The sequence below is a fragment of the Gouania willdenowi genome, chromosome 8 (genome assembly GCF_900634775.1).
Source record: "Gouania willdenowi chromosome 8, fGouWil2.1, whole genome shotgun sequence".
In the NCBI taxonomy this organism is placed as follows: Eukaryota; Metazoa; Chordata; class Actinopteri; order Blenniiformes; family Gobiesocidae; genus Gouania; species Gouania willdenowi.
In genome coordinates this window covers 31,705,996-31,778,084 of record NC_041051.1, presented here as the reverse complement: position 1 = coordinate 31,778,084, position 72,089 = coordinate 31,705,996, and the positions used below count along the sequence as shown (strand labels likewise).

General features: G+C 37.6%; 5 protein-coding genes across 12 annotated transcripts in view; 4 read left to right on the top strand and 1 right to left on the bottom strand.

Moving 5' to 3' along the window:
* Positions 1-2,529, top strand: part of coro1a (coronin, actin binding protein, 1A) — a 13,336-nt gene extending 10,807 nt beyond the window's left edge. Inside the window, exons 9-11 of the mRNA XM_028455954.1 lie at positions 665-722; positions 802-1,020; positions 2,324-2,529. Coding sequence (XP_028311755.1) covers positions 665-722; positions 802-1,020; positions 2,324-2,416 — 370 coding nt within the window. The 3' untranslated portion in view covers positions 2,417-2,529. The remainder of the gene's footprint in view (positions 1-664; positions 723-801; positions 1,021-2,323) is intronic.
* A 2,417-nt stretch (positions 2,530-4,946) lies between these two features.
* Positions 4,947-9,497, bottom strand: cldni (claudin i). Its single transcript, XM_028454401.1, has 3 exons — positions 9,274-9,497; positions 7,061-7,193; positions 4,947-6,287 (listed from the first exon to the last, which is right to left on the bottom strand). The coding sequence occupies exons 2-3, from the start codon at positions 7,190-7,192 to the stop codon at positions 5,787-5,789; spliced, it is 633 nt and encodes a 210-aa protein (XP_028310202.1). The 5' UTR covers position 7,193; positions 9,274-9,497; the 3' UTR covers positions 4,947-5,786.
* A 4,197-nt stretch (positions 9,498-13,694) lies between these two features.
* On the top strand, positions 13,695-35,033 carry ppp1caa (protein phosphatase 1, catalytic subunit, alpha isozyme a). The gene is made up of 8 exons (XM_028454400.1): positions 13,695-13,851; positions 14,324-14,427; positions 27,569-27,700; positions 28,468-28,698; positions 28,777-28,881; positions 30,633-30,856; positions 32,060-32,194; positions 33,857-35,033. The coding sequence occupies exons 2-8, from the start codon at positions 14,373-14,375 to the stop codon at positions 33,971-33,973; spliced, it is 999 nt and encodes a 332-aa protein (XP_028310201.1). The 5' UTR covers positions 13,695-13,851; positions 14,324-14,372; the 3' UTR covers positions 33,974-35,033.
* Positions 35,034-41,341: 6,308 nt separating this feature from the next.
* Positions 41,342-58,301, top strand: kmt5c (lysine methyltransferase 5C). The gene is made up of 9 exons (XM_028455385.1): positions 41,342-41,680; positions 44,315-44,447; positions 48,033-48,198; positions 49,032-49,141; positions 49,219-49,382; positions 49,680-49,699; positions 49,850-49,986; positions 50,083-50,243; positions 51,811-58,301. Exons 2-9 carry the CDS (start codon positions 44,335-44,337, stop codon positions 56,985-56,987), a joined length of 6,048 nt encoding a protein of 2,015 aa, XP_028311186.1. The 5' UTR covers positions 41,342-41,680; positions 44,315-44,334; the 3' UTR covers positions 56,988-58,301.
* Positions 58,302-64,949: 6,648 nt separating this feature from the next.
* Positions 64,950-72,089, top strand: part of shank1 (SH3 and multiple ankyrin repeat domains 1) — a 102,494-nt gene continuing 95,354 nt past the window's right edge. For all 8 annotated transcript variants that reach the window (XM_028454578.1, XM_028454575.1, XM_028454576.1 and 5 more), the window contains exon 1: positions 64,950-65,339. The gene's annotated coding sequence lies outside the window, so the exon portion shown is untranslated. The remainder of the gene's footprint in view (positions 65,340-72,089) is intronic.

Here is a 72,089-nt window from a genome sequence, read left to right as displayed (position 1 = left end):
TAAAACTTTTCTTATATATTCAGAGTTTTCATTCATTCCATATTATCCCATGTCAATAAATAAAGGCAGTAGCTATCCGTACATTTGCCGTATCAATATACCGACATTCTATCCGTACGCAGCGCCACTATTTGGTCAGTTTAGGTCACGTGATTAAGACTAAACCTAACCGTGAACCTAACCCTAAAAATTGTTGTGATATAGGGTTTTAACCTAACCCTAACCCTAAGACACTACGTACTTGTTCATCGGTAACCGTACCAACAGCACCGGAAGTTGTCCGTACGGCCACCGTACAAATAGACACTTTCATAAATATATATTTAATTTCCTAAACGGCTTACCATAATATATATATAAAAATATATGTATACACACACACATTATTACGCATCTATGATACTACTTTCTACATTGAAGCAATAAGCCCTTTAATCCATAAATCATTGACTAACTCTATGATAATAAAAAATAATATATATATACAGTATATATATATGTGTGTGTGTGTGTTTTGGGCTCAGCACTTTTGTTACATTATTGACAAGTTGTAACATTTGGGGTTTTATTACATTCTTTTTTATAACATTTTGGGTCGTTATTACATATCGGGCTCTAAAACACAACAAGGTTCACCCTCTATTATTATTATTTGTTGTTTCAGGTTCTACAAACTCCATGAGAGGAAATGTGAACCCATAGTGATGACGGTGCCTCGGAAGGTAAACTTTCCTCTGTTTTGTCCGTACGTGAGTTAAAAACACTTGTGTTTAACTCATATGTTCGTCTCCGGCTGTGAAGTCGGACCTGTTCCAGGAGGACCTGTACCCCGACACCATCGGACCAGAACCCTCAGTCGAGGCCGACGACTGGTTTCAGGGAAAAGACGGAAAACCGGTGCTGGTGTCTCTGAAGGACGGCTTCACGACAACGACCAAAACCAAAGAGTTCAAAGTGGTGAAGAGTCTGTTGAAAACCACCACGTCCTCTGGAGTGAGTCAGCCTGACGGAGGCAGCTCGGTGAGGCCCCCACAAAGTTCACACACGCACCGTCAGAGTGTTTTCACAAAAAACACAATGTCTGACAGCTAAAGATAGGGGAATGTTTACTTTTAGTCTAAAAATTAAACCTCAGCAACAGAAAGTAGACATTTTTATTCATCAGATTAAAAAAAACAGTTTGCAAAGTCATTACTGCAGAAAGAAATCCCCTTCAAAATAAAAGCACTACATCTTTCTTTCTTTCTTTCTTTCTTCTTACATTAAACAACCATAACTCACTGAAAACAGCCAATTTTGGATTCTGACCCACATATTGACAACCTCGGATCCAAACCAATCATTGTTGACTATTATTATTTTTCAGTAATATATTTTGTCAGTTTTAATTTTCTCTGTCCTTTTATGTAATTTTTAATCTCTATTTTAATTTTTAATATAATTTTCAGTTCATTTTTGCATACATTTTTTATATTAATATTTGAATTTATTTTTAACATTTAAATTATTTATTTTTAAGATTTACATTTTTATTTAATTTATTTAATATAAAATAATTATTAATTATTTTATTTTATTTTTAATTTCTTATTGTTAAAATAAAAAAGTTGCTTTTTTTTTTAATTTAATTTAATTTAATTTTTGATTTATTACTATTGACATTTTTGTGACCAAGAAAATGCTCTTGACCAACTGAAAATATTTCTGACTACATCACAAACGCTTCAAAAAAAGCTGTTGTTTTTTCAAATTAATCTCTATTTTATCTTTTAATATAATTTGCAGTTTATTTTTGTATCAAATTTTTACATTACGTTTTTTATTTCTTTTTATTTCATTTTTTATTTGTTACTATTAACATTTTCGTGCCCAACAAAATGCTCTTGACGCACACTTCAAATATTTATCTTTTATCTCTATTCTAATTTTTAATATTATTTTCAATGCATTTTTGTATTGAATTTTCTTTTTTCTTTTAAATTCTATTAAATTTTTATTTTATAAAACAAAATAAAATATTATATTCATTGTATAATATTGTATTGTAATATTAAAATATTCACATTATTGTGCCCAACAATTGACCAACCACTGAAAATATTTCTCCGACCCATGATCCGTACGTATGGTTTAGAATAGATCACCTCCGTTAACCCTAACCCTGACACAGTGAGACCACCTGAGCCTCACAGGACAGTACGTTCACTTCCTGACTGTAAATCTAAATAATCTGGAGGATTTAAACTCTTTAGTCTGTGTCATCCAATCAACCATGACCATGATCATTACTATAGGATAGGCTGATATAATGTTTGTCATCCAGGACGTCCAGTCGCTGAAGAAGGAGGTGAAGGACCTGAAGGCGGCCATGGAGGAGCTGACCAATCGTGTGCGAGAGTTGGAGAGCAAGAGTTAAAGAGTCAAAGAGTGAAATAGTGAACGGAAAGAATTAACCAGACCAGAGGGATTGTGGAGAGCAAACCAAACAGGCAGAGCTGGAAAACCCCTGTTTTATCATATGCTTTTATTTTGAAATAAATCCTTGTGTTTTCAAAGTAAATGGTTGACAATTTGTTTAAATATTCCCTCACAACTTCACCCCCTTCTTTTGATACATTTTCTTAAACATCTATACTTGAAAGAGGCTTTTATTTTGAAATTCCTTCTCCTAAACAAAACAGAAAAGTTTAGTTGGACGAATTTTTTTAAAGGTCCCATATCATGCTATTTTTCACCTCCATTTGTTCTAAGAACCACAAAAACTTAGTATTTGAGGTTTATTTTCCCAAACTCGCCTGTTTTCCAGAGTTTTAGCCTCTGAAATGTCACTTTCTGAACAACTGTACACAAACAGGCTCATTTGCATCCTACTTATGCATAATCATGAGTGGGCGTGTCTATAGACGGGACACTGACTTCCTCCTCCCCGCATGGTGACGTAGGGCCACAGGACGGCCCGCCCTCCTCCCACCACTCCATAGCTGAGCTCATGCTGCTTTATAAACACAAGACAGAGCGTGGGGGCGGGGCGTTCACCAGTACATACAGTACATAGACTGTAGAAAATACATACATAGCACTGCGCGAAGGACGCTGAAATGCTCACCTTTGTGGGTGTGTCTGTTTACATGTCAATCACGGCAGAGAGCTTCCTGGAGGCGTGGCTTCTCCAGCTCAGTGTCGCGTCAAATTCGTCATCAAAGTGGGAACGCGTCATCAAATTGTAGCGAGGTGTTTGGGCTCACCCTGCAGTAAGAAAGAAGCAAATCACCCTCTAACTAATGATTGAAGCCCTAATAACACTTTATGATGTTTAAAGCACAGAAAAATCCATTTAGCTTAACATGAGCCCTTTAATTCAAATGTATCAACATAATATCATATTTCATATAAACAAAAATTGGATGTGTGAACAAAGGTCAAATGAGCTTTTATTTTTGGTAGTTTTTTTTTTGTTTTTTTAACACAAAAAACACAAGATCAAAGGGGCTTTTATTTAGAAATTCCTTTTTTAAAACGCAAAGAACACACAAAGTTTGTTTGGACAAAATGTTATTGATTCATATTCATCAACATTGTACAAAAATACAAACACTAGTTATATTTTGTATAACTGAAACAGTCTCGTGAACGTTGATCAAAAATCAAAGTCCAAAATGAAAAACAAAAGTGACTAAAAATCCCATTTTTGGTCAAACGTAGCAGTTTAGAGACTTGTTTATTATCATTGCTTTTATGTTAAAGTTTAAACTTCATACTTCATCCAGCACCCAACATTTAAAACATTAATATAGTATTCAAAACTATGAGTTAATATCCTGTTTACTCTTTAAAAACCTTCCCCCGAACATTTATCTTATTATATACTTTTATTTTGAAATAAATCCTTGTGTTTCAAAATAAATGGTTGAAATTTTATTTAAATACCGCCTCACAACTTCACCCGCTTGTTTTAATGCATTTTCTTATACATCCATGTTTGAAATGCTTTTATTTTGAAATTCCTTTTGTTTCTTCTTTAAAACACAGAACGAACACACAGAAAAGTTTAGTTGGACCAAATGTTTATTAACTAATATTCATCAACATCATACAAAATTACAAACACTACAATATGACTAAATATTTTGTTTATTTAAAACAGTCAGATGCGTAAACATTGATCAAAGAGGCTTTTATTTTGATATTCCTTTTTTAAAACACAGAATAGTTTAGTTGGACCAAATTTTTATTTATCTAATATTCATTAATATCATACACAATTACAAACACTACAATATGACTAAATATTTTGTTTATTTAAAACAGTCGGACACGTAAACATTGATCAAAAACCAAAGTCGAAGATGTCCCATTTTCAGTTGAAATATTCTCATATATTGGTCAAATGTAGCAATTTAGAGGCTTGTTTATTACCATGTAAAGTTTAAACTGTGTCCTTTACCCAGCACCCAAGATTTAAAACATTAATATTGTATTTAAAACTAATAGTTAATATCCTATTTACACTTTCAAAACCTTCCCCCAAACTTTTAGCGACAAAAGTCTCGTGCACGTGTAACCTGATGACTGTCGCGTGTTGAGTGTTATCCAAAAATAATGAAAACAAGGAATGATTCAGTGCCTTTATGTACATGGTGACGGCGTAATGCAGTACCTCTACATGTCAGTAGGTGGCAGAAGGCTGAACACAAGCAGATTTAACAGTACAGTAAGAAAACGGGATCTGAAACACATTTTAATAAGAAAGCGTCTATTCGTACGGTTGCCGTATGGACAAATCCCGGTGCTATTTGTACGGTTGTGAAATACACGTACGTAGCATCTTAGGGTTAGCGTTAGGCTATAACCCTATTTAAATTTTTAGGGTTAGGGTTAGGTTTATTCTTAGTCACGTGACCTAAACTAGCCAATGACTGATCTTATCACATGACCTAAACTGGCCAATGAGGGGCAACCGTACGGATAGCCACTGCATTTGAATAACCACGTATATGTAAGACATAGAACTGTAACATTGGTTCCCCAATTTTACGTTTTATATTTTATTAAATTGTAATTGACAGTTTTTGTCAAATTTTCATACAAATTACAGTTACTAAGTCAATTATATGAACATACAGTTCAAATATGATTACAACTGCAAGATATTTTTAAATTACAGTTACAATTATAATTATGTCATAATTGTAAATAATTATCAATTAATTCAAAATAGGCGGCATTTGAGATTCTTGCTGGGGGGGCACAAAAAAAAAATAGAATTAAATATATAGATCCGAGCCAACCATAATGTGTGTAACATGTACAATAATGCAAAAATGATTAGTAACGATAGTAATGATTGGTCATATTGATAACAAAATGTGCGTCATTTAATGTTGTAAATTCATATTAAAATCAGGCCATTGGCCTCTTTCTGCTTCATTTTTGCTGCAGTACCATACATAAACTGCTGGGTGCAGTGTCGCTTCACTATTTACATTGTGAAGAAGAATTGCGCAACAGAAGAAGAACCAACCTAAAGTCTCAAAGGTTTGGCACTATTTCACTAAAAGCTTGTGCTCGTATTTTTAAAAGAGCAACAAATGAATTCATATATATTTTACAGTCACTGTTTTATGGCACTTAGAATATTTGTATATTAAGCACATTGTATTAAGAATCGTATTTTTGCGAATTAATTTGGGAAAACGGTAATGAAACCCCCACCACAAGCTCCGCGTTTAGATTGAGTCCGAATTGTTGGCGGTGCTAAATGTGTTTGATCCCTGAACGTTGGTCCTCTACACGTAGTTCTTGTTGGTTCCTGGGGGGTTGTTGCTGTAGTACTTGGCGGTTCCTCCCCCGCCCGACTTGGGTCTGCTGAAGCAGCAGAGGAGCCCCCCGCCCAGGAGCAGCAGCACACCGGCCCCCCAGCCCACAAAGATGCAGGCCCCCAGCTCCATCTTCCTGGAGGGGTCCACCAGAGGGTTGTTGAAGTCCCTGACGGTGATGTGGGCCGACCAGCTGACGGCGATGATGACCAGGAGGCCGGCCAGCAGCAGCCCCACCCCCGACACCAGGCTGATCTTGGGCTTGGCGTCCTCGTTCTGAACGCACGTGGTGAAGTCGGCGCCGCAGAAGAGCACGAGGAGGCCGAGGCAGGCGAACATGCAGCTGATGATGGTGAGGGCCCGGGCTGCCTGGAGGTCAGAGGGCAGCACCAGCAGGGAGTCGTAGTTCTTACACTGCTGTTGACCAGTGCTCTGCACCACACAGTTAGTCCATAGACCCTCCTGCCTGCTCTGCTCACACACACACACACACACACACACACACACACACGCACACATTAGGAATACGTTCATATTGTTATTTATTTATTTTCTTCCTTTCCATTTGTCATTTTAATGTTTCATTATCATTTAAAATTCACAATACATAATTTCTACTATTTTTATTCAGCATTTCTATATTGTTTATATCGTCATTTTCTATTTACCATTTATTTTGAATATTGTATACATTTTTAATTGATTATTTTCAAGTTTAAAAATAATTTAAATTATTATTATTATTATTATTATTATTATTATTATTGTTGCTGTTGTTATTCTTATTATGTGTCTGTCACGTTTTTTTTTGCTTTAGCATTTTAACATTTAACATTTACATTTACATTTAACATTTACATTTAACATTTAACATTTAACATTTAACATTTACATTTAACATTTAAATTTAACATTTAGATTTACAGTTACATTTAACATATAGATTTACATTTAACATTTAGATTTAACATTTACGATTTGATTCATTTTCATGTTTACACATTTTTAACAATGATAAAGAACACGTTTGATATGAATTTGTCTCAAATGAAAGGAAAATGAGCTAAATGTTGTTTTTGTATTTATTTATTTAATCACTCGTTATTTCTAAATTTGAATCGTGCTATTTAATTTTTCAGTGATTTTATAGTATTAACTGTATCGTTCTTTAACACTATCAGAGGCGTGTGTGTCCTTTGATGTTGGTTTAAACTGATTTCCAGTGTGTGTGTCTGTGTGTTTACCTGTGCAGTGACAATGTTGGAACCAGTGAAGGATGAAACCTTCCAGCGAGGAACAGCACAGCAGACGATGACTCCTACCAGACCCAGAACTCCAAGAGCTACGCACACAATCTGAACTCCCACGTTTCCCATCCTTAAAAAAAATACAAATTCATTGACTTTGTGACTGTTTTTAATCTATTTTCACATACTTTTATTTCAATGCAAGTTTCCTTCACTGTAGGCTGTAAAAGACAGAGATCGTCCTCTGCACGTGTTTATGTGTTTATGGGACTTAATTCTGCTCTGATTATGGGATGGCGAATGTAAAAACTCAGTCACTGTTTCATAGCCGACATATTTTGAACATTTAGCTGACTTTCCTCACATTTAGCTAATTTTTCTTTCATTTGAGACAGAATCGTGTAAAACAGCATGTTCTATATCATTGTTAAAGATGTGTACACACCAAAAATAAACCAAAATGTAAATGTTAACTATAAATATAAATCCATTCTATTTCTGAGCAGCTTGTTCCTGTCTTCAGGGTCGCGGGGCAAAACATAAATAAACAATAATAAATCTAAATGTAAAAGTTAAATATAAATGTAAAATGTAAATATACATTTAAATGTTAAATCGGTCGCCAAGTATAAATCTAAATGTTTAATCTAAATCTAAATCTTCAATTTAAATCAAAATGTTTAATCTAAATCTAAATCTTCAATTTAAATCTAAATGTTAAATTTATATGTAAATGTAAATCTAAATGTTAAATGTAAATCTAAATGTTAAATGTAAATCTAAATGTTAAATGTAAATCTAAATGTTAAATCTAAATGATAAATCTAAATTTTGAATCTAAATGTTAAATCTAAATGACAAATCTAAATGTTATATCTAAATATAAATGCTAAATCAGTCTCCAAGTGTACAGCTAAATGCTAGATATAGATATAAATGTAAAATCTAAATCTAATTGTTTAAACTAAATCTAAATGTTTGCCCCTCGTGATCGCCAGGCGCTGACCAGCCCCACTTTGTATAATTTAGAAACATTTAGCTTTATAATTTGCAACCAATTTAACATTTAAATTTGTATTTAATATTTAGATTTACATTTAACATTAACATTTACATTTAGATTTAACATTTAGATGTACACTTGGTGACCGATTTAACATTTAAATTTAGATTTATATTTAACATTTTTATTTAAATTTAACTTTTACATTTAGATTTATTTTTTTTTGTTTACACGTTTTAACAATGATATAGAACATACTTTTTTACACAAATTTGTCTCAAATAAAAGAAATGTGAGGAGGAAAGTGAGCTAAATGTAAAAATATGTTGACTATGAAACAGTGACCAGGTTTTTACCCCATACTCTGATCCATGGTTTAAAAAGCTCATGTGTTATTACTTCACTGTTACTGTTGATCTGTTGGGGTGTGTTTTACATGGCGACATTAACACACGCACACACACGCACACACACACACACACACATTCGTGCAGAAGATGTGGCTCAGGGCTACATCTTTAGAGCAAAGTCATGTCCTGACAGGCCCGGGCCTCTGAGCTCTTCACCTAGAACCGCTCCCTCAAAATCCCCATGTCTTCAATTGATAAAGAAAAATCTACAAACATGAGCCAGATACACACAAAAACTTGACTCAGAGGAAATAACATTTTTATTTGGATTTATTCCGAATGGGACCAAAATGTTTGTCCTTTTATGTTCAAAGTCAGATCAAAGCATTGATATATAAGATTATCATCCTCCTGCTCCTAAAAACTTCCTATTTTCTTCACAAAGATGTTGCTTTCTACTTTGTGTTCATGGAGTTGATTTTCAAAGTATCAAATGAGCCGAAAAAACCTCCTCAGGATGCAACACGAGGGTGGATTGAGTTAGAAAATGAACTCCAACGGGAACATTGGGAACATTAATTTTAGCTTAACTCATTAATTAGCCTTTGGAAGCAGATGAGGGATTGGAAATGAAAGCGGGTCAATTAATCTAATGATTTTGTAGCCAAGCGTTATAAGCTTCTTCTTCAAAATGACTCATACCTAACCTGAGTTTAAGTGGATGAACCCATTTTCAGATCTCACTGTTGGTGAAGTGGATTTTAATATTGCTGTCCCTTCATTTCTTGAAGTTTTTGCAAAATTAAATCATTTGTTGGTTATAAATGAGTAAGAAAATAAAAAATAAAGCCACTTACCTTGAGTGATAGTTGAAAGCTGGTTCTGGTTCTTTGTCTCTTGTCTTGATGACGGTGTGGCGGGTCTTGCTCAGGATGGGGGTATTTGTAGAGGAATGTCATGTGTAGGTGGGGCTCGCCTCATGTGCAGAAACCAAGAACCTCCAAACCAGACTGGACTTGTCCCAGACGTACGCTTCCCTCCCTTTTTCATTCTCCATCCAACTTGAAATCTGCAGTGAGGCCGAGGAGCGGATGGGGAAAACATCTGGAACACTTGCACACTCTAAACCAAACCAGTGATGGTGATGTTTCAAATCTGCTAGAATCGGTCATGTTCAGTCAAAACGCTGATGACTCATTTGATTGGTTTCTTTCTTTCGTCACAAACAACTCCCAGACATCCTCACCTGCTCATCCCAGGAACCCCCACCACCACCAACCACACACACACACACACACACACACGCGTCTGTCGAAACTGCGATGACAAATGTTTGGATCCATTTTTAGAAGATGAGGCAGAGAGCGTGATTTTACGTAAGATCATGATTTGGGTTTCAGCCAATATAGAAGAGCCGGAAAAAGTAGAGATTGGGAAGGAATTTGGGAAGTCTGACTTACTTACGTAGTGCTGTACTCTAGACCAGTCTTGGTCTTGTTGTCTCAGACTGAAAAGCATCTTACTCGGTCTTGTCTTGAAGTGTCTGAATTTTGGATTTTTTTGTCAAGACCAGTCAAGACCAGCACTGAATTCTGCTATTCTTCAACTTTACTAATGTGATAAGGTGGAGAAGAACTTGGTAAAATGAAAAACATCTTCGATTCATGCATTACCTTTTTTTTTTGACTGTCAAATATATTTTAAAGAAATTAAAACTAAAGAGAGAATGTTCTTTAACTGTTCAACATTGTCATTGTTTTTGAAATGGATTTACATGGTCTCGGTCTTGTCTCGGTCTTGGTCTTGACTAACTCTCGACTCCCAAAAGTCTTGGTCTTGCCTTGGTTTCGGTGCATTCTGCATGGTCTAGGGCAAGTCTTGGTCTCTGGTAATATGGTCTTGAGGACAACACTAGGCTTACGTCACAAATGACGTCAGCAGTTGTAAATATCTTGAGATGAGGGGATAGTACTCCTCCAATGGCAAAAGCTGCTTTATTTAAATACTGAAGTAATTTGTATCTCTGTATTCTTATGAAATGGCATATGATTATGAAGACACACTACCAGAAGAGGCCAGGGGACGATATAAGCATAGGCAGAGTTTGAGGTTTAAATATATATAGACCACCTGGAGATTCGTGCCAACCTCATTGTACATATACAATAATGCAGAAAAGATTAATAACATAATTGATAATGTTAAAAATTTGCGTCAATGAGTTGTTTAATGTTGCAAAATCATGATAAAATCATTCCGGCGGCCGCTTTCCACTTTTGCTGCAGTACCATACATGAGCTGCTTGGTACAGTGTCACTTCAGTCATTTACATTGTGAAGAAGAATTGAGCAACAGAAGAAGAACCAACCTAAAGTTTTAAAAGTTTGGGACCATTTCACTGAAAACGTATACTATACACCTGAGGTAGAACTAACGTCTGTGACATGAAACTAACGGTAATATGTTAGAATTCAAGCAGCAGAAAAGTATTTTATGTTACTCGAGTGCTAAAATAATTACTTGGATTTTTAAAAGAACAATACATGAATTAATATGTATTTTGTACAGTCAGGGTGTTTTATGGCACTTAAAATATTTTTAAGTGCCTCCAGAGAGCTGGAGAGAGGAGGAGGAGCTAAGTGTGTGGGCAGGAGTGGTGATGTGGAGGAAGTCGGATATGTACGGAGAGGCCAGGTTATGAAGTGCTTTAAATGTAATGAGGAGTATTTTGAAGTTGATTCTTTGTTTTATTGGAAGCCAGTGAAGTTGTTGTAGAACGGGGGTGATATGGTGACTGGTAGGGGTCCGTGTGATGATCCGTGCTACAGAGTTTTGGAGGAGCTGCAGTTTCTGCAGGGATTTGTTGGGGAAGCCAAACAAGGATGGCGGTGGTGTGGGTTGCTACTGATGTGAGACTGGAAGGAGAGTGTACTGTCAAGGATGACACCCAGAATCTAAACCTGAGGGGAGGGAAGGTCAAATGAGTTGTTGATGGAAAAAGGAAAACTGTTGGATTTGGAGACAATGGAGGAGGTGCCTACAAGCAGAACTTCTGTTTTGGAGCTGTTGAGTTTGAGGAAGTTGGAAGAGAACCAAGAATGAATTTCTTGTAGACAGAGGGTAAGGGAGGATGGAGGAAGAGATGAAGATGGTTTGGTAGAGAGGTAGAGCTGGGTGTCAGTTGAGCAGCAACAGATATTTCGATTATTTTGGAAATGAAGGGAAGGTTTGAAATGGGACGTAGGCTGTTGAAGTTGGTGGGGTCCAAACCAGGTTTCTTAGGTATGGGTGTGACTGTGGCAGTTTTAAATGAGAGAGGGACAGTACCAGAGATAAGAGATGAGTGAATGATATTGGTGATAAAGGGGGCAAGTGAAGGGGGACAGGATATAACAAGAACTTTAGGGAGAGGGTTGAGCTGACAGGTTGAGGGTTTTGATATGAGGATGAGATCGGAGATGGCTTGGAAGGAGGGGAGGATGAAGCTGGAAAATGTAGTTGCAAGGGATGAGTGGGGGGCTGAGGAGTCCACTCCAGAAACTGCAGCTCCACATGAGGTCAGGTGTTGGTGGATATTGGAGATCTTGGTGATAAAGAAGGACATGAGTGAGTTGCAGAAGTCAGTGGATTGCATGTGGTGGGGGAGAGAGTCAGGCGATTTTGTAATACTGGCGAGGAGAGAGAAGAGAGTTTTAGAATTATGTTGATTGGAGTGATTTAAAATGGAGTAGTAGGTGGATTTGGCAGAGGAGAGATGGTCCTTGTATTGTATCATATGGTTATTGTACATTTGTTTGTGTCTGGTGAGTCCAGTTTTGTTGTATAGCCATTCTAGTTGTCGTCCTTGGGATTTGAGCTGACGGAGGACGGGGTGAACCAGGGTGCAGAGCGGGTGAAGGAGACAGATCTGAATTTGAGTGGAGCATGAATGTCCAAAAGGTTATGGAGATTACTGTTGTAGTGGGAAACCAGATCATAGGGTGAGATATTAGGATTAGTACTGTGAAGATTATTAATGTCTGAGGAAAAGGTGGCAGTGTTTATATTGTTGATTTTGACCAATGCTCCCTCTGCCCCACCCCATTTTTGATCGTCCTTTGAAGGAAAGCCAGCCAAACACACACTAGCTGTGTCCACATGGTGAAACCTCTTCTGTTACAACGGGAGTCAACACGTTGTTATATCCCAAACAAATACGGTGACCAGCATTGCTCGGCAGAAACGTAAATACTTACCCAGATGTCCGACTTCCCAAATTGCTACTTCATTGCACACGTTCATCATTCCTTCACATGTTGTTTGTATTTTAGGTTTTTCCTTTAATTACGCCTCACCAAACATGAGTCACAGCTTTATTTTATTTATTTATCCTACATTTATTTTGAACCATAAAGGGATAAAGACAGATACATTTCATTCCCCTCAGGCTTTGGGGCCCCTAATTGGCTCATCATTGGTGCCGGTGCAATTGCATTGTCTGCCTATAGCCAGAAACGCCCAGATCTCAAAGGCTCCTAATTGGTGTGTCGCAGACCTGTTTTTAGTTTGACATGAGAATTTGCAACAGAAAAAAAATAAGTATAAAAAAATCCGGTTACACTTTACTTTATACAACACATAAGGCTGACATTATCCTGTCATTAGCATTAATATGGTGTCATATAGGCCATCATTAAGTGTCGGTCACTAAATTATTACACCTTTGGAGCTATGTTGGCATTTTTTGGGTTAAGTGGGAAGATCAAGTGGGGTTAGGGTTATGGTTTGGGTAGATGTGTCAAACTCGAGGCCCGGGGTCAGAGCATCCGATATGACCCGCAGGAGAAAGTGAAAATGACAGAGAAAACATGAATCATTATGTAAATTACCAAATAATTCAGTTGTAAATTGTTGTTGAAAGAACTCAATTTTTTTTTTTTTACACAAAAAAAAAAAAAAAAAAAAACTCAACAAACAGGCACATTTATTGAACTATTTGCTGAACTATGTAATGTTTATTGGTTGTGGTTCATTTACAAAAGGGTGATGCATAATCATCTTGGTATAGTAGTAATAATAATAATAATAATAATAATAATAATAATAATAATATGATTAATATTATGTCGTTCTAAATATATCCACTAGCTGTCGCACTATAAATTTAGGGCCATGTTAAAAGGTGCTTGTGGGCACGGCCTGCGTAAAAAGACAGACATACCTCTGAACCAATCAGATGTCCGAGTTTTTAATCTAATTGTTGACGCCGACCAATGAGCTTCAGCGAAAGGCGTGTGTGATAATAAGCAGCGTGACGTCACGGCGGAGGCTCGGCTACAAACGGCTGTGTTTTAAAGTTCCTGTGGGAAGATCCACCGTAGCGTCCCGGTCACAGCTAGACCGAACCGAGCCCACATTTAACACCCGTACAGGACCCATACCCACCTCAGGACAAGGTTGGAACACATTATGTCTGCTTGTGAGCTTCAACGCGGCTGCTCAGATTAGCTGACTGCTGACAGTCCGTGTATGTTAGCTGTCACTTAGCTGCTAGCTCAGTTAGCTGCTAGCTCATTGATTTTTGGATGTTGTGTTGCAGTTGGTGTCCGTTTTAACTGATGAGTGGCTTTTCGCTGCGTTGCTGGTATTAACGATGCAGGTCTCAAACCTGAAAATCAATATATAAATGATTGTGAGCTTGTTAATAATGCTTGTATACATTTTATGTAAAGCTATATCGCCTGAATCGTCGACGTTATTACCAGCAACCGGCGACATTGGTCACCAGTTAAACCGAAGACCAGTTTTACCGCTACATCAGTCTTGGTGTTGGCCGGTTAGCTCAAGCCCGGGAGCTCAAACAACTACTATTTAAACACAGTTATACACCTCGTTTCCCTCTTATAATGTTTGTTCTGTGGATTTAAGGCGCTGCACGGAACACTGAGTTAACCCGAGGAACGACGGAAAACAGAAAATGGCGGAGCCGGACAAATTAAACATCGACTCCATAATTCAGCGTCTTTTGGAAGGTAAGGAAGACCGAACCCCGGTTGTGATGGCGTTTTCCCCCGGTTTTATTTTGGGATTTTCTGCTTGTGAAGGTGTATTAATGGGTAACTTGCTGTGTATGGGGTGTTAAACATACGACGCGCGGGTCCAAATACCAACACCAGAACGTTTATTTCAGACCTTTTGGTGTAGTAGAGCAGTAACTAAACTACAAATCCAACATCCCAAATTTAAAATGTGCTTCTGTAACATTTGATGTACGACGGTGATTTTGGGCAACATTAAAATAAAAAAGAAATCTTTGACTTTAAAGTTTTAATTTTATGAGAATAAAGTCGTATCTCAATAACATTATAATTTTATGAGATTAAAGTTGTAATATTTTGAGATAAAAGTTGTAATATTTTGAGATTAAAGCTGTAATATTTCAAGATTAAAGTCAAAATTAGTGATCTACCATAAATTTTTATCGGAAACCGAAAATAAAAAATCCAAGGCCGAAAACCGAAACACCGAAATAAATTCTGCAAATTATTAGTCCATTTCATTTCTAACTATTAATATGTAATAACCTCACTATAATTAAAGCATTGCACAGAGAATGTAATTGAAAATTGGCATAGGTACCTGAGAACAAGAATGTGTTGAAGTTTGCTGAAAACAATTTAATTTTCAATGAATTTTTGGTACAATACGCCTGTACTGTACTGCATGTATTGGGTGTCTTTTGTGTAATTGTGAGAAAAAGCTGCAGAGAATGTAGTTGAAAATTGGCATAGAAGTACCTGAGGGCCTGTAGAACAAGAATGTGATGGAGTTTGCTGAAAACAATTTGATTTTCGATTAATTTTTGGTACAATACGCCTTACAGTACTGTTGGTGTGATTTATGCTTGAAACTGATGTACTTGAACGCACTATAAAGCATTTTTGGTACAATGCCCTGACTTAGTAAGTCAAAATCCTGACATAATTACCCCCCTTTTTTATCTCATGCATGTCCCTTACTGGACTCTGTACAAATGCTTCTGCTAATGCAAATAAATGAAAAGCTCACCCTTTCAGAGTGAAGTTTACAAGTAGTACGGTAGCTTTTACAGGAAGAAGACAGATGTAGGGAAACTTTGGGCTTATTTAGCTCTTAGTAGCCTGTAAATATTACACAAAACAAAACTTTCAAAACAGCAACAAAAAAGTACAATAGAAGTTTAATAGACCTACATTTTCTAAAGAACTTAAATTAAGAAAAATAGAATAAAAATTCCCAAATTAAAAACAGGTGCCGTACAAATTCCAATGAGATTGAATACATTAACACTGGAATCTATGTAGCGTCTACACATTACAAAAGGCTAAAATAGCTGCTGACTCAAAGAGCTATTCTTCATGGGCTGATATTTTATAGCAAATATTTGTGCATGTGGGTCATTCCATTAGTGTTATTATATATAATTAATTTATTTCCTCATTTATAATCAAATTCTTTTCTTTAAAAAAAAAAAGCACATGTAAGGCAAAAATAAGTTCAATAGCGTTTTTACTATTTAATATAAACCAAGCTGCTGAATCTTGTTTAATGTATATCTCAGGGGTGGCCAATCCTGGTCCTCAAGAGCCACTATCCAGCATGTTTTAGATGTTTCCCTCTTCCCACACCTGATTGAAATGACCAGGATCGTTATCAGGCTTCTGCAGAGCTTGATGAGTTCTTCATTTGAATTAGGTGTGTTGGTAGAGGGAAATGTCTAAAACATGCTGGATAGGGGCTCTTGAGGACCAGGATTGGCCACCCCTGGTATATCTTATAATGTGTTAAATGAAGTTATGGTTGATAAATATTTCTCTGATTTCCTATAATTAAATCAGGTCTAGCTTGATGAATTCATCATTAATTACTGAGAGCAGTATTAATAAAAGGATATTTAGGTGTAATAATCATAATGTTTACATTAGTCTAATGGGAGCAGCTTTGTTTTGTAAAATGTGAATTATAATAATTAAACAATATTTCGTTTCACAAGGCTGGATGGATTCATACAGTTTTATGCAAACATTTAGTTCACACAACGTGTGACAAGTTTTGAAGCCATGTACTTTTTACGCAGTCGCTTGCTTTTATGACGACGTTAGCGCTTATCCCAGTCTTGTGTTTCGGTGGGTTAGCTCGGCATGCTTTAGTCCAGTTTTGTGTGTTCTCGGCTAGATTGAGGGCCAAATGGCTCGTGGCCCTTGCTAATTTCTGACACTGATTGAAAGATGAGTACTACGACCCAAGGGTGCTCTACAAAATGAAGCTTTAGAGATGAAATCGCAGCAGCTCAAACAATCAATGCAAACATGAAAATGCATTTCAGACTAAAAAACGGTGCCAATGTAAGCCTATTATTAAGATGAGATTAACCTTTTTTTTAATTTATTTTTTCATATTTCTTGAACTATTTTTTGCTGAAAATGTTCAAAACGACGAGAAACATAATCAAGCATTTGCAGATTAGACGCAAATGAAACGACTGACTTTGAATGAAATAAGTTTAGATAACTACACTTAAACGTCAAAGGAAATGTATTATGTAAACTTTATGAAAAAACACCAAGTAAAACACGGTAACTCCGATAAAAATGTTTAAAACATGACAGGATAATTTTTTATTTTTTTTGAGTCTGCTTTTTTTTTTTTCAGTTTTTAGTCCAATTTAATTTACTTCAATTACCCCAGATTTTACTGTCACACAGTATTTAAAGGAGTCAGTGGGCTGAATAACCTTGATTTAGATTGATTACTGGTATTATTCTCTTTCCAGCAGGGCACACCCACTAAGTCCTATTTCCAACATTCTACACAGACAAGAAAAAAAAAAAAGATCTTCATGTCCCACTCCTTCACATGTTGACATGAACTTCCTCTAAATACAAAACTAGCAACAGATTGGACAAAAATATGGATCAATGTCGATGGTTTGATTCTTTTTGTCATTGTTTGCATTCAGATTTAGTTTTGGTGACAGTGGTGACATTATTCAGTTTCTAAAAATACCTTAAGGTAGTTTTCTCAGTCATTGTATTCCAAGCTTTACAGGCTAATCACTATATATTAAGTTAAACATATTCAAAGACGTGTGGTGCATTGTTTCAATGCTTTACCTTGAAAAGGAGGGAATGTGAAATTGTGAAATACTGCTGTTAATCGTGGGTGTTCAGTGTGTGAAATTATGTTATCGCGTTCAGAGGAAAATTTTAATTGTGTAATACTCATCGGAGGCAGGTTTGATCTCCTGATCCCGATTTTATTATTATTTTTTAATATTTGACGTCATACACCTTGAATGTTTAAATCTTATTTTAATGTAAAACATTGAACAATACATGTGAAACGATACAAACGTGTTCTTTTAACTGCACATGAGCTAGTTACTGTATTTCAAATATGAAGGAAGAAATTATATCCGTTCCTTTAATCTTTCATTTTTCACATTTTGAAAACAAACACAACTTGTGCAACACGTTACACTGCAGACCTGTTTTCAGCTCTTTGACAAAAAATAAAGTGCACAGCAGTATTTTGGTTTTACAAAAAAAGGAAATTACAAGGTTTGAGGTAGATTTTAAAAATAATCTACAGTAGTGTTTCTGAAATGGGGCTATGTTAAAAATATGGGGTTTTATGTATTTTTAGTAATAAAAAAAACCCAATCGTACAAAATATTACCAGCAACTCACAAAAACACACAAAATAGGAGAAATATACTGAATAATAAAAAGAATAAACAACACACACACCAAGATAAAAAAAAAATACTTTTACCAGCAACACACCAAACAACAACAAAGACACTAAATGAGAAACACACAAGATCACTACAAAATACACAAAAACAACAGAGAAACATACAAAACGACACCAAAAACACACACACTGAGATAGAATGATTTAAATAATACCTGCAAAAACACAGAAAATAGGAGAAAAATATACTGAATAATAAAAACAATAACAAAATACTAATATAAATTATCTTGTTTTGAACATGAACTGAAAATAAAAGGATCAGTCTTGGTCCCACATCAGGAGGGAGATAAACAGAAATGATCAAAACTATGGAAATAAATCTTTTCAGGAGGCAATAAATAATGTTTCTTTCCACCTTTTTTACAAAATGAGATTCTTTAAAATGTGTGTTATCACTCATTCACTCCATCATTATACTCTATAGTTGATTTTTCCACAGAATTCTGAGCAGAATGTAGTAGTTGGACATAAGGGGGGTACCTGCATTTAAAAGTAAGACATTTGAGCCAAAAAAGATTGAGAACCACTGACCTACAAGACAACATAACAAAACCTCTAAAAACACCACTAATGTGTTGTGCGTTTTAGGTTTTTGTTCCTGCTAAAATGGGGATCAGTGCAGCCTTACTGTAACTAGTTGATGTGGTGAAATTCTCCTGTTTTGTTGTGAGACTGTAAAGGTAGATCTGTCCTGGTTGGAGATGTGAGTGGACAAACCAGGTTGTTTTATCTTCACAACGGTGGTGGTTACGTAACCAGAGCCCAGAGGACGACCAACACATAAATCTTCTCTGCCTCGGTGGCTCAGTTCATTTGGAGAGCAGCAGAAATAATGTCGCGACCTCTGAGCTCGTCCTTGCACGGAGCGAAGCAACCGACTGTTTCACACGTGCAGTTGTTTTGTAACAGAATTAGCTTTGAGTGAACTTTTCACATGCATAACAGCATAAATATGGGAGGACAGTCACAATATTAGATGTTTATTTAGTGAAGTCTCCACTGTGCAGAGATGTACAGAGTACTGATGTATGTCATACATAAAATACTCAAGTACAAGTAAAAAGTAGTTCAATTAAATAATACTCAAAGTAAAAGTACTAGTTACAGTTCCCTTGCATTAGGGCTGGACGATTTTGCCTAAAAAAAAACCTCTTGTTTTAAAGGTCCCATATCATGCTATTGTCTTCACTCATCTCCATTTGTTCTAAGAACCCCAAAAACATAGTATTTGAGGTATATTTTCTCAAACTTGCCTGTTTTCCAGAGTTTTAGCCTCTGAAATGTCACTTTCTAAGCAACTCTACACAAACAAACTGATTTGCATCCTAGTTATGCATATTCATGAGTGGGCAAGTCTATAGACGGGACACTGACTTCCTCCTCCCCACATGGTAACTTAGTGCCAGAGGACGGCCCGCGCTCCTCCCACCCACTCCGTAGCTGAGCTCATGCTGCTTTATAAACACAAGACAGAGCGTGGGGGCGGGGCGTTCACCGGTACATACATAGACTGTAGAAAATACATCATAGCACTGCGCGAAGGACACTGAAATGCTCACCTTTGTGGGTGTGTCTGTTTACATGTCAATCACGGCAGAGAGCTTCCTGGAGGCGTGACTTCTCCAGCTCAGTGCTGCGTCAGATTCGTCATCAAAGTGGGAACGTGTCATCAAATTGTAGCGAGGTGTTTGGGCTCACCCTGCAGTAAGAAAGAAGCAAATCACCCTCTAACTAATGATTGAGGGAATCAATGAAAAAACACTTAAGACATGTGTATAAAGCCCTAATAGACCTTTATGATCTTTAAAGTAAAAAGTTGATGTAGTGTAACATGGGCCCTTTAAAGAAAAATTAGAATTTCGATTCAATTTTTTTTTTTTTTCCAGTGCACTTAAAAATGACTGCAGACATCAGATATATTGTCAAAAGTGCAACATTATTGCTGTGTTTGTCCTCAAGAGTTAAAATGCATAGAACAATCCCAAAATAAAAAGTAAATGAGGTTCTGTCATTCAACAATTTCAAGCTTTAACCAGGTTTGAGCAAAATTGCAACAGCAACTTCACAGTGGCTTAAATTTTCTAATTGAGAAATCAGATAACTACATATTTTATAACATTACAATTAAAACAATATTAAACTCTTCCCTTAGCATCTCGGAATAGTGCGAAAAAACGGCCAAAATGATAATCACGATTTTAGTATGTGTACAGTTTACAGAGCAAAATTAAGCTTTAAATTTTGATTATAATGAATTTATTTATTTTTTCAATTAACCCAAATGGTTATCATGTACCAAAGGCTAAAATAATAAATACACTATTACTGAGTGCAGAGTCTGTATTTCAAATGTAACTATATTGCTGACAATTAGGTTAATTTATTCATGGCAACCAAAATCATGATCACGATTAAAATTCAATTAATTGTACAGCTCTACTATAGTATGGCTACATTTCTGAACTCTAAAAATGATAAAATAACCTCCATTCAATGCTGTTTTGGTGCCGTGCATTTCGTTTAGTCTGATGTGATGCATTTGATTGTTGTCTGGTTAATTAATTTTTTGTAGTTTCACAATGTCCATTAGGCATTTTAGAATAATATATTTAAGGGTTGGGTGTAGAAATGCAAGGAATTACTTAACTTTTTTTTAAAATGTACTTGAGTACAAGTAAAATGACTGACTTACAAATATAATTAAACTACCTGGGGCTGGGCGATATGGCTATCTTTTAATATCTCGATATTTTCAAGCTATCTACGATATATCTCGATATTTTGCCCCTGCTTTGAGATGATGTTTTGATGCATAAAATCGAACCAGAATGGCAATACTCAATATATTAATGTTTTCCCCTAACTATTATAGCATAGCGTACCTGTTAGTTTCTTTTTTCAGAGGCAAAACCTTAAAATAACACATTTATTAACAGAGGTGTAGAGAACAATATTAAAATGTATAAAACAAATGATGTGCATTTGTGCACATTTTAATATCAACTTCAACTGACCAAAGTCCTGTACGTTTTTTTTTTTTAATTATTGTAATTAACTATCAATTATTTATGATTTACTGACTATTGTGAATTTATCAGATACGTAATATATAAACAGTTGCCACTACAAGCACGCACAGGCACACGCGCTGTCAAGATCGCCTTCTGAGGACTGTCCCTTTAAGGTAGGCATGGTAACGTGCGGTCAGAGTTGAATCAGACCTGCTTTGAAGTGAGCGCATGGACCGAGTTTAATGTTTCTTTTCTGTTACTGTCTCGTCTGAAATGACATAGAAGCAGTGTTTGAGCTTCCCCTGCTTATAATAAACGTACAGTGTGACTACAGCGGACACCTCTGGATCTCTACAGCACACACACACACTCCCGCACACAGTGTTTTACTGAGCATTATGCCTGTCTTAGACTTTAATATGATGACCATGTCTTGGCAATATGGTAGGCTACTGCTTTGGTAATCTCACCACACAGGCGCAGTCATTGAAGCTTTCAGTATGGTTTGTTTCGGCGGCGAGGAGAATAAAGCATACCTGCGGCTCTACGGAAGAAACTTTTAATGTTACGTGAATTATATGGATAATACGATATAGTCCATTGCTATATCTCCTAGATAAATATATCAATATTTATGAAGAACTTGATATATTGCCCAGCCTTACAAGTACCCATAAAAGCAACTGAAATCCAGTAGCTTGAGTACTTCTGCTGTGTGTTTAGCTGCTTTATGATCAGCAGGGGTTATTGAGCTGGTGGAGCTGATCAGTATTATACAGAAATGTGCTCGTGCACTCGTCGTTTCCTCCGGGGACTTTGACTTTGACTGGAGTGTTTTGTACTGAGGCTTTGATAAGGTCGTCTGCCAAAACACACAGGAAAGACAAACACACTGATAGTGGCTGTATTTTTATCCTCTTATGCAACTACCTTGACCTTTGTTTTTGGAGACATCTGTGAATTTACAACCTAGCTCGTGTTAACATTAGCCACAGTTACATTATTTTTTAAATTCAGAATTAATCTGAATTAAAGTATGCTGCTTTGTTTCTACATGGAAAGGGTAATTAGGAATTGAAGTTTACATGGAAAAATGTTAATTCGCCTTTTTTCAATTCCACTTTAAGTCTGGGGGTTGGGAGAAGTTGCGTTTTTAGTAGCCGTTTAATTGCCTTGTATTGCCTTTGACATGATCTGACGTGTTTGTGACACAATGCGACGCAGCGTTTGGATAAAATAAATGATTATCATCTTAAATGGACTATTCCTGTGGTTAGTAGAAATGAGGAGGAGAAGAAAGTGACTCAGCAGCTTAACACTCCTTGAGTGTTTGAAACAGCTGACTGACTCAGCTGCTGCTTGTGATAAACACACCCTGAAGTAGTGCTGAGACGGACTCACAATCACAATAGGTGCTTAAATAACCATGTGTTTTACTGTAATGTGCAGTTTTTTGGCTGAAAACAATAACAGTGTGTGGATAGCAAAAGAAAATTGCTTTGGTGATCACTTTTCTCCCTCGCAAGAGTGAGGCATGAAACCAGTGTCTATAGACACGCCCACTCATCAATATGCATAAGTAGGCCCCAAAACAGCCTGTTTTTAGAAGTGTTATTAAAGGGACTTTTCAGAAGGACTAGAACCTCACAGGGAGATAGAACCTCAGACTATGTTGTTGGGGTTCTTAGATCAAATGGAGATGGAGAAAAATAGCATAATATTGGACCTTTAAGTTGAACTCAGAATGGCCATTTTCATTCAGAATTAGATGTTTACTACAATGTCATTTAAAAAAAATTTAAAGATGATTTCATATTTATTCTGAAATAAAGGGGAATTAACGGTGTCATAAACGTAGCCATTGAGATATTCTCTGTTTGGGACTGAAATGCTGTTTAGTCTTGGATGTGGAGAACAAGGTAAACTCCTCCTGCTGCTGTTACAAGACCAAACCAATTAAAAGTGTTTAGATGAAGAGCAGTTTCAATAGGATTACTTGTGCATATCAAGAGCTAAGTGAGTGGGAGTTTGTTGCTAAATAGCGCGTCTGGCTTACGTGACATCATGCAGATCTCTTCACAGTGAGTCAGGACAGGAGTGCTGAACCAAAACCAACTGTTGACTCCCATCAGCACTCCAGCTTTCCTGTCCCACTGATCCAAGCCTTTGTGTGTGCACCTCCTGCTCAGTGCAGCGGAAAAAGCCTTTTGTTTGTGCGCCTCACGATAAGCTCAGTGTTGCCCATGGGCTACGTGGCTAATTTAGGCATAAGCTTCATCAGGGTTTAGCCTTCTCTAATCCAGGTTTAAAGTGACATGCAGTGCTGTGGTATTTATACCCACTTTCACTACTTTTAGTCTTTGCTTCACCAGATATTTACCTGCACGAAAGCTTCTAGCACTTTTATACACAATTGTTTTCTGAGAAAGTGTTTGTTTGTTCTTTTGTAGTAAATCAGTGATTTAAAATGATTTTTAATGCTGCACATTTGGTATATGGGTTTTACAAAGTTTACATGTTTTACAATTAGTTAAAAGTTGTTTGTTTTTAGCGAGTAAAATAACATGTAGATTTTCTATTTAATGTAGAAATTGAATCAATTTAATAAATTAGGATAAGTTAAGCGTTGCTTCTTGAAACTTAAACATTTCCAACCTTTTTAAGTGCCTACTAGCAATTATAATTAAGTCTTAAACGTTCAATTACGACTCAATTTTGATTACGATGATCTGCATTTTTCCCAATTACAATTTAAATTACAATTATTTTACCCCTGAAAATCAATTACAATTACATCCTCAATTACTGAAGTTCAAATTCAATTAATCACAATTACTGAGCCTTTAATAAATAACCCTTATAAAGCGTAACCTTTGTCTTGTTAGCTTTCTGTTCACATCTCTTATGATGATGGGTCTGTTTGATCCATGTCTGAAATCAGCTATAAAATACGCTAAAAAATATCATCTATCATCTTTATTATTATTTAAATAAATGGTCAAATGATCCTAAAGAAATACATATTAGTCATCGAACTGTAACATGGGTTTCGCTGGTTTGCGTTTAATTACATTTAAATGACAGTTTTTTATAAAATTTCCTTGATTACATATTATTTTCTGAACTCAATTACAATTCAATTATGATTACAAAAGCAACATATTTTTTTCAATTCCAAATACTTTTATAATTGCGTCATAATTGTAATTTATTATCAATTACAGAATGATAATTATAATTAACCCCAACCCTGCTGTGCATTGCACTTTTACTCCTCTTTTCTTTGGTGAGGTGTGACTTGAAATGATGTGGGGAACATTCCAAACAGGTTTTAGTTAGCTGGTTTATCATGACAATAAAAGGATGTGTTTTCATTGCACAGCCAACAATTATCTTTGGCCAACCCAACTCAGTCATTGAAGACATTAGGCAGTACGATAATGATGCAGCTTAACGTCACTGTTTAGTATCTGGGTGTGAATACGTGAGGAATCACTTGTATGAATTAACAGTTCTTTTAGCTTTGGAAACTAAATAAGAAATATAATATCTAAAGGCAAGTATCAAGTAGGCAAGGCAAATTTATTAGTATAGCGCATGTCATACACAAGGCAAGTCAATGTGCTTTACATGATCAAAAAGTGCAACATAAAACATTCAACAGCTTAAAAATCAAGAACATTAAAATTATTAAAGATTATTAAAATTAACAAATGCATTTCATCAACAACATTACCAGAAATCTTTTTTGGCCAATATGCTGATAATTTACAACTCATTTAACCAAAAACTAATGCAGATACTGATATATATAGAGTTACAGAGTCTCAACAACTCTGTCTCCACCCTTTCCTCTGCACACACCCAACACAGCATAACGTGGATGGCTGTTCATCATAGGAATGGGATCCACACAAGGTTCCTGCTGCTTAACAGAAGGTTTTCCTTGCCGCCATGATGAATTCATGTTGGGTGTGGGATACATATGTATGTGTATATACGTATATATGCATATGTGTGTATCCATAAAATGAAGAGTCTGTCCTTAAGACTGCTCTACTGTAAAGTGTCTTGAGATACCATTGGTTATGATTTGGCGCTATAAAAATAAAAGATTGATTTATTGATATATTTTGTCATTCACATCTAATTGCAGAAGTCATTTAGCTTCTGTAGTAGGGAGCCTCAACCCCACAATGTTTTAAAATCTGTTCCAATCACCAAAATAAGACTTGCAAAATATTTGGTAAATCAATTTATATTTATGGGGTCCACCTCAAAATCTTTACACATGCCCCATTATGAGTGAATATTTACGTTTAATATAACATTTAGGTTATTTTTTGCTGGAATAAATGATATATTTTGCTTTTACACAATTGGCATGATGAATTGATGATCTAGTAGTTATTTGTAATTTCTGTTTTATGTTCTTCAGGGAATCAACATAATTATTTATATATAATAATAATTTTGATTTAATAATATTTAATAATTTAATAATAAAATTATTTTTTTTCTGTTATTATTGGTGTGTTTTATTTTTTTCCACTTGGTGGACCCCATAAACAATGATGGAATTGGCTAATATTTTGTCTGGTTATATGTTTTTGATATTGGAACAAATTTAGATTGGGAACAGAAAGATATTAAAAAACAATTCATGCAGGGTTTGGTGCACCTCTATTCTGACGTATAATTAACCTATCCGATATTGATATCGGTCTGACATTAGCCTGAAAACAGATCGGATTCAAATTTCTGGATTTTTCGATTTTATTTTTTTTATTTTATTCGATTGTAGGATACTGTAGATATTATGTTGGAGGGCGGTCAGCCCAAAATGTCACGTTTTTTGGTGTATATTAAAAACTGAAATTGGGAGCTAACTACGCAGTTGTGCGGACCTTCTTTTCTTCTTAGCATTTTTGGACCTTTTGATCCAGCACACTGCCTCAAGTAAAAGGGAAGTGCGTGTTTTTTTGATTGTGCTAAAAAATATGTAACCAATTGGTTAATAATAAATGGGTCAGTTTTTCTCATACCTACTGTCGCTGACTATTCCACACTACAAAATGAGTTATTATTTTTATTAAAGAAAAGAGAGAAAGAGAGAGAAAAAAAAGTTAATAAAAACAAAGTATGTGTGGTGATATTGGTATCAGCCGATAAGCAAGGCTGCAATATCGGTATCATATTGGAAATGAAAAAGTTGTATCGGGACATTCCTAAGAATTACACAGCATACTCTTTGATAAAAATGATGGAACACTGATATTAGGGATGCACTGAAATTAAAATCCTTGCTCGAAAACAAAGGCTTTTGGCCTTTGTTTTCGAGCAATAAATTATTATGCCAATTATTAGTATAATCAAATTTATGGCTATGTAATTATGTACTAACCTCACTATAATTAAAGCAATGTAATTGTATAAATTGAAACGTGCCAGTGTTTTGGCTGAAAACAAGTTTTTGATTGCAAAATTTTCGCATCACTAGTAATAATTCTTTGTGCAAAACGAGAAAAACACTTCAACTTACGTTTTGTAAAGCATGTCATACTTATTCATGACAAGTGTTTTTAAACAAAACAATGATGATACTTGAGCTACTCCGCATTCTACTTAAAATAGTTACTAATTACTAACATTGTGTTTATAAGTGGCATTATGTGTCAGAGCTATATATGAGGAAAGAAATCAAACTATTTGGAAATGGGTGAAATTGAGTGAATAATTCTACTTTGAAATTGTTTAGTGCCTCTTACCTCCAGCAGCAGCAGCAGCTCCTCCTCTCTGCACACAAACACAGCCAGACTCTTTCCTTAACGCTTTCCGTCACCACGTAAAGATTGGAAGCCGTCCAATTCCACAACAGTCCGTTGTCGCTGCACAGACTGGTGTAGCATTAGCACGGATGCTAACAGCTGATGTCTGTAAACAATGTGTCTGTGGCTCCAAGCTGTGACTCCCAACACGATCGGCAGCAGAAAAAGTAGTGCAGTTTTAGCATCCAGTAGTGCAGTTTGCATTTACATATATGGCAATAAAGTATAATATATATTCTATATTAAACCGCAGTGTTGTTTTAGCTGTTAGATAGTTGGAGAGGGAGGCGCTCACATTCTTGGAGGCTGTGGTTAGCTGCTGTGGTTAGCTGTTCTCGTGCAGCGCCACAAACAGAATTGATGGACATTTGTTGGGTGGGAGGTGTGAGCGCCTCAGTCTGTCTATAAATCTGCGGCTCACGTTTTGTCTTTGTCTTCATTCAGCTTCCTTTCAGCTCTCAGTGTAGGTGAACTTGGCCGTGTGTTGTAATCCCTCATAAAATGTCTCCTTTCTCTCTCTCTTTCTCTCGTTCCAGTCAAGGGCTCTCGGCCAGGGAAGAACGTTCAGCTGACTGAGAACGAGATCCGCGGGCTTTGCCTTAAATCCCGTGAAATTTTCCTGAGCCAGCCCATCCTGCTGGAGCTGGAGGCCCCACTCAAAATCTGTGGTGAGTTTAATAAAGCGCTGCATTCCCTGCAGCAGTGAAAACATGTGATAAACACCAGCCAACAGCTTTACTGTAAACACACACACACACACACACACACTTCTGTCTGTGTGTCTGTGTCTGTGTCTGTGTCTGTGTGTGTGTGTGTGTGTGTGTGTGTGTGTGTGTGTGTGTGTGTGTGTGTGTGTGTGTGTGTGTGTGTGTGTGTGTGTGTGTGTGTGTGTGTGTGTGTGTGTGTGTGTGTGTGTGTGTGTGTGTGTGTGTGTGTGTGTGTGTGTCTCTCTCTTTGGAGAGGGTTACTTGCATTTTAAATCACATGATGGAATCGATGCTCTGCTTTGCTGTATGTCAGGGCATAGTGCAGCCTGGGGGCCACATGTGGGCTAGCCTTGTGTGGCCCCCAAGTTAGACACACGAAATGACTCAAAATGTACACAAAATGACTCCCAAAAAACATACATTTACAGCAAAATGTACAAAAAAAACAACAAATGTATAAAAAAAGACAACACATATATAAGGACAACACAAATGTATAAACAAAAAGCAACACAAATGTATAAAAAAAAATGGACAATAACATAAAATATACACAAAATTAATCCAAAAACACACTAAACTTTTTATATTTTCCTGGTAATGCTCAGATTGGTCATTATTCTAAATGCCGAGATGAATGTTATGTTTTTCAGATCAGATAAAATCACATTTTTGTTACTCTGTGATAAAAGGTCTCTGTCATAGTATGTGTGTGCTGCCCCTTGCAGGTGACGTACACGGTCAGTACTACGACCTCCTACGGCTCTTTGAATACGGTGGTTTTCCTCCTGAGAGCAACTACCTGTTCCTGGGCGACTACGTGGACAGAGGGAAGCAGTCACTGGAGACCATCTGCCTCCTACTCGCCTACAAGATCAAATACCCTGAGAACTTCTTCCTGCTGCGCGGAAACCACGAATGCGCCTCAATTAACCGAATCTACGGCTTCTACGATGAGTGTGAGTTCACTCACAGGAAACCAATGCTCGTATGTTCGGTTGTTTCATACGCACTAATGATTGGTTTTGTGTTTGTAGGTAAAAGAAGGTATAACATTAAGCTGTGGAAGACCTTTACAGACTGCTTTAACTGTTTACCTGTGGCTGCCATCGTAGACGAGAAAATCTTCTGCTGTCACGGAGGTAAGTTAATGTTCCAACCAAATGTATCACAATGTAAGGGTTTCATATCAGTTTTTTTAACCTCTTCAAAATAAGGAAAAAAAGAAAAAACTTCTGATTTAATCTTTAGCTTTAACTTATTCACTGTCAGCCATTTTCAGAGCAGCTAACCCCATATTTCCAGGCGTTTTAGATGATTTTCACTGATCTTTTGAGACCCACAGAATATTTTGTACTATGACAACCTGAAATCTGAAATTAGATTCTGAAAGATTAATTTCATCAGAAAAAAAGTGTTTCTAGCTTGTTTGGTTTTTCTGTAATCAGTAGTTGAATAGAGGCAAGTTTCACACAAATCGCCAGTTTGTGACAAAAAGCTGAGAAAAAAAGCTTTTTTCTGAAAAAACCTCTCAGTGACTTTAAAGCATTTTTTTTTTACTTTAAGAACACCTCAACATTGGTTACCTTCTATAAAACACGCTGAGACCAGGCTTTTGATGACAAAATTATTATTTTGCTATCTGGGTGAGAATTGAATGGTTTGCTTACTGTATTTTGGCGTTCCTCCAAGTCTCCCCCGTCATTCTCCCCACACGCAACTTCCTCCTCCTCCCAGACATGTTGAGGCTCACCACTTGCTTTGTTTTTTGATCGTTTTCTCTCACCATCGTGACACTCTCAATAGTCCACTTAGTTCCACACATGTTCTGGTTGTGTGTGAGCTTCAGCATCAACTCTTGTAGCGCCGTTTTCTGTCTTGTAAACTCTTTTCCTCTTCTTCTGCCCATCACGGGTGATCTCTCATCCAAAGGTGTGCTGCTGCCATCATCACTGTCTCCTAGCAACCCCCAGCCGAAAAACACAATTTACGTCTTTAGACAGTCAATGAGTTAAGAAAAAGTCACCACAACTTTTGCATACATCCCCCAGAATGCCTTAGTCGATACAATTTCAGCACAAAACATACGTATTTTTATGAATTATTTTGTGGTGTGGAATGTTAGAAAAGGCTTGATGTTCCTCAGAACAATAGTCAGTATGAGAACCAGTGACTCATTGTTAACCAATGGGCTACAGACAGTTTTTAAAACAGTTCCCTGTGGTCTAATTGACATATTTGTCATTGAGTGGAAGAGTAGGCGATTATTACAGGTGCATAGCGGAGATGGGACGCACACACACACACACACACACACACCTGTGTCTACCAACCCACTGAAACGGACAGAAATGTCTGGTATTAAAGAGAAAGTATGAGTGCCTCCCTCCACTCTTCCCTCTTTAATCAGACTCTTCTTCACCCCGCGGCTGCACTGGCTAAAACTAGCTCTGGCGACGCTAACGGCAGACGCTAACTACGCTTTCGTTTTACTGGTAGTCATCACTCCTTTGCTAGCGATAAATACAATGGCGGATTTTTGCAAAAGTTTTCATGAGGTTGGGTGGAGTTACCAGTGGAGTGGAGGGTATTTTCTTTCCTGATTTGGTTTGTGATGTCACAAACTTAAAGAATTTGAAACTGAGCAATTTTCTCTGTGTTGTAAGACTTGCACAGACCACAAACAACTGGATGGATTTATTTCACATTTCGTGTGCTGGTAAACACTCAAGTTACCTCGTGTTCAAAAAGACTGCAAAAGTGGATTTTTCATAATTTGTCCCTTTAAACTGATTTCCAATATTTGTTCAGCTCATATTGATCATTGTGTGAAGAGACAAGTTATCAAGACACAGTACAGTTGAATAGTGACTCTGTGTGACCTATGTTCCAGGGCTATCCCCCGACCTCCAGTCCATGGAGCAGATCCGCAGAGTGATGCGACCCACAGACGTTCCCGACCAGGGTCTGCTGTGTGACCTGCTGTGGGCCGACCCCGACAAAGACGTGCTGGGCTGGGGCGAGAACGACCGCGGCGTCTCCTTCACGTTCGGCGCCGACGTCGTGGCAAAGTTTCTGCACAAACACGACATGGACTTAATATGCAGGGCGCATCAGGTGAGAAGCTTTAGGAGAGTTTACCATCGAGTGTCTTGTTTGCTTTGACTGAGAACCTGCTTTAACTGTTCCACCTAAACCTTTAAACAGTAAGGTTAGACAATGTCTTTTGGTTCAGAAATGAATCCCTAAAAAGGTTTCCACCAGGAATTTGTACCAGGAGGTGTAGGGGGATTGTGTGACAGTGTCAAAGGGGAGTCAGGGGGCTACCTCCTCAAAACATTTTTGAAATTTATAACTTTCTGGACACATTTTGTGAAGTAAAGTTTTTTTAAATTTTTATCTTGCAGCCTTACGTTATAGCCAAAATGAATTGGTGAACGGTCATGATGAGTTAAAGCACATGTGTCAAACTCAAGGCCCGGGGGCCAAATCTGGCCCTTTAGAGCAGTGGTTCTTAATTTCCCCCTTTCTCTAATTTTTGAATTCAAGTCCCCACTTTGTCTGTGAAAAAACCACTATAGAGCATAATAATGGAATTAATGAGTGATAACACACATTTTAAAGAATCTCATTTTGTAAATAAATAGAATGAAACAGTATTTAGTGCCTAATATATTTATTTATATTAGTTTTTATCATTTCCTTACATTTCCCTCCTTGTATTTTCACTTCATGTTCTAATCCAGATCATTTCTATAATCATTTTGTGTATTTTGTTGTTAGTTTCATTAGTTACTATATTTGTATCTAATTTTGTGTGCTGTTGGTATTATTTAATTATTTTTTGAGAAACACTGCTGTAGAACATTCAATTCGGCCCCCAGGAGAAAGTCAAAATGACAGCGAAAGAATAAATTGTGTAAATTAACAAATAATCCAGTTGTATATATAATGAAACTCCACAATACTTTTAGGGTCATGCAATTTTTTTCTTTTTTTTATATCACATGAATGCAGTCATTTTTTATTCCAAATTGTGGAAAGAACTCTCAATTTTTCCACAAACCTTGCAATTTCTCACAAACTATCCAACAAAATTCCTCTAAACAAGAAAATCATGAATTTTTTAAGTGAATTTAACAATATTGAATGTATATTGACTGATTCAAAGACACGCTTTTCAAATTTAAATTAGGAATCATGTGGGACACGCAGTAATATTGGGACTGTTTTTATTTTCATGCTGAATAACTAATTATGGAGACTAAATGGTCAGCTTCTCACCACTTTGTAATATTTCATAATTCGTTCCATCCTCAGGTGGTTGAAGACGGCTACGAGTTTTTTGCAAAGCGCCAACTCGTCACTCTGTTCTCGGCTCCAAACTACTGTGGAGAGTTTGACAACGCCGGTGCCATGATGAGCGTGGACGAGACGCTCATGTGCTCCTTCCAGGTGGGTTCAACGCTAATTAACCAAACATGTACAGACTACCACTGCTTTCCTAAGGGAGGCGACGATGTGCCCCCTACAGTAGAGGCTCTGTATTTGTACCAGGGTCTGTGGGATGTAACCATATCTAAATCTCACGGTTCGGTATAATCACGGTAGTAACCTCACGGTACGATAATTATTGTTATTGTAGGAAAGCTCACGGTTTTACAGGAAGGCTCACAGTTAGCAGCAATGCTAACAATAACAAGAATTATGACTATAAAAAAAGTTTGTTCACCATTTTGACAGTATTTGTCATACTTTTACATTCATGACATTAGAAACTGAATACTGCCTACTACTAACAGATACAGATTATTTCGATAAAGTGCAAACATTCAAATCGAGAAAAAATATATCTGAATAAATCAAAGTAGTGCAAACTTCTTTATTCTGTGTTTAGCTTAATTTGAGGTTTTTCTAGAGAAAAATGAACAAGTCAACATTTGAGGTTAGGACTAGAACTAATCTTGTCAACATTCATTCATTTATTTATTTATGTATTTATTTATTTAACATGGACAATGCAATTCAACATAGATACAAAATAAGTGTGCAACTCCTGTCCCTGGTTGGGCTTTTTTTACATTACAGTGGAGTAACGGTAAAACTAACCCACCCACTATACAAAGAGTGGAAAACATGCATTACTTTGCACACAAAACAACACTTGTACTGTGGTTATTTTATTGACTTTAAATACATTAAAATAAACGTGTGGAATTACCATTTGTAATTATCTAGTACAGTAAATATGTAATCAGAGCTGCGGTAATAACAGTATGTGAAATCTTGAATAAAATGAAACATATTATAAAACACTAAGTACGGCTTATGAACAGGTTAATATATATTAAATATCTAGAACTAGATTAAAACTATAACTAAAAAAGAAACAATCTAAAATAAATAATATTTTGTCCTTGTGGAGTTGTTGTTGTTTGGTCACAGCACCCGGACTGATTTAGTAATTACACCACCATCCACCATGTTTCCTTTCCCCTCTGACCTCGCACTGGCCATTGGCTCAACCTCCTGTAACCTATGATGACGACACCGCAATGCATTATGGTACTTGTGGTTTACTCTGAAATGTCCACTAAAACCAACCAAAAAACGTATTTTTAAGTGCAACAGCTCATTATTTTATACCGTGACATAACCATGATGATATCGAGGCACTTTTAATACCGCGATATCGTCAGTACGTGACATTTCTAGAAATGAATTTGAAAAATGATCATAAGTCTATACAGTTTGGAAACATTACAATTTACCTTAAAAGACAAGACCGTCACACATGGTCAGAGTATGTTAAAGGTGTGTTTTTAATGTTTGTCTTGCAGATGGATACCTTTGTTTAAAGCTGCTTTTATCAGATTAAGACATTGTAGGCCCCATAATCAATAAATCAACAATAATTTGCTCGAAAAAAAATAAAAAAAAAGGTGTAAGTTTAGGTTTGTAAAGACTGTTTATTTATATTGTTGGAAAGGTTTGGCACATTGTATTGTGGGTAATGGAGTCCTGTAGATGGATGCATAGAAGTGTTTTTACTTGATTCTTACTCTTATTGTATTGTGTATCAGTCTCTTTAACTTTTTTTTTTTTCTTCTCTCACAGATTCTAAAGCCAGCAGATAAGAAATTGTATCCTTATGGCGGCGGGGCGGGAATGGGATCGGGGAGGCCTGTCACCCCGCCACGAAATTCAGCCAAGGCGTCAAAGGCTAAAAAATAACAGCCGCTGATTCCCCCCCCCCCCCCCTCCACTGCAGCGCTCCGTTCCATTCCCTCTTCTTCCCAAAGTGTCCCAGGGTTCGATTTTTTTGTCTATTTGTTTGGCTCGCTGCCTAAACGTTCTCTCTGCGAGTGTGTGTGTGTCTGTGTGTGTGTGTGAGATCACGGGGTGCAGCTGTGTTTGAATGAGGAGCCTCAGCTGTTTATGTTGAGCTCGCCACTGTTTAACGCTAAACAAGCTTTTTGTACGACTTGTTTCTGAAATCTGTGTGTTTGTGTGTGTGTGTGTGTGTGTAACGGGGCTGAGCACATGCATACACCACCACCACAACAACAAAAACAAACACTGGGTTCACGTGCTGCTCAATCCTCAGCTGAAAAAAAAAAAAAAGAAAATCATTCATGGATGTATTATGGATCTCCTGTCATTTTTTTTTCTTTTCTTGTAGATTTGTTAATTAAACCCGGGTATTTTTATTTTGTTTTGTTTTGTTTTTTTTAAATTCCATGTCCATCAGTCGTGACATTTTGACAAACGCAATAAAAATGAGACTTCTTTGTTTTTTTTTCTTTTCTTAAACTCTTGAATCTTTATTTTCCATCATCAAAACTTCTTGTACATATTTTAATGAAGTTCAACTCAAAAGTTGGGACGGATGCTAAGTGCTAATGCTAATGTGGTATGGGTCGGTTTTCAGTGAGAAAAAAAGGTTGGTCGTGTCACGTTTGCAGGCAAACAGAAAAAAACCAAAAGTTTCTCACTGCAGATTAGATGAGACGTTGTTTTGGTTCCCACATGGTGTTCACGTGCAAGCATGAAATGTTGAGTTTTCTGTTACCTCAGACCCAAACCATCACATCATAGTTTAATTTATTTATATTTTTATCAATTGAAAACATTAAAAGCTCCTTTATTTCTCGGCTAAATAAAGATCCAACGCGACTGTTTTACTGTCCTTTACAAAATGTTTAGACTTTTTCAGAAATGGGATTTGAATTGTTTTCTCTTTGTTTTTTAGTTTAATCAAAGCTGAAAGTGAATAAACTATTTGTTTTATGTACATCATCATGCTGCTCACTTTGTTTGCCATCGTCACGTCTGTCTCGTCACTCGGCTGCTTTTAGGGTCACGTAGAAGATGAAATCCATCGTGGGATTTCTCTCAATAGTCATTGATCATAGTTTTGGTTTTCACAGCTCAAATATGGCTTTTTAGCTGTTTAGATCATCATATATAGATATTATCTTTAAGTTTAATTTCTTTTTTCTCTCCTTTCCCCCCATGTCTTTCCTTTCCTTTTTTCTCTTTCTCCTCTATTTTAAATAGATCATTCTTTATTCATGCTTAAATAACTTCCTGTTAATATAATCTGCCAATATCTGATGATTAATTAATTCCTCGTTTATTTTTTTGTATGAATGCATAATAAACACTTCACATTCAAACATTAAATCACAAACTCGTTCAGCATTCCACTTCACCAACATCATCACCTTCATTTATTTATTAATCACTTCATTCCTCTTTGCGTTTAACTTTGATTAATAATGTCTGAATATAATTTATGGACCACACGTTTGTTTATATGGATCAGATTAAAGATATTATCGATACATATGTGCGACGGTGTGTTCAGGCCACTTTTAAACAAAAAGAAATCTGAGCACTTTGAGATTAGTCGTATTTCAGAACAAAGTCGTGATTTTATTAGTTGTAATTTCATGAGAATAAAGTCGAATCTTAAATAACTTATAAAACGAATTATCCTTGGGGTCAATTTGACACTGTTCAAAGTTTATCATTCAAAAAATGAGAAACAAGTTTGTTTTTTGTTCCGTATTTCATGACTTTAAAGAAATATTGTGAAATTTTATGCTTATTGTGCTGAACACAATATTACGACTATAATCTTGAAATATTGTATTAAAATACAACTTTATTCTCATAAAATAAAAATTTCAATCTTAAAATATTACGACTTTATTCTCGGAATATTATTACTTTAATCTTGAAATATGACTAATCTCATAAAATTGCGATGTTAAAATACGGCTTTATTCTCATAAAATAAATGTCTATTTCAAAATATACGACTTTAATCTTGAAATATTTTGACTTTAATCTTATAAAATTACGACGTTAAGATACGACTTCTCGTAAAATTACAATTCTCAAAATATGACAATGTTAAGACAACTTTGTTTTTCTATTTTATTGTGGAACTGATTTGCTGTTGTACATGTGGGATATATCACAAAAAAAATAGACAATAAAATAATTAGAGTTCTATACCGTGAACTAAAAATAGTCTGCGTATGTCGGTATCTAATATAACCCAAATTTTTAAAAGGAAGTGTTTGGACCCTAATCATCTTTTTTGGATCCAAATGACTCCATCGCACTCAACTTCCATAACTGATGAAGATTAAATCATTATTTTAATATGTTAAGGTCTCATTTATTCAGACAGCTTTTTTCAGGAAATTTATTTTGATCTCTGGACATGTTTAGACTGCCAAATGTCAGTCTCCCTCAGAGGCATCTACTAATCGCTTTGATGTGTCCTGAGTTCTTTCTGAGGAGATCAAAGTAAACTTGTCTAAATAAATGAAACCATAAGCTTTTTTTTCCAAAGAAGACAAAATCAACTTGCAATGATTATTTTGTACGTAATTTGATCTGTATTTTCAGTTCTGATCACGTGCTGATAAATGGTGAATTTGTAAACAATCAAACTTTACTGCACTGTTAAAATTTAAATGCTGATGGTTAGCATAGCATTAGCATTAACATGAAGTAATCACCGCTGTCTGGATCTTCCAGTGTTGATCGGGAATCATTTGTTTTCCTGTGTCTTTGTACTCGTGTCCAATCAGGTCGCTCCATGTTTAAAACCTTCCATCTGTGTCACAGCGTGGACGCACGTACATTTCTTGTGAATGTAAATAAATATAACAGACTCAAACTGTCTAAACATGAGGGGTTTCAGGGTAGTTTAAATCATCCTATATCAACTATAATTAAGGCTTTTAAATCTATTTATGTCGGAGATTAATAAATGACTTTATTACACGCGTTTTGTTTTGTTTGACCAGGGCTGGGAGCATCTAAAACATGCAGGACAGCAGCTCTCTAGGACCAGACGTGAGCAGCACCCCCGTCTTGTAGAAATGGTCAAATAAAAACACTGCAGTTGAGTTCATTAGATTTCTTACGTTTTGCTAATTTTCACTTCTACGGAGAAAGATTAGGGCCAATTTGGACGGAGGAAATAATTTTGGGCAAATCGAGAATAAAGTCAAAATGTTCAGATTTAAGTGGAAATTTTAAGAATAAAGTTGAAATATTATGTTGTATTAAAGTCGAAATGTCTGCTTTCGTAGATTTGACTTAATTTTCGACTTTAATCCCAACATACACTTTATTTTTACATTTCAACTTTAATCTTGACATTTTGACTTAAATCTCGATATTTTGACTTTATTCGAGAAATTTTTACTTTAATCTCGACATTTCAACTTTATTCACAAAATTTAAAATTTGATTTTGACATTTCGACTTTAATCGATATTTTGATTTATCCTCAAAATTTTGACTATTGTTGACATTTTGACTTGATTCTCGAAATTTCAAGTTTAATCTCAATATTTTGACTTTAATCTCGACATATTTCAACTATATTCACAAAATTTCAACTTTTATTTTGACATTTCAACTTTATTCACAATATTTTTTTTATTTTGATATTCTCGGCATTTTGACTTTATTTTCTAAATTTTAGCTTTAATCTTGACATTTCCACTTTATTCTCAAAATCTCAATTTAAATCTCGACATTTTCACTTTATTCTCGATTTGCCCAGAATAAATTCCTCCATCAGAATTGGCCCTAATCCTCTTCCGTACTTGTCGGCTGGAATTGGACACCCCTGTTTTGGATCAAATTTGGCACAACTTCTAAATAAATGTGGGTTCTTTTTTGCTTTTTTTTTTTTTTTTTAATGCTTTGAATTCTTAACATTTACATAAATTAATCTTTAGGTAAAATAAATAAAACTGACCGTTTTCTTTGATGCACTTACTTTATAGATCGCGATATACGGCCTTTAACCTAAGCTGATTGGCTGTTAGGAATCACATATTACTAAGTAACCATGGTAACTTGCTCCTCATCCTTTCATGTAACAGTCACATTATTTGATAGGTGGTCGAGCAGCGTGCGAGGAACTTTTAAATCTTTCACGTAGATTTTTCAGTCATTTCTGAAAAAGTAATGTGCGCTAAATTCACATCAAGTAAGATAAACTCAGGAAGTCGTATAAAAATAAAAGTGCAATGACTAATAAAGAGGCAGGCGTGTGTGTACATTACTGCATAGTGTGTGTGTGTGTGTGTGTTTAAGGTGTCAGTTATAGATGTACAGACGGACGTTTCCTTTGATTTGTTTTGATGGTGAAAGTTTGAAGTGGACACACACACACGTTGAGTTGATAAAAGAAGTTTCTCTTCACTTTCATCATCTGCTTTGATCACGCTTCGCTACACTGACGGCTAGCGGTAAGAGTCTGTCCTCTGATCTGTCTTTCTCAGATTGTTTACAGACCAAGCTAACATTAGCTTAGCTATGCCTGCAGGCTTTCCTAGTGTAGGATTTTATTTTATTTTCTTAACCAATCAGGGACGTTTTGCACCGTGCACTGTCGCTGGATGTAAAACAGGTCGGAATATTATTATTACTATAATTAGCAACTGAGTTTAAATGTATTTTCATTTGTATTTCATTTTGTTTTCAAAGTTGATCATGAATTGTCTCTGTTACACATGTAGAAATAAAATCTAGTATTTGTACTTCTTGTGTGCGTGACATCTGTTTTCTACACAAATACACAAACGCCAACATCTGGGAAAATGTCCATTAACAATTGTACATTTATTTTTTTAGCCCTGGGAAAGTTAGAATTCTGAGGAAAAAAAGAATTGAAAGTTGGAATTCTAAGAAAAAACCTCAGAATTTAAAGTTGGAATTCTGAGAAAAAAGTCAGAATTCTGAGTTTAAAGTCAGAAATGTAAGAAAAGAGTCAGATTTTAAAGTTGGAATTCTGAAAAAAAAATTCAGAATTTGAAGTTGGAATTCTTAGATAAAAAGTCATAATTTGAAGTTGGAATTCTGAGAAGAAAAAAAAATCTAAATTTGAAATTCTGCAGAAGGGGATCTCAATCTTAGGGTCAGAAAACACAGGGAGGGAGTCGCCAGATGCCTTTCAGAAACTTAAGATTTTTTTTTTTTTTTAAATGTAAAATTTGAGCCCATTTTTGCTAATTTTTACCTTTTTCTGCAACTTCACCAAACTTTTTATATTTGAATCTATTTTCATCACTTTTTCTTGCCATATTTTTTTGTTTTTTTCCACTTCTCCATCAAATTTCAATGTATTTTCTGCACATTTTTCTACTTTCCAGACATGTTCAGCACTTATAAACCCTTTTTACCACTTTTCCACCTAATGTCACATATGTTGACTCATTATTGTCACTTTTAACATCTTTTCACCATATTTCATGCATTATATTGCCAATTCAACCCCATTCTCATTTTGTCATGCCCATTATTTTTCAGTTTGAACTAATTGTTTCACTTTTTTAATTACATTACCCAATTCTCCCTCCCACATTTCTGTCACTTTTAAGCCAATATTGACACTTTGAACACTTTTTCTGTCTCTTTTTGGTCACTTTTAATCCATTTTATTTCTGAATAAAACAAGGATTTACATCTTTTAGATACTATGGGCCAACTAATAATAGTAAACGGATAACAGTGGATATTATTCAGATGAATAAATAAATGTGGTTATCACAGATTCATAGAACAATGGACCATCATTTTACTGACTTTATGGATGGACCCCAAAAATCTCTCCCCTTTATCCCCCTTATAGATGGTCCTGTCTCCACATGACTGTTCTTCAATGTTCATGTCTGTGTTCAACCACCTTCAGCTACAGTGGGGGTCCCCGCTCTCAGGAACCTTAATTTACCAATGAAAAGGTTGAGAACCACTGATCTACAGAATGAATCTGATGAAAAGCTTTCAGGAACAACTAAAAACATAATCACAAGAAATGTTCAAGTGTCCCAATACTTTTGTCCATGCAGGAGGAGAATTAATCAAGGCTAGATTTGATAATCAACCTTTAATTAAAAAAAAAAAAAACACATTCAATATAAAACAATGTAATACAGTGTCCTTAGAGTTTTCTGAAACAACAAAAAGAACTGTGTTAAACTTTAAATGAACACCATTACTGCCCTCTACAGGTAGAAATGTGAACACGCTGCTGTTATTTATGGAGGAGGAGTGGCAATTTATACTATTAGCTTTAGTTTGAAATCCTGGAACAGCCAATCATGTCTCTTGGATTTGCATATATATATATATATATATATGCAATCACGATTAGACAATTTCTAAATGCAACCTGTTAACAAACTGTATAATAATAATAATAATAATAATAATAAACGATGTAATAAAATCCTGATTTATCACATTTAATCCTTGTTTAATGTGTAATCATTATTGTGTTAATATAATAATTGTTTTGGTCTCTGTTTACTTTTTATTTGATTTTATTTTTTGTTTACTTTTTAATCATGTACGTGTCTTTTCTTTAGGTTTCTTTTCACCTCTTTATAATTTCTACTTGAAACCACTGTAACAAAAGTCATTTCCCCCTGGAATAAATGAAGAAAATAATATAATAACATTTAATACAATACAATAAAATAGAATATAACATAATGCAATATAATATAACATAATAAAGACAAGGAAAGGCAAATTTATTTTTATAGCGCATTTCACACACATGGCAATTCAATGTGCTTTACATAAAGAAAAAGTGCAACAGAAAACATTCAACAACTTAAAAATCAAAAAGAACATTACAAACAGCAGTAAAAACATTTAAATATAATATACATATTATAACGTAATGTAACATAATAAATTAGAATATAATATATTTTTAATATAATATAATGGAATATAACTTAACATAATATATATAACATAATGTAATGTAATATAATATATGACATAACGTAATATAATATAATGTTTAAAATCCATCTAATCTTTATTTACCAAACCACACTGTGAAACGTAACCGAACATGCTACCATTCCTCGGTTTGGGTTTCTAACCTTTGCACACTCTTCAACCTAACTATGCAGACAGGGGGAGGGACTCTCGAGGGGATGCTTCAAACGATTACGACCAATCACGGCGCTCCAAATGCGCCTCTGCGTTTCATTTGTAAAATTAACCTTGACCTCGACGAATAGCGCACCACGTGGGCGTGGCCGCGGCGCCGTTGGGTCCCACTGGAACCGTCGCTCATCAACTTTTACTACAAGACGAGGCTTTTTATGAAGCTAGTTAGCTGCTATTCCAAACACCCAGACTGCTCAATACTGTGGCCGGAGGAGGGCCGTGTTCCCGCAGTTTGAAACCAAGTGTGGGATTTACCGTGTGCAACGGAAACCACAGACGGGAGGAGACTCCATTTTTGTATGCGGCTGCTTGGATATACGTTGTGAAACTAGGTGGCTACGATGCTAAGCTAACTTTCCCTCCTGGCAGGTGAGCAGCTTGCGACGAACTGTTCTTCTGACGATCATTCCGTGGGCTACAACACACTCCCAGGTGGGTTTTTAAAGCGCTGCGGCTTCGTGTGCATCCTGGTTGGACAGATATATGCGTTTGCGGCGGTGCACACAGATGTTAAAAAATGGATGCGGTGCAGGGTAGCATTAGGCCGCTAGCTCTGCGTTAGCCTCCATCAGCCCTCAGCAGCTGATAACAGAGCACTTTCACAGCAGGGCTAATGGAGGCTGTTGCAGATGCATTCCTCAGTGTCAGACACACGCACACGCTCAGTAATCACAAGCCTAACATATGCACTTTATTTTTTATACCCTCTTACAGCTGGGGTGTGATTATTGTGCATAACATCGGCTTTTGCATTGGACATCAACACGGGGCCCGCGGGCTCCAGGTAGCCCGCAGTAGGATGCATTAAACCGAGGGCTGCACGATTATGGCCAAAATGATAATCATGATTATTTTTTTATCCATATTGTAATTATGATTGTAATGACAATGATTTATCATATTCGGGAAAAATCTGTGTTTTTAATGCACTACTTCTAAACAAACAACATGCTTACAGTGTAACATTCAATTTTAAATTTGAGTTATAATTTAAAAAATAACCCAATAATTTAAAATGTACCAAAGGCTAACTGAATAAATACACTAATACAGTATTTAAATGTAAATATTGCAGAAGATCAGTTTAATTTAATCGTGGCAACTGAAATCATCACGATTAAAATTTGATTAATTGTGCAGCTCTAATCAAAGTTCACATTAAAAAAATACAAACTAAATAATACAAAAACATTTAACCAGGAAAACATATTAGCCAATAATAACAGAAAATATGCATTACAGTATGTTGTTGTTTTCCTGAAGAACATAAGAAAACAAAAATCACAAATTACTGCTAGATGATAGGGCTGCACAATTATGTCCAAAATTATATTCACGATTATTTTTGATCAATATTGTATTTGCGAGTATAATCACAATTATTTATCATTTTAAGGAAATGTGTTTTTATTACACTACTTTTAAACAAGCGTGTACAGTTTACAGTGTAAAATGAAGCTTTAAATTATTCTTAAAAAAAATTTACATTTTTGAAATTGTGTATTTATTAAAGGCTAGCATAATATTATTTCACTTGCTGGCAAAGTTTTTTTTTTTTTTTTTTTGTTTTTTTTTAAATTATATCATGTGTATAAAATATTTGAAGGGTTTTTTTTAAAATAAATATTTGAGTATTACTCATTGACATGTACCGATAAGTGATGTGGATGTTATATAAATAAATAAGGAAAGATGTGCAATGCTTAGAACAGGGTTATTCAACCTTTGGGTTGTGACCCCATGTGGGGTCTCCTGGAATGTTTAATTCCGGTAATTGATGTTGCTGATTAATTTTTTATTTACTATTCTTTTCAAAAATTAAAACACAATCTTAAACAACTGTATTCTATATTTTCACTTTCTGAAATATAAATATATAATATAATATGTGTGTGTGTTCCAAAAATGTTTGGGGAGCACTGGCTTAGAGTCGCATTATAAATGATAATGCTGCTATAAAATCAAAATGGGTTTGTAGAAAATAAATATGATCACAGGATAGTTTGGTTTTAGTCAGTGGTGACTGTAATTTTGTAAACATTTATGTTTTTATTTCTAGAATTTCAAACGGCTCACGCAAATAAGACTTTAAAAATAGCCTATTTCTACAGTTTTCATTCTCGAGCTTCAGAATGTATTGTTTTCCAGTGAAATGATAGTAAAAAGATGCTTTGGTCTTTATTTTCTGCAACTACAGAATCCTGGAGCTTTACTTTCACTTTAGAAAGGAGATCCTGACCTAGTTACCATCCAACATGACGGGCTGCGTGACAATGCAGCGTTTGTGCTTGTGTGCAGATGTCAGCTCATGTGTAATTCTGATATACAGATAAAAACACACAAATCGACAACATGAATACACGCATTGACTCCAAAAATACACAGAAACACAATTCAACTACAAAACGTGACTCCAAAAGCACAAGAAAACGACAACAAAAATTCACTAAATGAGTCCAAAAATGCACAAAACAAGACTCGAAATACAAAAATGACTCAAGCGACAACAAAAATGCACTGACTCCAAAAATGCAGAAAATTATTCAAAAACTACAAAAAATCTCCCAAAATGAGTCAAAATAACAATCGAAATACAAAAAATGACTCACAAAATGCACAAAAAGACTCCAAAAGGACACAAACTACAACAAAAATACGCAACACAAGTCCAAAAACACACAAAACAACAATAAGAATATGAAAAATGACTCCCAAAACACAAAACAACAATGCACAATGACTACCAAAACACGCAAAACTGCAAACAAAATTACTCCAAAAACACAAAACAACCAAAATGCACAATGATTTAAAAAAAAAAAAAACACTTGCAAAATTACAACAAAAATGAAGATGCACTAAAGCTTTTGTTCATCTTGTATTAATGCTCAGTTATGTTGATATTGTGTTTCTCTGATGACATACAATCACATTTTTGTGCCCGTCTGGATTAGAGAAATCACTTGTTTGTCTCCCATTATGGAGACACAGCCTTTGTTGTTGTTTGTTCTTGTGGTCGGTGCTTAACTTTGACCCGTGTGTGTGTGTGTGCGCGCGCGCTGACAGCATGCTGATGGTGGGAGGCAATGGACAGCTGCAGTAGAATGAGTGTGAAGGAGCTGTGTGAAATAGATGACCTGGCCACTGGTTTGGTGCTGGATCCTCTCCTGGGCTTCAGCACCCACAAGATGAACATCAGGTAAGCAGTCGCTCCTCATGTTTGATCAGTCACATGCTGTGTGTGCTGAAACATCATAAATATATGTTACACAACTCACACTTTAGTTGGTAGAAGCTCTGCTTTTACTTTTCAGAGTTTTACACATTTCCACGTCAGTTTCATCTGCTTTTAACTCATCATATTTTATTATTACAGGCTGTTAAAATGTACCAAACATGATTAATACAAGTAATTTAAAAGATATGGCCAGACAGTTGTACCACGTGATATTTTGACACTTAACAGAATAAATGACAAATAAGTAACGTTAAAAAATGAAAAAAAAAATAAAATCAAAGTGAGCGCATATATACTAAGTTACTACACATTTGGTATCATTTTATACATTTAAACCTTTTCTAACTAAAATAAATGCAGTTAGATGGAATATTTTGGCAGCACGTCATTGACACTGTTTTATTTTCATATTTCGCTGTATTTGTGCTGAACACATTAAGGATTTGCGCAAGGTTTGACGTCTGTTTGTTTGTTTAAGTTGCTACACATTAGACCAGCTGTTTTACGGAGGAAAATACCTGTAAATAATAGATGATCTTGTCCCAAAACATGTCGGTAATGGTTTAGTCTGTGTCGTACAGCTGTTTCTATTTCAGGAGGCGAACTCATATTTTACATTCCCGTCTCTCTGACCAGCAGTTTATGGTGAATAACTTCATGTAAATGTGTGATATTGTCCCAAAACATGTCTGTCAGGCTATATTCTGACACCGTGCAATTTCCACTTAATTTTGTTAAAAAAATTAATTAAATAAAATAATAACAATAGTCATTTTTGTTAAAGGAAGTATTCCAATCACAAATAAGAGTCTCTAAATAGAGAAGTCGCTCAAATATTTATGGGCAAACAGCCAAAAAAACTGAATGTTTTTATGCATTTTGCTGTTATTAATATGTCTTACTTTGACAAAATCTTAGTGAAAGTTTTAGCTGTGATGGACTGGCTCCCTGTCCATGGTGTACCCCCGCATCCAGGGCCCTTTGAGCACTGGAGATGAGGACCAGCAGACCCTGAACTGGAACAAATGGGTCAGAAAAGGAATTATATGACAGAAAATATACTTCATCGACATATTTTGGGAGAATACAACTCATTTAAAAAAATATTTTTCTTTATTTAAAAGGACAGCAAGTGTTTGAAAGAAATAAACACGCTTATAGCTCACATACTGTTTAAAATCTTAATCTCATGAAACAACAACAAAAATACGCAATAACGCTAAAAATACAAAAGAACAAGTAAAATGCAAAAAAAGACTAAAAACAGAAAACGACGACAAAAATGCACCAAATGAGTCCAAAAACGCACCAAACACCAATTTTAATACAAAAAATTACTCCAAGAACATGTAAAACAGCAAACAAAACAACCAAAAGTGTAGAAAATAACTTAAAAAAATGAAAATACACAAATGCAAACACCAAGCACAAAAATGACTCCTAAAGCACACAAAATGACAACAAAAACGCACAAAATGACAACTAAAAAGGACAAAATGACAACAAAAATTCACATAATGAGTCCAAAAAGGCTTCAAACAACAACCAAAATGTCATTAAGACTCAAAAAACAACCGACAACAAAAATGCACTAAATGTGTCCAAACAACAACAAAAACACACTGACTCCAAAAACACACAACAAAAAATCCCTCCAAAAGCTCACAAAATGACAACCAAAACACACAAAGAAAAAAAAAAAGTGTTTCTCTGATGACGTTACAAACACACGTCTCGTCTCTTGATTAGAGAAATCACTTGTTTTGTCTCACATTATGGAGGCTACACTACAGACACATCAGATCAGGTGTGTTTTGACTACATTTGTGTATGATTTTATTGCAGCAGTGTGTGTGTGTGTGTGTTTACAGTGTGAGGTGGAATCTCTGCCACTGCTGTCACACTGTGTTTACCTGTGAACACACACTGCTGTGTTGTTGACCACTTCTTCTTGGACCAAAGTGTATGTTTACAGACGAGTGTGATCACGCCAGCACACACACACACACACCTGCCTTTGAGGTGTATCTCAGACTAACACACACACATTAACACATGGTCAGCACTTTGTTTCAGAATTCTTTTTCTATGACTTCACTCTTTATAACGCTTCATTTTACAGTGTAATATTTTCACTAGTGTTTATGTTATTTTATTTATACATTTGTGTGTGAGCAGGATAATTTTTAACCAGAGAGAGACATTGGGTCATTTTAGTTTGGGGGCCAAACATGGACCACATATTTTTAGGTGGAAAAAACAAAATAAACATTAATGTGCCCTTGGTTTTCTACGTATAAATGATATATAAAATAATCAAGAATGCCAGTATATCAGGCCCTACAGGACTTTGACTGACATTTCCCTGATCTTTGGGAATTTGGTGCAATTTCGTGAATAACTTAAAGATTATTTGGCAGATTTTGGGGAAAATAATTGATAATTTAATAATCCAGATAACTGACAATATCTGGAAAAGAGTAGATTTTGAGTTAGCACTGTCTGTAAAGAGGTATATATCTATATTCTTAATAAAAAAAATTATATATAGGGCCACTATTATTGTTTTGTCATATTTTATCTGCTTCATTGCACTATTTTTCTGGTGTCTTTTAGGTATTCTGTGTTGCCTTTTTTTTTTTTTTTGGCACTTTATCTGAGCTGTCATGACAATAACTTTCCCCGCTGCGGGATAAATAAAGTTACTCTACTATGTGGAGACAGGACCATCTATAACGGGAATAAAGGGGAGAGATTTTTGGGGTCCATCCATAAAGTCAGCAAAATGATGGTCCATTGTTCTATGAATCTGTGATAACCACATTTATTTATTATTTGCTCCATCCTATATAGTCATCTTAAATATGTACATCCTTGTTTTGATCAGAAATAAAATGGGTTAAAATTGCAAATGAGTGGGGGAAAAACTTTTAGTTTAAACTGGCAAATAATGGACATGACAAATCTTGAATGTGCTTAAATTAACAAAAAATAAGGATGAAAGTGACAATAATGGGTCAACATATGTGATATGAGGTGGAAAAAGTGGTGGAAAAGGGTTTATATGTGCTGACCTTGTCTTGAAAGATGAAAAAATATGCAGAAAAGGCATTGAAATATAATGGAGAATTAGCAGAAATAAGGGTCATGTAACAAAATGCATTAAAAGGAGCAAAACTATGGCTAGAAAAAGTGATGAAAATGATTTAATATATTGTACAAGTTTGGTGTCGTTGCAGAAAAAGGTAAAAATAAGCAAAAAAAATGGCTTTAATTGTTGAAAACACAAATATTCCTAGTTTCTTGAAGGCATCTTGGCGACCCCCTCCCAGTGTCTCGTGACCTTAAATGTGGTCCTGACCCTAAGGTTGAGAACAGCTGACCTAAATAAAGTCCTTTCTTCTGGACATTGAAACACTTAATGATGTATTTGTTCCTCCTGGACGTGGTTTGACGTCCCTGGTCTAAGGAAAGCTCACAGACTATAAATGTTAACTACTGTGGTGTTTCTGCATGTTTTCATCCTTGTGATCTTCTGCTCCTCAGTCCTCCACCAGAGATCCGGCGCTGGGGGAACCTGAAGGAGACGCTGCTGCGGTTTCAGCGCACGCACGACTTCAGCGCTACGTTTGAGGCGCTGACGGAGGGAGAACTGGCCGGAGATTATTTCCAAGCTTTAGGAAACCATCGACTAGAGCTGCTGAGACAACATGTACGCATCAGTTTTAATATTTACACAATCTGACCTCGGGCTGGGCCATGTGTTGAGATACAAGATATGAGTTTTCTATTTTGGCGATATAGAAAATTTCAATATCACCTATATTGATATATATATATTTTTATTGCATATTTTGTATCACTATACCTGTTTTAGGAGTAGCTGCTTTCACTTCTTCTCAAAACAGCATGAAAAGCACAGTTAGATGGATTTCAGTACTCACTCACACGTGCTGTCCCTTTACAGGAGAAAAAGCCAGAAGTGGCACATAATGTTTGTTACTAAATGTGTCTGTGGCATTTTTTAACAGCAAATTTAACTTTTAATTGTTTCTCTAAGACTTAATTTGAATTAAAATGATTGGGTTTTATATTGTATATCACCATTTTGAGAAAAAAATGGAGATATGAGTTTTGGTCCATATAGCCTGGCCCTAATCTGACTTTTTGTATCATTAATTGAAACTTTTGTTTATATCTTCACTTCAGCGTTTCCTAAACATCTGTTCTCTATATTAAGTATGGACAGAAATACCACATTTGGTATCTTCTGCACCAAACCAAACTTTGTATGAAGGGGATTTATTTTGAACATAACACCATGTTATCAAACAAAGTGTCTCTGTGCATACTTAGGTTTATACCGCCATCTTTACTACATTTTTTATGTTTCCCTCGGTTTCATGTAAACGCAGATCATTTTAAAAATGTTGCTGTGTGAATGTCGAACTTTTTGGAAACGGAAATGGTAGCAAAACGTTGTTGCGTAAACAGCCTTAATAAATGTTTACACCAAGTTGAATCTATGATGTATAATTTCTATAGGTTTATCGCTACCTCAATGCCTTCCTGTTGGACAGCGGCATCAAGATCGAGTCCTGTGACAGATACTCGTCTGAGACGAACGGGGCAAAGATAACCTCCACGAGGCACTGGTAAAAGAAAAAAAACCACTGTCTTTCATTCCTGTGCTGGCGCGCGTTGTGGTGACGCTGATGTGGTTGTGCTGCAGGTTTCCAGGCGAGCGCGTGGAGGTCCTGCTGGGCTGCTTCGCTGAGCTGAGCCTAGCCGACAGCGCCGTGCTGAGGGCCGGAGTCAACGACTTCAGCGTCATGTACTCAACACGCAAGCGCTGCGCTCAGCTGTGGCTCGGCCCCGCGGCTTTCATCAACCACGGTGAGTTCCCGCTCGGTGCGCGTAGCTGTGACGGAGGCCATCGTCACGGTCAGGGTCAATTATCAGGGTTCCCTCAGATCCTTGAAAAGTCTTAAATGTCTAAAATGATCCTCTAGAGAACTGACAGATGAACTAAATGATTGTTAACAGTGGATTGTGAGGAATAAATGAATCAAGTCCTGAAACTGTTTTTAACTGTTCATCTGCAAAGTGAGAAGCAATGTTTAATTCTGTGCACAAATAAAACTCTGATTTTATTTTCTTTTTTTTCTTTTTGTCGGTCGTGCTCATTGGAAGACTGCAAGCCAAACTGCAAGGTAAGCTGAAAGCGGCGTGTGTGTACGTGCGTGTGGATGAAAGATCAATCAAAGAGTTTGTCTCCACGTTGGCACCGTGTCAGCTTGGCGTGCTCTCTTTCTCTCCCCCGAGGCCAACTCACCTTCTGTCTTTGTCTCTCGCCCTCACAGTTCATCCCCGGTGAGAAGAACATCGCATGCGTTGAAGTGATACGGCCCATTTCCCCTGGGCAGGAGATCACCTGTTACTATGGCGCCAGCTTTTTTGGAGAAGGAAATGAAATGTGTGAATGCTGCACCTGCGAGAGGTGTGTCCCCCCCCCCCTTTTCTCCTGTCGTTCCCCCGCGTGAGGTCTGTTGCTTCATATGTTTTGCTGACTTTTTGTGTGGTTTATTTATATTAGGAAAGGAGAAGGTCACTTTAAACACCGAGGGAAGCAGCCCGACAGCGACGAAACAAAGGAAGCCGTCGGCCAAAAATACCGCCTGAGGGAGCGATTCCTCCGTCAGCACAGAGAGAAAAGTCACCTGTCGGCACGGCCGGTAACGCCAGGATTACACTCTGGTAAGAGCATCCTCTTCATTCCTCTCATTTATAATGAAAGCATCAGAACAATGACGTGGTGATATAGTTGTTGTGATAATGTTGATTACAGCTCAGCACTTCCTTCACTGGCTGTTAAATACACCATAGAATTAAAAGCCTTAAGGAAAGCCTACACTGCATGTTCATTAAAGTCCACTTAGCTGCAAACGAGTCCAAATAATGACTGCAAATTACAGTTGTTACAATACACTCACAAAACTAATAGTCAGGGGATTTGATTCGGTTTGAATTACAGTTCATTGATTAAATGTATTACTTTAGGGCTAAATTTGATGACTGTGTGTATATGTGTGTGTCTGTGACCAGATCATTATAATATTAAATAGATTTAAACAAGACACGGGCGGACCTTAATGTAATTTTATTATAGTGCAAAATAAGGGACAAAAATTTAGAAAATGACACAAAAACCACTATACAAATTTACTGAAAACATGAAAAAACAACAAAAATATAGGCCTACTCCAAAAATACAAATAGAGAATAAAAATACACAAATGACTACAAAACACACAATTATTACAAATATACATGAAAATAACAAAGATTTACAAACTGACACCAATAATGACTCAGAAAACACACACAATTACTAAAAATATACACATTTAAAAATATACAAAACAACAAAATGATAGGCCTACTCCAAAAAGACAAAATGAGAACATACAAATTCACAAATAACTTCAAAACACACAAAATTACTGAAAATATACACAAAAATAATTAAAAAAAAAACTGTTATAACCCTTATTCTTACAAGTAAGTCCAACTGAGACAACAAGGTCTCATTTACATTATTACATACATATTCCCTAAACAACAACAAAACAAAAACTTTTTGTCTAAACGAGTCCCACTCTCCAGCTTCCAAACCTTTAAAAACCAAACCTGGCAGACCAATCAGCTTATGTCTAATTTAGATATTAAACCCTCCTTAGCTGATGACTATAATAAAATCAAACTTTTATTACTGTAATTTACTATAAATTGCACCAGTATATCAGTCACTTTTCAAGAAATTCATGAGTTTCTGGGGAAAATTCACACATTAGTTGCTGTGGGCTTTAAGTCGCACGCACAGATGCCAAAAGCATAACTTTATTTTTTTATACAGTGTGCTATTGACTGAAGAAGATGCCAATCATCAATTCACTTTTGTATGTATGTTTGTTATGTGCAATAAAAAAGAGCTAAAGCATTTTCGTGTCCCTCAAATCTGTTAGTTATGGAAAAAGATAAAAAAAAATTAAAATAATTGTTTATTGTAGCCCCACAATAATTTTTATTCAAGAAAATGTATTTGCAATACAATCATGTTTGCTGCAAGAAAAAAAAAAAAAAGTTTCATTTGTCTTTCTGACAACTGCAAACTAAACTTGTCTGGAAAATTATAAGAGAAATATTTTTTGGCTTTTGTAAGGAAAGAAATGGTATAATCTGCTATTATTATAGAACTACAAACTTGTGTTTTTGAAGAAATGATCCAAAGTTGAATTGCTTCTTTGATGTCATGTGTTTGCAGCCATCCCCTCGAGGAACTCTTTCACGCAGCAGATGAGAAGAAACGCCTTGAAAAACAGAAAATTGACTCGAAGGAAGCAGTGGAGACGCGAGAAGCAGAGACGATCGGACAGGCAGCAGCTGAAGTCCCCCACAGGGAGGAAACGCTGGACGCTTCCTCTTTTGTCTGAAGTTACTCTGCGAGACCTGAGAGTCAGGGTGCGGCGCCACTCAGTGGACTTTCTACTGAACTGCAAGGACCCTCGAAGCAAAGAAAGGGCCATCCTTTTCCAGCTGGAGGACGTGAAGATGAAAAAGTCCGAAGATGGTATAAAAGAACTAAACTCCACTACAGACAAAAAAGACAGCAGGGAGTGTTTAACCCTGAATTCCTCCACCTCAGCTTGTCAGAAAAGCAGAGCTGCACCCAGGGGCGCAGCTCTGAACAAGAAGACTGTTCAACTTCAAACCTCTTCAAGAAAGAATGACTCGGTCAAAAGAATGCTCACACGACTTGCGGACTCCAGTGACAAGGCCAAAATTACAACCGCCTCTCACTCTGTCGAGGTCGAGCAAACGATATGTGCAATAAAACAGGAAAACATTGAAAAGGCAATTACAGAACGGCAAATCCACAAAAAAGCCAGAGTGGAGTCTATATCTCATCACCAATCTGCTGAGTGCAGGACTATCAAAGACTTGTCTCAGTTAGACGTCGGTCAGAAATCTACGGACAAGCCACTAACGTGTCTCAAGCAATACCTTACCATAGATCTCACAAGATTACCAATGCCCCAAAGCGTAGACGTAGAGAGAGCGTTGGAGAACAGGAAGGAACAATTGGCAGGAAGGGGAAGAGGAAGACCAAGAGGAAGATGGATGCAGAGCGGGTGTACCAGGGACTCCAGATTTCAAAACAGGCAGATAGGCAGTTTAGAAACAGCTGAAGGTGACGACAAGGTGAGGGAGACGGTATTAAAGGCTGTAGATGAAGTAAATTCAAAGACCAGAAACAAAGGTGAGTCCAAGGTGGCTTTATCCCAGAATAAGTCGATTGAAATAGTGTCAGAGGAAAAAAGCAGCTGTGTATTAAACCAGCGGCAGCTTGTTTCCAAAGATAAATCTGCAGCAGTGAGGGAAACAAGAAGTTCCTCTTCATCAAAATCTGTAGATGGTACAAGTAAGAAAGTCCAGAAAGACTCGGAATGTAAGATAGTGACCTGTGAAACTAAGATTATGGGTGTTGAACATGCAAACCAGAATGTCCTCGCAGTATCAGAAGCAGCAAGGAAAAGTGTGAACAAACCTCCGGTTAGAAGGTTTGATGAAGACGTTGTTATAAAACAGGCAAAAGTTCTGCTATCGGATGTGTTTAGTAAAGATAAGTCATCAGTAGATCAGACGTTGAAGGCAGGCACTAAAAATAGTCAGTTTATCTTCCCAGCATCCAAAGAAATACAAAGTGCAGAGGAGGATGATATCAGTGATGGTAGGTATCGTTCAGCAAAGAGCAGGATTATAAAGAGGCGAAAGATGAGGCCGCGCGCAGCAAAAACTAGAGCAGATGGTAAGCAAAGCAAAGAGGTTGTAGCCACGATTAAGACCGAGTTGGATGAAGAAAGTTTGCAGATTCAGTCGCCACAGACCCGGTACAAAGACCCGCCAGCATCCTGCATCAACTCACTACCTCAGAAGTCAGGGATTACAGCAAACGCTGCGGCTAACCTGCGTTCAAACACAAAACCACAAGCACACATCCAGTCCAATATACCTCTGAAGAAGCGAACCTTTCACAGTTCTGTGGAAGTAGACTCGCAGCAAAGTCTCAATCCTGCCTCAAATCAAGTTTATAAGAAAGCAGCGGAGGTGATTTCACCCTCCGTCCTGACGCAAAACATTACCGAGTGCTCCGGAGTGAGTAGCAGAGTGAAAAGGAGCAGAAGAGTCGGATTAAGACCTCGAGAAGTCAAAAAAACTTCCCAAAAAATTATTCCAAGACGAAGGCGTTTTAACAGAACGCTTCGCTCCAAAACCAACGAAGGTCAGCGAAGTCATTTATGGAGAAAAGTGCGACAGTGTAAAACAGAAAGGCAAGAAGATGAGGATGATGACAAGGCACAAGCTGTGGATGAAAGTGAGGATCCTGATAAACATCAACCTATTAAATCTGAAAAAACAGAACAAGTGGATGCATCAAGCCTTGACGAAACAGACTTGGAAGAGACAAAGCCAGATCCAAATTTTAGGATTCGACTCAAGCGAAGACGAGGAAGAGTTTGGGAGATGCAAAACTCAAAGTTGGAAAACTTGGCCCTAAAAGCAGAAAAGGGAGATGAGTTTGGGATGTACGATCCATTTAAAGCCATCATGGACTCTGTAGCCATTCTGAACATGGAGATGGAGGCAGCTCAAGCGCATGTGCAGGCTAGCAAGAAGTCAAAGATGAAGTTGAAAAAAAGAGAGAAAACGATTGAAAAACCACCAATAGATCCCCCCGTTGATGTCAAACTGGACAAAAACTTTAAAACTGCTTGCAGTCTTAATGAGACTGTCAAGGATGAAGTCAAAAGTAAAGAGAAAAATGAAATGGGGATTCTGCCCAAAATTCCAACAGCAGCATCCCAGCAGCAGTCGGAAAAAAGCACGAGTCAGTCAAGCAACTGTCAGAGTGTACCTGTGTCAGTGCAGGAAACTAAAGTTGAAGACCGTTTTTCAAACAATTGCTGCATTTATACAAGCAGGTCACAGCAAAAACAGAACGCAGACACGGACTCGAGTGGGCATTCGCTGCCAGTACTCAAACTCCGCAGAAAAGCACAGGATATTTGGGAAGTAGATGAAGAAGACGAGATTAACAAACTACAATTAAAATCACCAATAAAGATAGAGGGTGGAGTGAACTGTCAGATGTTAGGGAAGCAGAAAGTGGATCGTAAGGAGGGCCCGCCGACTCAAAGACGAAATGCCTACGCTGCTCTTTTAAAAACAGAGCCGCCTCCTTTCTCTTTGTCTCTGTCACCACTGTCGCTGTCCTCTCCTTTGACTGAAGGTAAGGCTGAGGGTTTTGCTTCAGCTCTGGCCGAACGAGCTGAGGACAAGAGCGGAGGAAGGAAAGCGAGGCACAAAATGGAAAGACCACCCAAGTGTGGGCCTGTGGAGACGCCCACCACGTGCCTGAGTCACACGCTCCAACAGATCGACAACAGTCTGTCCAGGCTCTCCGAGGGCTTGTGCTCATCCCAGACTCTGGAAAAGCCCACCTTTGGGACCAATGTGCCCACGTCAGTCATCCAACCTCCGTCCCAGTCTCCTCCATTCACGCCTGCAGATAACATGCTTTCTGGTGAGCCCACCTTTACAAACTGCTGTGATGATCTTCTGGACTTCCCATGTCTGAACTTTGAGGGGTATTACCAACCACAGAACATACTCCCATCGTCCCCATCGGATCTGTGTTCGTTGGATCCGCCCGCAGACCCCTTCAGCAGCCCCCTCTCTCACAGCCCCTCTGATACCTGGAACACTGAAACACCATACCTCGGCCCTCCAAGCCCAGCAGGTAACTTAACCAGTGACGACTTGCAGTTCTTTCCGGGCCTAATTCCATCCAAAAACGACACGGTTCCTCAGGAATTTGAAGCGACCAAAGATGCTTCCAAAGACAGGAATCCATCCATTCCCAATTTCAGTTTTTCTGCCCTGAGCAACTCTGATTTGATGGCTAAAGATAGAATTATGGATAAAAACCTTGGAATGAGGTTTTACAAAGAAGATCTCAAAGCTCAGGCCTCGTCAATTGCTACAAAACCCCGTTTGCTTGTTTCGTCGAATTCTCCAGTTGTATCTCAAAACTCTGTAAATCCGTTAACCCAATCCTCTGCTCACATCAAACCAAGCACCAGTCAGTCAAGAATGCAGTCTCATCTTAAAACCCAGGGGCCCTTCCATCGTATGAGCATTCCAGGGAAATCCCAATCATTTCCAAACACTCAACTTAACACTGGTAAAGGAATCTCACAGAGCAGCTTAACCAAGTCCATCCCATCATCTCAAGTGTCCAGCAGATACCTTTCCCCTCATCGCTTCAGTGGACGAAACCAGAACCCCCCCGAGAGTCAGTTTAACCTTCATGAAAAACCCTCCACAGTGATTCACCGCGTACTGAAGTATCAGGGAGGGAATCAAAGCCAGAACTTGTACAGTGCACCCTGCAAAGACACCTCAGCTGCTGGCAGCCCGACCATCACATCCAGGACTTTAGGTGGAAAACCCAGTGCAGCTGAGAAGATCCCTCCCACTCAGAGATGTAGCGTTTCCACCGAGAGCTTTCATAAGTCCAATGTTTCATCCTATGGGTTTTCAAAGGACATTGGACCCTTTGGCTCCTCCTTGACTCCCAGCAAGTCCCACCTCCTCTTTAACAAGGCCAACACCTCCATCCCTCAGTCCTTTAGCAAAACTAAGATGTCATCGGACAAATTGGAAAGCGCTGAGTCGAACATGTTTTACAAAAACTTTTCAGCTCTACCGAGGCCTTTCTTCTTTCCAAGCAAACTATCTGATGGTTATGTAGTGTCGCAAGACAAGACTCAAAAACCAGACAAACACACGACTTCGGTCACCTCGGACAACCACCAGCCATGTTACACTCACCAAGATCCGTTTGATTTCAGTTTTGGGTCTTCGCTTTCACCCATGAACCAACATACCAACCCACAAGTGGTCCACAACACTCCTCCTAGTACACCAGCAGATAAGAACCAGTCTTCAGCCTCTTCAGCTTCTATCCCCTACGGTTATCAAGGTCCTCCTTATGTGCTGAACTTCAACGGAGACCATTCCTTGACTCTGGGCTTCAGGGATGGCTCAGAAGGTCCTGGATTAGGTCCAGCAAATTACACCTACCACTGCCTGATGGAGCCGTCGGGCACACAGGGGCGGTTGGTTCTCGAGCCTTGCGGCCCTCAGCTTTCCAACCCATCGTCGTTTTCTTTCGGCGGCTTTTCCGGGCTCAAAGGCCAGGAAGATCACTGCAGGAAGGACATGCCGCAGCAGTGTCAGCCCGGGGAACACCAGGGCTCCTCCTCCCACTACACCCCCGTCAACTCGTCCCACTCCATGGGGGCCACCAAACCCAAGAGAGTGAGATTAGTGGTGACGGACGGCACTGTGGACTTGGATCTCCAGTACTCTGATTGATCAGTGCAGGCATAAGTCTGTGGATGCCGATTTTGTTCAAATGGGATCATTATTATCTGCCACAAAGTATGTTTTTGTTTTAGTACACATTTTTGTAGTTGTGCTTCGACTGACACATGACAGACTGTTAATGTACAGGGATTTATGTCAAGCAGCAATGATTGATGTTTTGATTACTGTATGATTTTTGAAAATTTAATATTCGCTTCAGTTTAAAACAAACCAGGAAGAAAAAAAACACAAGTATATATTTGAGCGGCGTTCACTCCTCCTTGTACATGGAACTTACTGTACTGTAACATAAATGTAGGAGTTCTTCTATTCCGTGTTTCGGACGTAGAGACAGACAGTGCTTGGTATACGTGTATCGATGGGTATTTAAAGGCAGCTTCATGCCTGACTCTTGATATGTTCCTGTAACCTTTTGTCTACCCTCCATTTTTATAACCACAGAAAGCTCTTTTCTCACTCCTGTGTGTGCGTGCGTGTGTGTGTGCGAGTCTGGAGGGATCAAAGTCAGGCTTTTTTTCCAAACCTGTTCATGTGATTTTGGCTCCATCTTTAGGTAAAGATTATTACTTGTAGGCCTGTGAAGGAGACATGTACAGTGAAAACCTGGTACTGTTTTGCTTTAGGGCGACGACGTCCTCGCTGCAGCGTACTTTGTGCATGAGTGAGTAGAAAAAGTAGCGAGACCCTGCTTTTTTTCAGGCCAGTTGAGTGCAACGGTTTGTTAGACTCTGTGACATAAGATAGTTGTGTTAGTTCTTCCAGCTTCCATTTTAAAAGATACATGACAATCCTCCTCCAGAGCTCCTCCCTTCGTGTCTTTATATGGCATCTTCTGCAGTCGTTTCTGTTGCTGATGGAGCTACACCCGTGGGTGCTGTTGATGGCCGTGGCATCAGCACAGCACAGTCCAACTGGTGCTGTGATGGTTCATTGATAAACAGCATCAATTGGAGTGGCTGCGCAGCCTTTTCATCCCCACCACCATAAGTGTGTACTGTTTAAACATGGACAGGCCAATTATTTATTTTTCATTCTTGAAAAAAAGGTGCTTTAAAAGTAATTTATATTTCACGTTGTTCAAAATTATGAAATGTCTTTTCTTTCTTTTTATTTAATAAGACAAATTACTGAATTGAATATTTACATGGAGTATTTAATTAAAAAAAAACATCTAATTTAGTTTGAAGTTATGACTGTTAATAGGTTTTTGTTTTGTTTTTTCTAATTGGCAGGTTGTCTTAATAAAGTCTGCTGTAGAAATGTACAAAAGTAGCTTATATCATTAAAGACATGGACATCTTTTTATCACCTCTTCCCTTTGATTGGTCTTTTTTTTTTTTCTCTCTCTCACTGAAACTTACTGAATTTAACCAAGAGGACTTTATTCCAAGTATTGGAAAAAAGTTCCACTCTGTCAAACAATCAAAATTTAAAGAAATAAAATAATTTAAATGTCATAAAAGCTACAAAATAAATGTATTTTAACCCTTTTTTCACAGACAGAGACAACGTGCAGAAAGCTGACTGTCCTACGGTTGGGTTCTTCTGGGAATGTGGAAGTGACCGGGAGCCATAGATGGGAACGTGTTTGGGAAGTCACTTTGGCAGTGTTTTTGATTCAAACATGAGAAATCAGGATAAGCAGGAAGTAAAATGACTTTTATGCATTCAACGGGACTCCATATCCAACAAGACAATGCACGAAACCTTTCTAACGAAGTCAAGAGAACGTTAAAATCGGAACAAACTTTCAAGCTACATTTCCAACCGTTTACATCTTTTTTGGGGGGCAAATTACCTTTAATTTATCAATCTATAAGGCCTACAGTATGTCTATCTAATTAACAGAAAATGTGCGGCTGTCAGCTTTTAGCAACTTTTAAAGCATGTAAGTCCTATTTATATTTACAATTAACACATGAATCATGTTTTGCGCATTTCCAATAAACAAACACCTTAAAAATGCTTGAACTAACAGTAACTTGTAACTAACGCTACAGTATTTCCAACGCTCTGTGTGACAAGGAGCGGAGACAGAAAGGATGTTCTAGTGATTCTGAGGATGAGGTCCGGCAGAGACGTGCTCGACGGTAAATCCAAAAGTACGGCTTCACTACCGGCCTGAAGGAGGTAAGATGCTGTGTACTCCATGAGTTGGAGTTGCATATTCATGAATATTATATAAAATGTATACAAGTGATTTTTTGTTTATTTGGATCTCCATTATTTTTACTCTTCCTGAAGTCCACACCAATACAATTGTCTTATAAGTGCAGTATAAATTACTGTACATATAACACATTACACAACAAAGCAAACAAAACAAAAACATTCATACAGTCAGACCTAGTTCCAATTAACAATCAGATGATTGGTTATTTAGCAATATACATTTAGTTATTTATCTATCTATATATACACACACATTTATAGATCACATCAAACTTACCCTAATTGTCTTCAGTAGCTTTCATCAGTAGGCACCTATAGCTGTTGATTAATGTTCTTTCAGTAGTTTTTTAAAATTTGAATTTCTTATTTTCTTGACTAATTTGTCTTGAAAGAGTCTCCATGTCACTGTACATCACAGTACTTTTGATTTTATTTGTCTTTGCTTTAGGTAGAGTGACTCTGAGTTAGCAATGATGCTAATTTTCCTTGGTTTATAACCTCAATAGATCTCCAGCAGGGTTGGGGTCAATTACGTTTTCAATTTCCCATGTTCAATTACAATTCAATTAGGATTGCAGTGACCGGCTTTTTTTCCAATTACAATTAAATTACAAAAAGATTTTATCCTCCGAAAGTCCATTGCATTGAATCACAATTACTGAGCCTGAAATAACTAATCTAATAAAAGTTAACCTGTTAACTTATGTTTGCATCTCTAATGATAACGGGTTCTAAATCAGCTGTAAAATACACTAAAAACAAATATATATCATCTAATATATTTCCTATTTATTGGTTATCATGTTAGGCTTCCTAATCAATGAACAATATTAATATTTTTGGTGTGGGCGTCTGAGCCTTTTTTGTCACTAAACGCCTTGATTAATTTTTTTTTTTTTAAATGTAAAATGTGGGAAAACTTGATACAAAACATTTTGATTATTATTAACTACTTATGTGTAGAACTGTAACATGATTCCCCAGTATTGTGTTGGATTGCAATTGACTATTTTTATAGAATTTTTATGGCAAATACTATTAGAAAGTGAATTATCTCAACTCAATTACAATTTAATTACGACAACAGATTTTTTTAAATTATGCCATAATTGTAAATAATTATCATTAACCCTGACATCCAGCATCATAAATCTAGTAATCGGGTAGTTTAACGTAAAAGTGCTGCTTTGATGTCTGATGGAGATAAACTGTATCTTTCTGTGACTGTATTCTTGATAAATGTTTGGAGTGAACACAGTGATGTGAACTCCATGTAGGCCTACGGAGTGTTTCCATCTGGTCCTATTTAGCTCAAGTGTGAAGTTCCTGCCTTAAAACTCGATTCTCCGCCTGCAGTGGAGAGACTTGTTTTATTAAATCTACAAAAGAATCCTATTATGCGCTTCACGATCGGACTCGTGATCTTTAAACATTTATTAAGACATCACTTTGGCCTCTTGGTGTTCTGTTCCAGCAGATTAGAGCTACATTAAAGCCTGAGTGCACAATGTGCATGTCGTCCCATGCACGTGTTTTTGTCCGTCCCAGTGTTGTCGCTCTCCGTGCGTTATTTCCCAGGTGACGGCAGAGCAGGCTTCTCTGGGCTGAGGTGTCGGCGTATTAGTGTAAGTTATGACCACAACTAAACCCTGTGTGTCCTGACTGAGGGAGCCCAACACATTCATCAGCTGCACTAGACGCCATATTGCTCTTATCATTATTGCAGCGATCGTTCTTTATTAAGTCTGTCCAGACAATGCAATCCATGGAGTGGTTGTTGGGAGGAAGCTCTGCGATCAGCTCCTCCTAATGAATGCTATCAGTTCAGCTGGAGTCAGACACAAGAGGGTTTCATTTGTACACATTATAACGCTGTTGCCTTGTGTTACCTTGAATGACAAATAGATTTGCAGAAACGGTGTAACATTGTCGAGCATTAGTGGCAACAGACCAAATACAGTAAATGCTTGGGCTTGAATTATAATATAAACTCTAATGTGAAATATTTCTATTAAGGGTCATTCCATGTCATTTCAACACATTTTCAGGACATTTCACACACTTTAGTATCAAAAGGATCTGAAATTAAAAACCAGTCGTCAAATAACCCAAAAGTTTGGGTCCAAAATAAAAATGGAGTCACATGAAGAAAAACTGTTTTATATTTCAAGAAAGCGTAACATTGATACTATAAATTAAAACAGAGATCAGATTGTTTCTTACATTCCCACATGCTGTTTAATGCATCAATGAAAATCGGGAAAAAAAGCCTTTTTTTTTAGAGCGTGTCACCCAAGAACCAATGCAAAATCAATACATACCCCCGTCGCTAAATTGTCCATATTTTAAAAAAATTACATATTACATTACATATTACATACAGTGTGCCTATTGAATAATCACGGAACAATTGGTAAACTATTCAGAATTTTTTGAGACAGAAGGGCGTGGCCTCTTTTATTGTGAAATTACCCTTAAGGTATTCCTGTACAAGTTAAGCCCAATGGACCCGTGATGAAGTAGAATTCACTGCTGCATTCTCCAAATTAAAAACCAACTTAAGTCATGGATCGCATTAGACAAGATGCTTTAACCCTGTGTCAACCTCATACGTTACAGCTCCGGTGTAATGGATGCATTGGTAATGAGGTAAAACAGTGATGTGTGGTCTTATGAGCCTTTATTAAAGCTGCTGGATGCAGTGAGATGATGCCTGTCACCGTAACCTTTGAGTCAGAGTGCGGCTGCTTCCAGGTGACGTGACATTTGTTTCCGTCATGTTAATGGTTCGACCCGCACAGAGAGGGCAACCTCACCCTGTCACGAAGGGACATTTTCCATGAGCTCTGTCCATCAACAGGGACATGAAGCTTTTAGAAACAGGAAGTGCTATTCAATTCAATTTAACTTTATTTGTATAGCACAATTTACAACAAAGTCATCTCAATGTGCTTATCAAAATATAAAATTCATAATAAGAAAGAAAAACCCAACAAGATCCACATGAACAAGCATTTAGCGACAGTGGGAAGAAACAACTCCCTTTTAACAGGAAGAAATCTCTGTTAGAACCAGGTTCAGAGGTGGCAGCCATCTGCGTGGACTGGTTGGGGTTAGTGGACAGAAGGACCAACAGAACAGGATAGAGAGATAGAACATCAGAGTGTCTCAGACTAGTTGAGCCGTGAACCACAGATCAGGAAGTGACATCATCAGCTTCACGACACCTGAAACAGAGCAGAGAGAGAAGGACGAGGAGAAGACACTGACTGCAGAAAAACATGATACATTACATCACTCCCAGTGGCCTCGTCATTACTTATTATAAAGATGACAAATCTCTTCCCGTTTATCGATAAACTAACAGTGACTCCAAGGTCTGTAAATGCGACCGTTCACAGACGAGCTCATGTCCGCTGTAGTGGTTAGATTATGTTATGATTCAGTCCTGTTTATGCTATACTGTAAATCAGGGGTCACCAACGCGGTGCCCACGGGCACCACGTCGCCCGTAAGGACCAGATGAGTCGCCCGCTGGCCTGTTCTAAAAATAGCTCAAATAGCAGCACTTACCAGTGAGCTTTTATATATATATAGAGATTTATTTATTTAGCTATTCTTGTTTAAATCACACTTACATGTAACTTAGAAATGACAATACATATATATAAACACTTAAAATGTAAAGTGTTTTTTGTGTTTAATACATACTTGCCAACCCTCCCGATTTTCTCCTGATTTCTGCCCGACATTGTCCGGGCGGACCATCCTTCACTGAGCGTCGTTTCCAGCCGGACAATAATAACGATTACACCGCATAAGAAGAGGAAGAAGACTCTTCTTCCTCTTCTTATGCGGTGTAATTATATTATTGTAATAATAATATTGTTGTAATAATAATAACGATTACACCGCATAAGAAGAGGTGTAATCGTTATTATTGTCCGGCCGGAAACGACGCTCAGTGAAGGATGGTCCGCCCGGACAATGTCAGTGAGGAAATCGGGAGAAAATCAAATCCAACCATGTGTAGGGAAGTGTTTCTGTTATGGTTATAGCCGTTGCTGTATAGGCTATGTTTAATTTTCCTTTTGTTGATTATTTTTATTTCAAGCATACATTGCATAGATTGATGGATAATTTATGCAATGTATGCCTTTTTTGTTTAATTTTATGTTATTTATTTTATTTATTCTACTACTACCACCATTTACCATTTGCACGGGTACTGTGGAATTTGTTCTTTACTTTATATGTGTTTTTCAAATAAAAGAACACTGAACCCCCCCCCGCTCTTTTGAAAATCTCCCTAATTATTATTTAAGTGTGTATCAAACTGGTAGCCCTTCGCATTAATCAGTACCCAAGAAGTAGCTCTTGGTTTCAAAAAGGTTGGTGACCCCTGCTGTAAATCATAACCAGAGAACATTAAACAAAACACATAGACCACGTAATGCTCACGGGGAATTGAAAACCAGGGAGTAAAAATGTTTTTTTTAGTGAGGGTGTAAGAAAAAAATTATTTCCAATATCGTGAAATTTCACCGCGATAATCGTGTCGATCCAAAAAAAAATTCAAAATGCCTCACGGTCTGTTCAAGGCAATAGGGAGAAATGTGTGTGGGCTCATTCTCTTCATCACCCATTGGCATTAAAAGACCTAAAATGAATGTTTGTTTTTCACAAATCCCACCCTATGCTCCTTTAAAAGATGCAGCTCGTGAAGTAAAGTCATTTCTGACAATTTGTCGACTTCAACCAAAGTTTTTTCGTGTTTTTTGACAGAATAAGTTTGTTTGTTGGCAGGAGCCTTTGAAACCCGTCACACACATTCTTTATACTTGAAACACGGTGACACACATATGAGTCATGAAGCTTTTGCTTACCCTCCGTCAGTGCCTTAAATTCTTCAGAAAAAGGCGTCAGTGGGAGCGACGAGGCCGATGGTTTGAATCTCCTTCAGCTTCACAGATGTTGTCTTGGAGCCTGAATGGAACATACAGTATTTAGTTAGTGTTGTTAGTGCAGCTGTGAGGAGACACATCTCCAGCTGTGGAGCTTGTGACAGCAGCACTGCTTTTTTATTTTTTCATCCACTCAAGGCGACAAAAGCGAGATCCAAAACCCCCTGAAAGCAGCTTGTGTTTGATTCCAAGCGCCGTGACGCGGTTCCTCGGGTTCCTCGGCGTCTTGGTCTTCGTCTCATCAAAAGTGAGCTCAACGGGCTTTACTCACTCCTCACTGACACAATAGAGTTAATTTCTACTTGCTATTCAATTCAGCTCCTCAGCAGAAAAGCTCCTTCTCCTCGTCCACCCCCACCCACTTACATGTATGATAATAAGCAATGCTGCAGCAGTGGCGTTCTTTATCCGCCTAAACACTTCTCTTTCATTTCTTATATTTCTCTGTGTGTGTGTGTGTGTGTGTGTCAGAGGGAATACACACAGGCTGTGTGTAGGTTTGCATGTTCGTGTATCATTTCATGGGTGTGTGTGTGTTGTGTTTTGATGCAACTGTGGTGCCAGAAGAAGGAAGGAAGGAAAAAAAAAGAACAACCACCGTTTTCACAGCTCGGAATCGAACTCTGAAACATCAGAGAGAGGGAGAGAAGGTGGGAGGGGTCTGCCCTGTATCTGGGTAATGATGGAGAGGAGGATGAGAGAGAGAGGGGGTGAGGGAGGGGTGGGGTGGGCGAGAGAAACCAAGCAGTGCAGAGAGTGGGATGGAGGGAGGGAGGGGGAGCGAGAGAAGATGCACACTGAATGAAGGGAGGGAGGAGAGGACAGCCGGACGGAGGAGATAGAAGTGTTACTATCGAGCGGCGGTTTCTTATGCTGCTGCTGCTGATGATGATGATGATGATGATGATGCTGGAGGACAAACCACAGCTGAGGAAGATGCTCCAGGATCGCTCCGCCAGCAGTGGCACGCTGTCATTCCTCCCCGTAGAGGCTTTAGAGGACGAGAAGCACTGAGTGTCTTCTCCTTTTTTTTCCCACTCCTCGCTCCTCTGCAGCTGGCAACCACTTGGCACCCCCCCACCCCACTCCCACCCCACCCGCACCCCTACCTCCACCTCCTCCACTTCTGTCCCCCCCTTTTTCTTCTTCTTCTTCTTCTTCCCAAGGAGGAATCTCAACGTTTCTTCAGGGATTGTGAGAGACAGTAAGAATGCTTTTACTCTAATTCTGCATAGAAATGGAGGCGAGTGTTGGAGGGTGTGTGTGCGTGAGGAGGAGGTGGTTGTGCATGGTTGTATGTTCAAGTTGGATCGCATCGATGTGAAATCTGAATTCCTCCGTCACATGGTCGTGTGTGCACGAGGAGCTGAAAAAGGCCAGAGCAGGACCAACGGGGAATTAGATCAGACTATGCAAGCAAACGCAGGCGACACAGATCTGACACATGATAAGGGAGCTAGGGCTGGGCGATATGGACCAGAACTCATATCTCGATATTTCTTCTCAAAATGACAATATACAATATAAATTTAGATATTTTTAATTCAATTAAGTTTGACTTAAAAGACGATTCTGGGTTAAATTTGCTAATGCTAAATGTCACACGGACACATTTATTAATAAATAGCTTCACAATATGTGACACTTAGGGTTTTTCTCATGTAAAGGGACAGCACGTGTGAGTGAGTTCTGTTGTGTGGTTTGTTTAGGGGAAGGTCTGCGTTAGGACGCACTCAGTGATCATCTAACTGAGCTTTTCATGCTGTTCTGAGAAGTAGTAAAGACATCGATTCTTCAAACGAGTATTTTTTTACAAAATAAGCAATGAAATATATATATATATATATATATATATATATATATATATATATATATATATATATATATATATAGGCAGTATGTCTTGAAGCTCCAGCTCTAGCTGACATCCTGGATTATTTTGTCAGCAGCGCATCATCGCAACAGGAGGAGCATGCGCAGAATGACTGAAATTAATTTAAAGCGGAATTAAATGTTTACAAGACTTAGGATTTATTTAATTTGGAATTAAAATCAGAATAAACCAGCCACTTTAATTTGTAATGGCCATTTTCATTTGAAGAGACAGCACGTGTGAGTGAGTTTTGTAGATGGGCTTGTTTAGAAAAAGGTCTGAGTTAGGACACGCTCAGTAATTGATCAGTGAAAGCAGCGACTCCTACAACCAGTATATATTATAAAAGATATGAAAAAAAAATGTATATTGTTATAGGCGATATTGTCATTTTCTTTATCACCAAAATAGAAAACTCGATACATCTTGAATCTGGACATATTGCCCAGCTCTAAAGGCAGGCAGTAAAAAGCACAGAGATGGAAATGATAGATGTCACTCGGGTTTCTCAGTGGGTTAAACACATTCTCCACCCACGTGCACACGTGTGCACAACGACGGCTGAGAAAGAGAGAGAAGCTCCATCCAATCCCTCTCTGTGACACACTGACTGCTGGATGCATGGATGGATGTGGATGGATGAGCGTGGACACGTTAGCATTAATAATAATACATCCTGAGCAGCGGAGGGAAAAAAGGCGATGATGTCAGCAGCATGCGTGTGTGTGTGCAACGGCTCCACACATGGAAGCTTGTGTTACATCAGCGCTGATCGCTACATGTGCTTTGTCTGTGTGCTCAATGGAGGTGCATCCCCTCAGAGGGACAGAAAGGCATCAAACAGGGCCCAGGCTACAGCCAGTGAGAACGAAACCTCATTTTTCTTCTAAATACATTCATTGATTGTCTATTAGTGATGGAATCCTGCAGCTGGATTCAAACTTTGGTGAAAGTTAGCTTTTATTCAACTAATACGATGTAGGTCACAAGGGTTTAAACTAGGGCTGGGACTTTAACGTGTTAATTGTGATTAAGTAATTACAGAAAAATAAGGCACAAAAAAATTATGCAGTTAAGCTCTTTTGTTTTGCAACAGCGTGGAACCTTTGTAATTTAACGAGATCCCGGTATACCCATATTACTAATGCACAGCCCACCACACAAGAAACAGGAGAATCAGAGGAGAAGTCGTTGCTGTGCTTCATGGGCGTTAATTTTAGTTTAAAAATTAAACACTGGATGGAAAACTAAAACCCACTTGTGTGCAAATTGTGCAAGAAAGAGTTTGCGATCACCGCAGCTTTTCCACCTCAATGCTAAACATGTAGCAGTTAGCACCTCAATGCTAAACATGTAGCAGTTAGCACCTCAATGCTAAACATGTAGCAGTTAGCACATCAATGCTAAACATGTAGCAGCTAGCACATCAATGCTAAACATGTAGCAGCTAGCACATCAATGCTAAACATGTAGCAGCTAGCACATCAATGCTAACATGTAGCAGCTAGCACATCAATGCTAACATGTAGCAGCTAGCACCTCAATGCTAACATGTAGCAGCTAGCAGGGACAATGGTCCTAGTGGAGCAGACAGTGTCTCTAATCCACACTGACACTCAGACAGGGTTCAGAGTAAAAATGAATAAATCCATGAGTAACAAATGAACAAAGTCAGTGATAAATGATTGTAGTGAACGTCGACCTCTCTGTGGTAGAGGATGTGGGCGGGGCTAGAAGCGCTGCTACAGATAACATCGTCTGAACCAACTTATCAACTGTTTTGTAGAAAAACTATTTCAGACTAAATTCATCATCAGTTGCTCTGTTTATTTCATGATAGCCACAGATATAATATAATATTTTACACTGTTCAGTTTATATTTCTCTGGAATGTTGTGGACTAAGTGATGTTTTATTTTAATTTTAATAAAAAACACAATTGTTTTAGAAAGTTTCACAAAAATCTGAAAAACGTGAATGTAACTATAATCACAATAGTCCTTATTCATATTACACATTACGTTAGCACTTAATGATTTAAATAACACCATTTTGTTCTTTAAACTCATTTATTGCTTTCAGTGATTGAGTCATATACCAAAATCCATTAAAATTGAAAAAATGTTGCTTGTCGTGTCAAGTATTATGTGATTAATTAAAGTCTGTAAGTAATTAGATTAAATAAATGTATGTAGTCCCCCTGCTAGTTGTTTCCCTTTAACTGGAGATGTTGCTGCGTACTCGAGGCTGACACTGTGACATAGTTAGTCTGCTTATGTAACATGGTCAGAGCTACAGCTAGTGATCACTGTGGGTTGATGTGTTCATTAGGAGCTCACGTCCCTTGATAGAAACAACGGTGATGATGGGATCATAACATCACACTCATCCTCAGTCCTTGAATGATCCTGAAACCTCCTCCAACTCATGCCGAAGGTTAAGTCCAGTCTGGTTAAATCCAGTTTCTCCGTCTCTCTGGGATCTCACATGATTCAGCCTGTGTGATGGTGCAGATGTGGCTCTCACACACACACACACACACACGTTGAGCGTTGATTAACTCGCTTCACCGTTCGCTCGCCTGATGATATTTAGCACAACGAGAGTCAAGGTCCAGCAAACAGACGTCATTTTCCACCCCAGTCTCTCCATTAACATTCAAATCACGTCAGCCGTGAAATACCATTCGTACCTTCTGGGTTGGGAAAGTGTTTTGCACACTTTAGCCTTGCTGTGCACACCATGGCTGACATTTCCACCCCAGTAGATCCTGCTTTGGATCCTGTTACAGTAAAAAAAAACCTGCGATTATTCAGTTAGACAAACAAAGCTTAGGAGCACTTTATTTGATGTTTTACACATAAAGGCTGACATTACATTATTATGACCTGACACCTGTCATTAGCATTAGAAAGGTGTCATGAAGGCTGTCATTAAGTGTCATTTGTTACCCTAACCGCTAACCCTGACCCTGTATACTGTACATATACAGTATGTATCACCCAGACCCTTACTCCTAACCCTTACCCATTTTTCCTTACCCTACCCTTAACCTTCCCTTCCCCACCCCTAAACCTAACCCCAGATACCCCTTGAACCGTACCCTTCCCCAACCCCCCTTTTTTGCACTTCCCTGTATAGCACTTCAACATTTATACCCAAATCGAAATCATTTATTCTAATAATTAAATTGGGTGGGGTGATTATCTGTATTTTAGTCGCACAGGAAGCTGCAGACCGCCACCTTTTTTATTGAGTCCTGGACCTGTTTGATCTTTTATTTATTTTATAAGGAGGGAGAAGGGGTTCCTGTAGCCCTATCCCTACCTAATCCTAATCCCACTAGATCCCTCCACCTAACCCAAAAAATACCAACATAGCTCTCAAAGTGTCATCATTTAGCAAACAAGATTTAATGACGTCTTATTCATGCTAATGACAGCATAATGTCAGCCTTTTGTATAACATTTTAAACTTCAAGTAAAGTGTTACCCAATCCTTGGACTTAGCAGCAGAGTTTACCTGAGTCAGAAAGAAAAAACCTTCCTCGTTGTGAATAAAACGTGGTTAATCTGTATTATTTTAGAGCTGTGCTTGTTCCACTGGGATAGGGACGGAGAGAAAAAGGGTAAATAGTGAGTCTTTTTGCTCCTGTTTGATGTTGAGCTGTCGTCGTTGGAGTGTTTTTGCGCTCTCGTTATTTTCTTGTGGTTTTTTGTTTGCCCCAGCGTGAAGAAGCTCCTGATCCATCGTCAGCGTCCTTTTTCTCCTCTTCACTCTTTCCCTTCGTCTTCTTCTCTCAGCAGCAGCAGAGAAACGGCTGATCTGGGACAGACGGGCCTCCCCAGCGCTCTGTCCTACTTCAGCACTGCACTCGCCCCGGTTTCTCCTTTTTCTGTCTTTCTTTCCATCTCTTGCTCCATCTACCACTGATGCCTCGCTTTCTTCTGCCCTGGTCACATTTAGATGGGTCATTTTTAGATGGGTTAATGAGTATTAGTGGGATAAACTGGTTTTCAGATGAATTTCATCATGAAATATCCCATACATCATGAAGAAATTACATAAGCCTTGTGCACACATCATGCTTTTCCATTTGCATGAGCTCAAGTGGAGACGCAGTGTTTAGGAACCTCAAATTCCAGTCCTGGAATTCCACAAGCACATGATACATGTAGGTAATTGCTGCATGTCAGTTCTTCTTCAAAGGCAGAGGAAAAAAAATTACAATTTTGATTTGGTTTCATCCTTAGGGTGCACTGTGTTAGTGGGCACCCAAAGTCCAGATCGTTTGGCGAGTGTGAACGAAACTGTGCCATGTTTTATCACATGCACGGTAACGTACGAAACACACTGTAAAAAAAGTTGTCAGAAGAAATTAAACCTTAAGAAATTATTCAAAAAAGAAGACAAAATGAACAATTATTACGTGATCAGCAGATGCCTCTGACGAAGACTGGCAGTTGACAATCGAAACATGAAACCTTTACAGGTTGCACAAAACCTGATGATTGCGTATGCATCGAGCAGTCGTTGATCTTCAGTGTGCACCTTCAGAATCAAACACTGGACCGTAATTTCTGGACTATTGACTATAAATGAATTCACCTAAATATAATCTGCACTCACTACATAATTTTTTTTTTTTGATCATATGCGAAGTTTGCGGGGAGCAGGGGGAGCATTGCCCCCCTTAGTAGTCAAAAGTTTTGATTACAGTTTTCCCAAATTCATTTGAAAAATTATCTAATAAATTCTTTTTTATAAAATAGTTTTCTGCTGCTTTGATTCAAACATTTTGGATTAGTTTCATGTCACAGATGTTAGTTCTACCTCAGGTGTGCAGTTTTCAGTAAAATGCTCCCAAACTTTTGAAACTTTAGGTTGGTTTTTCTTCTGTTGCGCAATTATTCGTAATGTAAATAGTGAAACGACAACACGCCAGCAGTTCATGTGTGGTACTGCAGCAAAAATGAAGTAGAAAGCAGTCACTGGCCTGATTTTATTTATTTACAACATTAAACGACGCTTCAACACAAATTATTGTAGTCAGCATTATCAATTATGTTACTAATCATATCTGCATTACTGTATATGTTACACACATTGTGGTTGGCGCGAATCTCGAGACTATCGGTCTATATTAATACCATTTATTCTTTTGCTTGTTTGAGGGACTTTTTTTTTAAATCCAGCACTAGGAAGAAAACATCACACCAACTCCACCAAATCCCACCTCATCTATTGGCCAGGACCAGTGTGAGTCATTAATCTACAGTGAAAAGACCAGCAGATTTCTATGGTTTGGAAATGATTAAAATAAATAGTTAATCCGTGTTTCGCCACCAGTGAGTCACAGACCTTTATTCACTGTTTGAAGTAATGCGACTCTTTTCCACAGAGATGCTAAAGCCACAGCAGCTAAATGTTAATTTGGATGGATGTGGTCTGCTTCAGTATGAGAGGCTTGGTCACGCACATGTGAATCATGGTAATGGCGTATGCACCGTGGGGATCTGATGCATGAAAATGAACATTAGATTGGACATGACCGCCACGGGAACAACTCCAATCCTATCGCCCGCCATTTTACACGGGGCGAGCTGCGTACAGCAGGAAATAATCAAATCTTACTTTCAAATCCATTGCTTTCACAAATGTTGTCAAGACTTGTAGCATGTTCATAAATAAATAAATGAAATAAAATCTATTCTTCAAGGGGAAGGGGAGTGGGGGTTGAGGGTTTGGGGTGGAGAAAAGGGAAGGATTGCAGCCAACCGCTGGGGGGCACAAGCGTGCAGCCTCTTGTGGGCGCCACACTCGCCCCTTCTACAGCCTGCAGGGAGGGAGGTGAAATTTAATCCAATCTCTTCATTCTGATTCAGTCAGATGACGTGTGACGACCTTGGGTAGATCTGATTCAGAAAACAAAGTTTCAGGTGGTGGTGGGAGAGGAGGAGGAGGGGGGACGGAGCGTCATTTCTACAGACATCCTTGAACGGCTAGCTGTGGGGAGCCAATGATAAGCGATTTGTTTTCGATTCAGGCTAGCACAATTTGGGTAGCCTTGAGTCCTGTTCT

Coding starts and splice junctions, on each gene's coding strand:
- cldni (XM_028454401.1), bottom strand. CDS start 7,192: ATGGGAAACGTGGGAGTTCAGATTGTGTGCGTAGCTCTTGGAGTTCTG. Junction 6,288..7,060: donor CCAACATTGTCACTGCACAG/GTAAACACACAG, acceptor GTGTGTGAGCAG/AGCAGGCAGGAGGGTCTATG.
- kmt5c (XM_028455385.1), top strand. CDS start 44,335: ATGGACAGCTGCAGTAGAATGAGTGTGAAGGAGCTGTGTGAAATAGAT. Junction 44,448..48,032: donor ACCCACAAGATGAACATCAG/GTAAGCAGTCGC, acceptor TCTGCTCCTCAG/TCCTCCACCAGAGATCCGGC. Junction 49,700..49,849: donor ACTGCAAGCCAAACTGCAAG/GTAAGCTGAAAG, acceptor TCGCCCTCACAG/TTCATCCCCGGTGAGAAGAA.
- ppp1caa (XM_028454400.1), top strand. CDS start 14,373: ATGGCGGAGCCGGACAAATTAAACATCGACTCCATAATTCAGCGTCTT. Junction 27,701..28,467: donor GGCCCCACTCAAAATCTGTG/GTGAGTTTAATA, acceptor TGCCCCTTGCAG/GTGACGTACACGGTCAGTAC. Junction 32,195..33,856: donor CGCTCATGTGCTCCTTCCAG/GTGGGTTCAACG, acceptor CTTCTCTCACAG/ATTCTAAAGCCAGCAGATAA.